At 46.5% G+C, this 70,723-nt stretch overlaps 10 protein-coding genes across 10 annotated transcripts; 5 read left to right on the forward strand and 5 right to left on the reverse strand.

The window, feature by feature from the left end:
- The first annotated feature begins 22,211 nt into the window (after window positions 1-22,211).
- Window positions 22,212-22,529, forward strand: LOC149433184 (histone H4). The gene has a single exon (XM_089664538.1). The coding sequence runs from the start codon at window positions 22,218-22,220 to the stop codon at window positions 22,527-22,529; it is 312 nt and encodes a 103-aa protein (XP_089520664.1). The 5' UTR covers window positions 22,212-22,217.
- A 1,752-nt stretch (window positions 22,530-24,281) lies between these two features.
- Window positions 24,282-24,755, reverse strand: LOC149433185 (histone H2A type 2-B). The gene has a single exon (XM_089664536.1). The coding sequence runs from the start codon at window positions 24,730-24,732 to the stop codon at window positions 24,340-24,342; it is 393 nt and encodes a 130-aa protein (XP_089520662.1). The 5' UTR covers window positions 24,733-24,755; the 3' UTR covers window positions 24,282-24,339.
- A 272-nt stretch (window positions 24,756-25,027) lies between these two features.
- Window positions 25,028-25,495, forward strand: LOC149433186 (histone H2B 1.1-like). The gene has a single exon (XM_089664539.1). The coding sequence runs from the start codon at window positions 25,050-25,052 to the stop codon at window positions 25,428-25,430; it is 381 nt and encodes a 126-aa protein (XP_089520665.1). The 5' UTR covers window positions 25,028-25,049; the 3' UTR covers window positions 25,431-25,495.
- A 4,462-nt stretch (window positions 25,496-29,957) lies between these two features.
- LOC149433187 (histone H3) lies at window positions 29,958-30,428 on the forward strand. The gene has a single exon (XM_089664541.1). It carries the CDS (start codon window positions 29,958-29,960, stop codon window positions 30,366-30,368), a length of 411 nt encoding a protein of 136 aa, XP_089520667.1. The 3' UTR covers window positions 30,369-30,428.
- A 739-nt stretch (window positions 30,429-31,167) lies between these two features.
- LOC149433188 (histone H1.5-like) lies at window positions 31,168-31,891 on the reverse strand. Its single transcript, XM_089664542.1, has one exon. It carries the CDS (start codon window positions 31,889-31,891, stop codon window positions 31,223-31,225), a length of 669 nt encoding a protein of 222 aa, XP_089520668.1. The 3' UTR covers window positions 31,168-31,222.
- A 10,018-nt stretch (window positions 31,892-41,909) lies between these two features.
- Window positions 41,910-42,381, reverse strand: LOC149433189 (histone H2B 1.1-like). Its single transcript, XM_089664543.1, has one exon. It carries the CDS (start codon window positions 42,353-42,355, stop codon window positions 41,975-41,977), a length of 381 nt encoding a protein of 126 aa, XP_089520669.1. The 5' UTR covers window positions 42,356-42,381; the 3' UTR covers window positions 41,910-41,974.
- A 268-nt stretch (window positions 42,382-42,649) lies between these two features.
- Window positions 42,650-43,123, forward strand: LOC149433190 (histone H2A type 2-B). Its single transcript, XM_089664537.1, has one exon. It carries the CDS (start codon window positions 42,673-42,675, stop codon window positions 43,063-43,065), a length of 393 nt encoding a protein of 130 aa, XP_089520663.1. The 5' UTR covers window positions 42,650-42,672; the 3' UTR covers window positions 43,066-43,123.
- A 1,167-nt stretch (window positions 43,124-44,290) lies between these two features.
- On the reverse strand, window positions 44,291-44,708 carry LOC149433191 (histone H4). Its single transcript, XM_089664544.1, has one exon. The coding sequence runs from the start codon at window positions 44,600-44,602 to the stop codon at window positions 44,291-44,293; it is 312 nt and encodes a 103-aa protein (XP_089520670.1). The 5' UTR covers window positions 44,603-44,708.
- Window positions 44,709-48,982: 4,274 nt separating this feature from the next.
- Window positions 48,983-49,469, forward strand: LOC149433192 (histone H3). Its single transcript, XM_089664545.1, has one exon. It carries the CDS (start codon window positions 48,998-49,000, stop codon window positions 49,406-49,408), a length of 411 nt encoding a protein of 136 aa, XP_089520671.1. The 5' UTR covers window positions 48,983-48,997; the 3' UTR covers window positions 49,409-49,469.
- A 1,165-nt stretch (window positions 49,470-50,634) lies between these two features.
- On the reverse strand, window positions 50,635-51,475 carry LOC149433193 (uncharacterized). The gene has a single exon (XM_089664546.1). The coding sequence runs from the start codon at window positions 51,466-51,468 to the stop codon at window positions 50,803-50,805; it is 666 nt and encodes a 221-aa protein (XP_089520672.1). The 5' UTR covers window positions 51,469-51,475; the 3' UTR covers window positions 50,635-50,802.
- Between the last annotated feature and the right edge of the window lie 19,248 nt (window positions 51,476-70,723).

Consider the following 70,723-nt stretch of genomic DNA (forward strand, 5'->3'; position numbering starts at 1 on the left):
TGTAGTCAGTTGGTCTCTGCCTTTGTGCGCCAACGTCCATCCTCAGACACTGTGGGCCCTGTGCGCTCGCGTTCCGCTGCCATAGCAGCAGGGGAGGGGTGGGGTGGTAGGAGCAGTGGCAGCTCCACCAGCAGCGGCTGCCTCAGTCTGCAGTCGATGATGAGTAGCTTTCTTCACCAGCGCAGTGAGGAAACTACTAACCAGCCGCAGCAGCAGCATCAGGTGGACCTGGAGCAGGAGCTCAAACAACAGGCTTGGGCCTACTTGGACAGCACCCTGCCAACCGAGGTAGACAATCCCCTTGACTACTGGGCAACGAAACTTGACCTTTGGCCCCAACTAGCTGAATTTGCCCTTGAAAGGCTGTCATGCCCGGCCAGTAGCGTGGCATCGGAGCGCGTGTTTAGTGCGGCAGGAGGTATTGTAACTCCGCGGAGGACACGACTGTCCACCCAAAGTGTGGAGAGACTCACGTTTGTGAAAATGAATCAGGCGTGGATTAGTCTGGATTTCAAACCACCAGTTCCTGACACAACTGACTAAATCCGCCATGAATCATGCCACAAACATGTGCCACTTTAAGGTCTCCTCACACACTGCTGGTGTGTTCCAATTTTTGTCATAGGGTGCTGGCAGATTACGGGCCTCCCATTGCTGCTGTCTCCATCGCCACACTCTGCCATGTGCCACATTCAGGTCTCTTCACACTGCTGGTGTGTTGAATTTTTTGACATAGGGTGCTGGCAGATTACGGGCCTCCCATAGCTGCTGCCAGGCCCCTAATCTGCCATGGGCCCCTATATACCGCCTCCTCATGCTGCTGCCAAGTCCAGAGTCTCTCATGGGTCCCTGTACCGCCTCCCATTGCTGCTGTCTCCATCGCCACACTCTGCCATGTGCCACTTTCAGGTCTCCTCACACACTGCTGTTGTGTTCAATTTTTTGACATAGGGTGCTGGCAGATTACGGGCCTCCCATAGCTGCTGCCAGGCCCCTAATCTGCCATGGGCCCCTATACCGCCTCCTTATGCTGCTGCCAAGTCCAAAGTCTCTCATGGGTCCCTGTACGGCCTCCCATTGCTGCTGTCTCCATCGCCACACTCTGCCATGTGCCACTTTCAGGTCTCCTCACACACTGCTGTTGTGTTGAATTTTTTGACATAGGGTGCTGGCAGATTACGGGCCTCCCATAGCTGCTGCCAGGCCCCTAATCTGCCATGGGCCCCTATACCGCCTCCTCATGCTGCTGCCAGGTCCACAGTCTCTCATGCCATGTGCCACTTTCAGGTCTCCTCACACTGCTGGTGTGTTCCATTTTTTGTCATAGGGTGCTGGCAGATTACGGGCCTCCCATTGCTGCTGCCAGGCCCGTAATCTGCCATGGGCCCCTGTACCGCCTCTTCATGCTGCTGCCAGGTCCAGAGTGTGTCATGGGTCCCTGTACGGCCTCCCATTGCTGCTGCCAGGAGGTAGCAAGGTCGCAGCAGTGTCAGTGGAGGCAAACGGCCACGGAGTAGAGCACCAGCTCCACTGCAGCCTACCACCACGGCCAGTAGTGGTGCCGGTGTGCACGGAGGAAGTAGCAGTCAGCCAGTGAGGAGTAGCGGGGGCAAAGTTTCCTACTCGGCGGTGTGGCAATTTTTCGTCAAGCCGCCCGAGGAAGTAAACGTAGCCGTATGTCGACTATGTGGCCAGAAAGTCAAGCGTGGCCAGGGGGCCCATGTTGGGACTACAGCGTTGCGTCAGCATATGCAGCGTCGCCATTCGGTGGCCTGGGAAAACCGTGATAAAGATACGGCGGTTCTGCCTGCCCCAGCCCAGGGTTCCATTTTGTCATAGGGTGCTGGCAGATTACGGGCCTCCCATAGGTGCCGCCAGGCCCCAAATCGGCCATAGGCCCCCGTACCGCCTGGTCACGCTGCTGCTGAGCCCACAGTGTGACCTGGGTCCCTGTACCGCCTCCCATTGCTCCCACTCTGCCATGTGCCACTTTGAGGTCTCCTCACACTCCTGCGGTTTTCCATTTTGTCATAGGTTGCTGGCAGATTACAGGCCTCCCATAGGTGCCGCCAGGCCCCAAATCGGCCATGGGCCCCCGTACCGGCTGGTCACGCTGCTGCTGGTCCCACAGTGTGACCTGGGTCCCTGTACCGCCTCCCATTGCTCCCACTCTGCCATGTGCCACTTTGAGGTCTCCTCACACTCCTGCGGTTTTCCATTTTGTCATAGGTTGCTGGCAGATTACAGGCCTCCCATAGGTGCCTCCAGGCCCCAAATCGGCCATGGGCCCCCGTACCGCCTGGTCACGCTGCTGCTGAGCCCACAGTGTGACCTGGGTCCCTGTACCGCCTTCCATTGCTCCCACTCTGCCATGTGCCACTTTGAGGTCTCCTCACACTGCTGGTGTGTTCAATTTTTTGACATAGGGTGCTGGCAGATTACGGGCCTCCCATTGCTGCTGCCAGGCACGTAATCTGCCATGGGCCCCCGTACCGACTCCTCATGCTGTGACGTTGCAACAAGATGTAATTCAACCCTACATATGTTAGACCGCCTTTACGAACAGCGAAAGGCCATCACAGATTTCCTGATGTTAAAAGCGGATAAAGGTACTCCCTGTGTAACTTCGATGTCAGCCATTGGCAGCTCATGCGTGACACCGGCGCTTGCTCAGGCCCTTTGAGGAGGCCACGCTATTCGTGAGTCGGCAGGACTATGGGATGAACGAGGTCAAATCTGCCATGGGCCCCCGTACCGCCTGGTCACGCTGCTGCTGGTCCCACAGTGTGACCTGGGTCCCTGTACCGCCTCCCATTGCTCCCACTCTGCCATGTGCCACTTTGAGGTCTCCTCACACTCCTGCGGTTTTCCATTTTGTCATAGGTTGCTGGCAGATTACAGGCCTCCCATAGGTGCTGCCAGGCCCCAAATCGGCCATGGGCCCCCGTACCGCCTGGTCACGCTGCTGCTGAGCCCACAGTGTGACCTGGGTCCCTGTACCGCCTCCCATTGCTCCCACTGTACCATGTGCCACTTTGAGGTCTCCTCACACTCCTGCGGTTTTCCATTTTGTCATAGGTTGCTGGCAGATTAAAGGCCTCCCATAGGTGCCGCCAGGCCCCAAATCGGCCATGGGCCCCCGTACCGCCTGGTCACGCTGCTGCTGAGCCCACAGTGTGACCTGGGTCCTTGTACCGCCTCCCATTGCTCCCACTCTGCCATGTGCCACTTTGAGGTCTCCTCACACTCCTGCGGTTTTCCATTTTGTCATAGGTTGCTGGCAGATTACAGGCCTCCCATAGGTGCTGCCAGGCCCCAAATCGGCCATGGGCCCCCGTACCGCCTGGTCACGCTGCTGCTGGGCCCACAGTGTGACCTGGGTCCCTGTACCGCCTCCCATTGCTCCCACTCTGCCATGTGCCACTTTGAGGTCTCCTCACACTGCTGGTGTGTTCAATTTTTTGTCATAGGGTGCTGGCAGATTACGGGCCTCCCATTGCTGCTGCCAGGCACATAATCTGCCATGGGCCCCCGTACCGACTCCTCATGCTGTGACGTTGCAACAAGGTGGATTTCAACCCTACATATGTTAGACCGCCTTTACGAACAGCGAAAGGCCATCACAGATTTCCTGATGTTAAAAGCGGATAAAGGTACTCCCTGTGTAACTTAGATGTCAGCCATTGGCAGCTCATGCGTGACACCTGCGCTTGCTCAGGCCCTTTGAGGAGGCCACGCTATTCGTGAGTCGGCAGGACTATGGGATGAACGAGGTCAATTCTGCCATGGGCCCCCGTACCACCTGGTCACGCTGCTGCTGAGCCCACAGTGTGACCTGGGTCCCTGTACCGCCTCCCATTGCTCCCACTCTGCCATGTGCCACTTTCAGGTCTCCTCACACTCCTGCTGGTTTCCATTTTGTCATAGGTTGCTGTATGGCCTCCCATTGCTGCTGCCTCCACCGCCACACTGTGGCTCCAAACACTGGTTTTGGCTCCGTGACTGGCCAAATGAGTGAAGTGTGCGGTGATTCTAAGATCGACGGCACTCATCTGCATGTCATACTGACTGACAGTATTATTTCTCTTCCCCAGCAGACTCCAAGGGCATTTAAATTAAAGGTACAGTGTTCTGCACTAATATTAAGTCTCTCTGAAGCCTAGAAACACCCTTTTTTAAGTTAAATTCACAGCAAATATATTCGACTCGAATCGAATATTGTCCACGAATTCGCCGAATCAGTCGAATCAAATTTTTGAATACTTCGCTCATCTCTAACTCTGACCGATGACATGGTTGCCAGATTCCATAAACTATGGTGCAATTGGTATGCTTTCACTTTCTCAGAAACATATAGAGGGCTGATGGGCGATTAACACTTTTCTACTTTTCGATGTGTGTATCATGCTGGTGGATACTTGACTCCGCTTGCAGAATTAGATCTGTTCTTACGACTGCTGTTCTCTTTCTTTAATAAAAGATCACATAGATGAGTTCTTGCTGGAAAATAATATTTTAAGCAACAGACAGCATGGATTCATGAAAGACAGAAGGGACCAGATTTACTAAGAATTGAGTCTACCAGCAGACGCTGAACATTCAGGCAGACTCAATTCAATCAATCAATCAAGACCTGTCAGTCTTCAGAAAGGCTTCCAGCGAGCTGATTAGAAAGAGTTTACTTTCTAGACTCTTTCCTGTTCGTAAATACAAAATGACTTTGGTCACATTTCTAGATGCAATGCCGGATATGTTTGCTAGTTGGCACACAACCGCAGGCTTTGTCCTGTTGGCGTTTATTTGTTCGCATATGAGAATACTTATTTAAAATAAAAAGCACACCTATATTAAAGTTTTTTTAAATAATTTTTTTTGTTGCTGTTTCTCCAAAAATGATAGGCCAAATAATGCATTTCCTAATGAATGTCATACATTCTATTTTCAAATGTCAAACATGTTCACACTTATATCTCAAATAATTTGAATGTCTAGTTCTGATTTCCCAATATAATTATATATTGTTATTCTCTTTAATCATGTAACTATTCTACATTCCAGCTCAAACTCTGTCTCCTACAGTGGCTTAGTGGTTAGTACTCAGAATTTACAGCACTGGGGTCATGGGTTCTAATCCCAGTCATTGCTGCACCTGTCTGGAGTTTGCATTCTTTCTCTGCACGGGTGTGTTTCTGCCAACACTTCAAAGACATGCTGTTAGGTTAATTGGGCCTAGTATATGTCTGAGTTTCTGGCCTTAGATGGTAAGCTCCTTGACATTTGTGAATGCCCAAAATATGTAGATCAATTTCCAGGGTTCTGTCAATGCCAGGAATATTGATCAATCAATTAAGATTTTGGCTACTGACTAGAAAGTGGAAAGGGAGTGAAACTTACCTGTGTCCTGTTCTTCTGACAAGTTTGAAACTTTCATTTTTCCTGCTGTTTACATTTAATTGCAACTTTATTTTTCTTCTCTTAAACCTCTCTCCTTATATAATTTGACCCCCCCCCGTCATCATCTGTTCCATCTGCAAATCTATGTATCACCGCCCCATTTTTTTATTTTACTATTTATTTACTGATCAAGTTAATATTTCTCATTTCCTATCACCTCCAGCTCAGATCTCGCATTATTATATGATTCCTGATTGTATCTCACCACTAATCTGATTGAATTCACAATTCCTGGTCAGTCCCGTTCCCTGACCTATAATGACCTTTAGGGCCAGTTCACACTACATGTGTTTCAGTTTCTTTTTTCAGCATCTGCATTGTTTATGCACAGAACCTTTCTGGAAAGCAATAAAACACACATGTCCCTAGTTAAACTGAAGAAAATGAAAGGGGAAAAATTAACTTTAATGGATACAAAAATGCACTGGAACGTGTCAAAAACACATCCAAAATGCACTGGAACACTCTAAACATGCATCCAAAAAGTGCATGCAAAAATGCATCTGGAACACTTCTAGACTGTTTCTATAGTGTGAACTGGCCCTAGGACTTGTTCACACCATTTGTGGTGCAGAAACGCATGCAAGAGCACACATTTTCCTGCACAGCAAAGAAATGCAATTCTCTTTGCAGATGTGCGCAGGTACCATGATGCAAACTTAATTGCACCTCCACACGTCTAGTAAACACAGACACATTCACAGCCACCAAAACGCATGGCACCACACTACTGTGTGGTTAGGTGCAACACACTTTTAAAATAATATGCCTGCAGTATTTTTGCATGTCCCCACACGTTAGGCAGTCCATTGAAATTAAAAAAAAGTCAAAAATGCCACATTCACACAGGTCCTCTGACCTGTACAGCATGAAAGAGTGGGTTGTTCACGTGGCTGGAGCCACCTGTTACACTATGGGGACACAGCAGCTGTATGAACACAGGTTTTAATCTGACAGGTGTGCAGGCGTGGGGAAGTGGCCCTGAATGCTCACTGTCTGTGTTCAGGGCTGTACACCTGCACCCATATGCTTGTCAAATTATGACCTGTGGCATTTCCATAGTGTAACATAGGTTGCCTGCAATCGGCATCAGCCACAGAAACAAACCACTGATTCACACTCTACAGGCCACAGCACCCATGTGAATGAGCCCCAAGACCTCAATTACACACACAGCTTTATTTATGAACTCAGTACAGTTTTATCACTTAGATTTAAAAGGAATTTGGTTGGGATTGTGTCCATTAATAATGTTTTTAGTGTATTTTTACCATAAATATAATGTTGATATTTTTGCTGGTGATGAGGAGCCTGACAGGTAGGCTATACGGGGACCCGTAATATCTAACAGTGGCCCTGGGTATATGCTTGTGTCTGTGCCACCTGTATAGTTAGAAAGAACAATATCTTCTTCTATGGAATACTTTGAACCTCTGCTATGTACCTCAATGTATCTAGGAATAGGACATGTTTTCAAATGAAAATACAACAATTATTAGTGATGTTTCCCCTAAAGCAAGCATGAAGTAACCCCTTAGTATAATAAAGCAGCCCAAATTGTCATGTTCTCCAGTGTACCTAATTATGCATAGGCCAGATCTCTGTGCCCAGATAGGACCTCCCAGTGGCTATTCTATGGACAAGGTACACTTTTCTGTATGCCTGATCTATGTTGAGCTGCAATAGTCAATACGCTGCAATGGCCAGAAATATTTGGACCCAAACCACATGAGCTCAGGTATTCAAACGTGAATGTTCCTTCATAGCAAATCTCCATGATGTACTATATGGGCCTGGCCCACTCTAAATGAATCCATTGTTCCGGTAGCTTCTTCTATTACAGACTTTAGCTACATGTGGAGGAAATTGCACTGACATTTCATCACATTGCATATTAACTGACCATCTTAAGTCTAGGAAATAGAATCAAGAGGATATAACACTTTTTTAAGGAACCAAAAAAAATTCTTTATTCGACAAAACAAAAAAAAAAGGCAAATACATGGCCTGATAGTAAGATATGGCTGCCAGCTCCCAATTTATGTTCAAAACAAAAACTGGCTCCACTGTTTGCCAGCACACGGCTCAAACATACAGTCAGGTCCATAAATATTGGGACATCAACACAATTCTAATATTGTTTGCTCTATACACCACCACAATGGATTTGAAATGAAACGAACAAGATGTGCTTTAACTGCAGACTGTCAGCTTTAATTTGAGGGTATTTACATCCAAATCAGGTGAACGGTGTAGGAATTACAACAGTTTGCATATGTGCCTCCCACTTTTTAAGGGACCAAAAGTAATGGGACAGAATAATAATCATAAATCAAACTTTCACTTTTTAATACTTGGTTGCAAATCCTTTGCAGTCAATTACAGCCTGAAGTCTGGAACGCATAGACATCACCAAACGCTGGATTTCATCCCTGGTAATGCTCTGCCAGGCCTCTACTGCAACTGTCTTCAGTTCCTGCTTGTTCTTGGGGCATTTTCCCTTCAGTTTTGTCTTCAGCAAGTGAAATGCATGCTCAATTGGATTCAGGTCAGGTGATGGACTTGGCCATTGCATAACATTCCACTTCTTTCCCTTAAAAAACTCTTTGGTTGCTTTTGCAGTCTGCTTTGGGTCATTGTCCATCTGCACTGTGAAGCGGCATCCAATGAGTTGTGAAGCATTTGGCTGAATATGAGCAGATAATATTGCCTGAAACACTTCAGAATTCATCCTGCTGCTTTTGTCAGCAGTCACATCATCAATACATAAAAGAGAACCAGTTCCGTTGACAGCCATACATGCCCACGCCATGACACTACCACCACCATGCTTCACTGATGAGGTGGTATGCTTAGGATCATGAGCAGTTCCTTTCCTTCTCCATACTCTTCTCTTCCCATCACTCTGGTACAAGTTGATCTCGGTCTCATCTGTCCATAGGATGTTGTTCCAGAACTGTGAAGGCTTTTTTAGATGTCGTTTGGCAAACCCTAATCTGGCCTTCCTGTTTTTGAGGCTCACCAATGGTTTACATCTTGTGGTGAACCCTCTGTATTCACTCTGATGAAGTCTTCTCTTGATTGTTGACTTGGCACACATACACCTACCTCCTGGAGAGTGTTCTTGATCTGGCCAACTGTTGTGAAGGGTGTTTTCTTTACCAGGGAAATAATTATTCGGTCATCTACCACAATTGTTTTACGTGGTCTTCCGGGTCTTTTGGTGTTGCTGAGCTCACCGGTGTGTTCCTTCTTTTTAAGAATGTTCCAAACAGTTGTTTTGGCCACGCCTAATATTTTTGCTATCTCTCGGATGGGTTTGTTTTGTTATTTCAGCCTAATGATGGCTTGCTTCACTGATAGTGACAGCTCTTTGGATCTCATCTTGAGAGTTGACAGCAACAGATTCCAAATGCAAATAGCACACTTGAAATGAACTCTGGACCTTTTATCTGCTCATTGTAATTGGTAGAGATGAGCGAATTATTCAAAAATTTGATTCGACTGATTCGGCGAATTCGTGGAAAAAATTTGATTTGAGTCAAATATATTCGCTGCAAATTTAACTTATAAAAAGGGTGTTTCTAGGCTTCAGAGAGCCTTTATATTAGTGCAGAACATTGTACCTTTAATTTAAATGCCCTTGGAGTCTGCTGGGGAAGAGAAATAATACTGTCAGTCAGTATGACATGCAGATGAGTGCCGTTGATCTTAGAATCACCGCACACTTCACTCATTTGGGCAGTCACGGGGCCAAAACCAGAGTGTGGAGCCACAGTGTGGCGGTGGAGGCAGCAGCAATGGGAGGCCATACAGCACCCTATGACAAAATGGAACCCACCAGCAGTGTGAGGAGACCTGAAAGTGGCACATGGCAGAGTGTGGCGATGGAGACAGCAGCAATGGGAGGCCGTACAGGGACCCATGACACACTCTGGACCTGGCAGCAGCATGAGGAGGCGGTACAGGGGCCCATGACAGATTACGGGCCTGGCAGCAGCATGAGGAGTCGGTACGGGGGCCCATGGCAGATTACGGGCCTGGCAGCAGCAATGGGAGGCCGTACAGCACCCTATGACAAAATGGAACCCACCAGCAGTGTGAGGAGACCTGAAAGTGGCACATGACAGAGTGTGGCGATGGAGACAGCAGCAATGGGAGACCGTACAGGGACCCATGACACACTGTGGACCTGGCAGCAGCATGAGGAGGCGGTACAGGGGCCCATGACAGATTACGGGCCTGGCAGCAGCATGAGGAGGCAGTACGGGGGCCCATGGCAGATTACGGGCCTGGCAGCAGCAATGGGAGGCCCGTAATCTGCCAGCACCCTATGACAAAATGGAACCCTGGGCTGGGGCAGGCAGAACCGCCGTATCTTTATCACGGTTTTCCCAGGCCACCGAATGGCGACGCTGCATATGCTGACGCAACGCTGTAGTCCCAACATGGGCCCCCTGGCCACGCTTGACTTTCTGGCCACATAGTCGACATACGGCTACGTTTACTTCCTCGGGCGGCTTGACGAAAAATTGCCACACCGCCGAGTAGGAAACTTTGCCCCCGCTACTCCTCACTGGCTGACTGCTACTTCCTCCGTGCACACCGGCACCACTACTGGCCGTGGTGGTAGGCTGCAGTGGAGCTGGTGCTCTACTCCGTGGCCGTTTGGCTCCACTGACACTGCTGCGACCCTGCTGCCTCCTGGGCAACCCACCGACTGTTTTGCTCGCTGGCAAGCTGGCACCCTCTTCTCCTGATGATGCGGAAGCAATAGCCTGATGACGACGAGGCTGCCAAGTGCGATCAGCCTCCTCATCATCAATTAGGGTCTCCGCCTCACTACTATCCCCCTCGGCTGCGTCTGGGTCAGGAGACAGACCTGTCTATAGACCGGCTACCGAGCCACTCTCCTCGCCAGTACTTCTTTGCCTGGCTGCTGAAGAGGCGGATGTCTCCCCCCGTTCCTGACCGCCCTCTGTTAGCTCTTCCTCACTGTACAGTGGGGCTGAGCCCACAGCATGCGATACTTCGCTTGGTGAGGGAACACCAAAGTACAGGGGCAGGTAGAGGACACGTGATTTCAGTGGGCTTGCTCCCGGGCCATGCCAACTAACGGTTGTGTCTGACGTACACACCGACCGTTGACTGTAGGTGTCAGAGGTGACCTGGGAAGAGGAAGACGACCGAGCCAACCAATCGATGACGGCAGGGTTGTCGGTGGAGACACGACCACTGGATGACACCGGGAGCACTGGCCTCTGGCTGCGACTAGTGCTGCCTTGACCCCTTCCTCTGCTGCCACGTCTGCTCGCTCCTAAAACATTGCCTCCTCTGCCACTCCTCTGCGTGTTGTCTGACATACTCTTTAATTCAACGATTCTGTGTCCCTGAGTAACGATTCTGTGTCCCTCAGTAACAATTATGTGTCCCTGAGTAACAATTATGTGTCCCTGAGTAACAATTCTGTGTCTGTCCCTGAGTAACAGTTCTGTGTCCCTGAGAAACAGTTCTGTGTCCCTCAGTAACAATTCTGTGTCTGTCCCTGAGTAACAATTCTGTGTCCCTGAGTAACAGTTCTGTGTCCCTGAGTAACAGTTCTGTGTCCCTGAGTAACAGTTCTGTGTCCCTCAGTAACAATTCTGTGTCCCTCAGTAACAATTCTGTGTCCCTCAGTAACAATTCTGTGTCTGTCCCTGAGTAACAATTCTGTGTCCCTGAGTAACGATTATGTGTCCCTCAGTAACAATTATGTGTCCCTGAGTAACAATTATGTGTCCTTGAGTAACAATTCTGTGTCCCTGAGTAACAATTATGTGTCTGTCCCTCAGTAACAGTTCTGTGTCCCTGAGAAACAGTTCTGTGTCCCTCAGTAACAATTCTGTGTCCCTCAGTAACAATTCTGTGTCTGTCCCTGAGTAACAATTCTGTGTCCCTGAGTAACAGTTCTGTGTCCCTGAGTAACAGTTCTGTGTCCCTCAGTAACAATTTTGTGTCCCTCAGTAACAATTCTGTGTCCCTCAGTAACAATTATGTGTCTGTCCCTGAGTAACAGTTCTGTGTCCCTGAGTAACAGTTCTGTGTCCCTGAGTAACAGTTCTGTGTCACTGAGTAACAATTCTGTGTCCCTCAGTAACAATTCTGTGTCCCTCAATAACAATTTTGTGTCTTTCCCTGAGTAACAGTTATGTGTCCCTGAGTAACAGTTCTGTGTCCCTCAGTAACAATTCTGTGTCTGTCCCTGAGTAACAATTCTGTGTCCCTCAGAAACAATTCTGTGTCCCTCAGTAACAATGCTGTGTCTGTCCCTAAGTAACAGTTATGTGTCCCTGAGTAACAGTTCTGTGTCCCTGAGTAAAAGTTCTGTGTCCCTGAGTAACAGTTCTGTGTCCCTCAGTAACAATTCTGTGTCTGTCCCTGAGTAACAATTCTGTGTCCCTCAGTAACAATTCTGTTTCCCTGAGTAACAATTCTGTGTCTGTCCCTGAGTAACAGTTCTGTGTCCCTGAGTAACAGTTCTGTGTCCCTGAGTAACAGTTCTGTGTCCCACAGTAACAATTCTGTGTCTGTCCCTGAGTAACAATTTTGTGTCCCTCAGTAACAATTATGTGTCCCTCAGTAACAAATCTGTGTCCCTCAGTAACAATTCTGTGTCTATCCCTGAGTAACAGTTCTGTGTCCCTGAGTAACAGTTCTGTGTCCCTGAGTAACAGTTCTGTGTCCCACAGTAACAATTATGTGTCCCTCAGTAACAATTCTGTGTCCCTCAGTAACAATTCTGTGTCTGTCCCTGAGTAACAGTTCTGTGTCCCTGAGTAACACTTCTGTGTCCCTGAGTAACACTTCTGTGTCCCTGAGTAAAACTTCTTTGTCCCTGAGTAACACTTCTGTGTCCCTGAGTAAAACGTCTGTGTCCCTGAGTAAAACTTCTGTGTCCCTGAGTAAAACTTCTGTGTCCCTGAGTATTACTTCTGTGTCCCTGAGTAAAACTTCTGTGTCCCTGAGTAACACTTCTGTGTCCCTGAGTAAAACTTCTGTGTCCCTGAGTAAAACTTCTGTGTCCCTGAGTAAAACTTCTGTGTCCCTGAGTATTACTTCTGTGTCCCTGAGTAAAACTTCTGTGTCCCTGAGTAACACTTCTGTGTCCCTGAGTAAAACTTCTGTGTCCCTGAGTATTACTTCTGTGTCCCTGAGTAAAACTTCTGTGTCCCTGAGTAACACTTCTGTGTCCCTGAGTAACACTTCTGTGTCCCTGAGTAAAACTTCTGTGTCCCTGAGTAACAGTTCTGTGTCCCTGAGTAACAATTCTGTGTCCCTAAGTAACGATTATGTGTCCCTAAAGTATCTGTGGCCCTAACTCTGTCCCTAATACAGAGAGGTCTGTCTTTCTTGAATGACTGGAGGCAAATGGAGAATTGTAAGATGGCCGCAATTTATAGCTCCACCATTACACAGTGCTGGCTGGCTGGCTGCTGATTGGCTAATGCGATCACATGTCATGAATGAATGCATTATGGGTCAGCGCGCCTTGTCTGCGCGCCTTCCCAGAGATCCCCGCTCCGTCGCCACACATGTCGCCGCCATTTTAGGAAAAATTTTGATTCGCGCATCCGAAGTCTGCTAATTTTCGGATTTGACGCAAATCAAATTTTTCCTAATATTCGATACGAATTCCACTTCGCCAAGTTCGATTCGCTCATCTCTAGTAATTGGGATAATGAGGGAATAACACACACCTGGCCATAGAACTGCTGAGAAGCCAATTGTCCCATTACTTTTGGTCCCTTAACAAGTGGGAGGCACATGTGCAAACTGTTGTAATTCCTACACCGTTCACTTGATTTGGATGTATATACCCTCAAATTAAAGCTGACAGTCTGCAGTTAAAGCACATCTTGTTAGTTTCATTTCAAATCCATTGTGGTGGTGTATAGAGCCAAAAATATTAGAATTGTATCAATGTCCCAATATTTATGGACCTGACTGTATCTGGAAAATATGGGGCTCCGATATCCGGTGAAAGGAGCCTCTCTGGTATACGTGGCTCATGAAGGAGTGTTCTTGGGCTCACACCAGAACAAGGTGTTTGTTCTGGGGGCGCTGGATAGGAAAGAGGGGCCAAGGAATGCTGGCGGGGGAACAACTAAATTAATGATCCGGGCTGCTCTGTGGAAAACTACTGTGCAGAGCAGGTATCGTGGGACGCTAATGCTAGATGAAGTCGCCGGAGACACTAATACAGCGATCAGTAAAAAATTCTGTACACTGTACTAAAGATACTGACAGGGGAGTGAAGGGTTTCAACAATAAAGCAAAAACAGGCCACCAAAAATGACACAAGTTACTGGTGTCATTAGCATATCTCCGACTCACTTGTATAAGTGTGGATACATAAACCCGAAGACTACATACTAAGCAATATGGTAGTGTGACAAGAACACCCCTACCTGAACAAGAAGGTTACTAGATGATCCACGCGGAGTAATATGAATTCAGAAGAATTTTAACAATACTTTATTTGATCACATAGATCATAGGGAGGTTAAACATAAGCATGGTGTACATGTGAAAAAAATAAAATCATGTTAAAAAACACTTAGCGTCCTCAATTTAGGGTCATCTTAGCAAATAGAGCACCATATAAGGCAGAGTTGTGTAATGATGAAATAGTTATCCTGGATTTCCGTGGGTTTCCCGCTTATATTCGAGTAAACCATATGTTCAGCAGATGTGTTCCCAATGTATGTCAGGGACCTCCTGGAATGTAAAGGCTGGAACACAAAAATACATAGTATATGTATAGGAATCTAAAAACCAGTTAACATCCAAAGATTCACCAGGCCTCTCTCCACATTAGTCAATGGATACTACTATTACCTTCTCAATAGTGAGACTATCATGCCCGCTTCTCAAGTGTAGGGACTTCCTGGATAGCCACCCCAAGTGAAACAAGGTCCACAGTACCAAATGATTCTGGGGATATATATAGAAAAAATAAAAATAATAATGATGGATATATAGATCATAGGCATCAAGTGACCCCGAAAACAAAACACACACAGATTGTGGATATATTACCATCAATAAAGATCAAGAAGACTCCTGTCGACTTGAAATAGGATCAGGTCCTTGATGCTTTTTCAAAGATGCATATAGGGGTGAGGAGCCAGGTAGTCACAATGCGTGGATTCCAGACACATATATAATGTGTATGTAGCATATAACAGGCCGTGGATACCTGAGTTTAATATACCCAATAGAGGGTTTCCAAAAATTGCTCAATTAGAGAAGGTTATTGCGGTTTTTATAAGGATGTGGCTATGTCACAGCAAAAAATACCTGAATAGGATAGCGTATATATATATATATACATGTAGATTATCCTCCAAAGAGGATTTCCAAAAAATTCCCCGAATATACAGGGTAAATTAGGCCCCTGAAACATGCCCTATTAACACCATTTAGGCTCTATAAATCTCAACAGCCGTAAGCTTTAAATAACTTGCCACCGGTGGAAGGTATGTTTCCCTGAGGGATTGCCGTTTGCGAACCGCTGTGATAGTAGCCCAGTGGTAGTTCTCAGAGGGTCTTGGGCCTTCCTAGCAGGGAGCTGTGACACCGCCGTTCCTTCCCGCCTCGTGGGCGCCGCACCCAATGAAGACGCCGAGCGTAGTGACGTCAATACGTTGACGCGTTTCATCCGCCAATCACCGCAGACTTCGTCAGAACTGGGAGGGGACTTCAATCCTTCGCCTTATATGGTGCACTAATTGCATACCAAGGAGTCTCCACCTCGCCATCTTGTGTTGAAAGAATATCACTACATTGAGAATATCCAAAGTGAATTAAAACACATATCTTGAATTTTAAAATGATTGCTGGATATGAAAGAGGAGCCTAATTGCTATAGATCAAATCATCTTCTAAGAGGATAATAAAGAGGAGGTTATTATTAGCATATTTTTTGTTCACATATGGGGAAACATCAAGACCAGGTCCAGCCACCAGAATTTCAAATATCTGTCCTATTATTATACATGCTCACCACCGATCAGGTATAGAGAAGATTGCATAATTCAATTCATATTTTGTCCACAGAGGTCCATATTTAATTCATATATAAGGTATCCCAATATAGATTATAGCTCAGGGTATATAAAGAGTTTATTTCAAAAACACCCCAAAGTTGAGTTCTGTATTTAGTCCAAATGGGACAAGTGCCCCCAGGGTATAAATCCAAAATTTTTCTTTTTGTAGGAGGACTTTGTCAAAGTCACCCCGACGAGCCGAAATATTCAGCAGAAAGATCCCTTTCACTTTTAGGCCATCTGTTCTGCCTCCGTGTACTTCTTTAAAGTGTTGCGCCAGTGGGTTCTCTTTTTCTCCCTTTCTTACATTCCTATTTTCATTTCTAATATCTCTCAGATGTTCACCAATCCTAGTCCTGAGGCTTCTTTTTGTTTTACCTATATATATCTTTTTACATGGACATTCTATCATGTATATCATTTTACTACTAGAACAGTTAATAAAACTTCGTATTTGAAATATCCTAGAGTTGTCATTGTTGAAAAACTGATTGGACTTATGTACAAATGGACAAATCTGACAGTGGCCACAGGGGAACATACCATATACTCCAGTCCTCCTAGTTAACCAGTTTCTTTGTGGTGCCCTCTGAAATTCTGATTGTACTAGTATATCATTTAGATTCCGAGTTCGTTTTGCTACCATATGGGGACTCTCACCTACCACTCTCGCTATCTGCGGATTTTGAGTTAGTAAAAACCAATGGGAGTCCAGGGCCTTCTTGACTTCACCCCATTGTTGTCCAAATTTAGTTATAAATCTTACTGGTTGGTTTACAGTGTTTGCAGCTATCTTTGGTTTTGGTTTATTAATAAGTTCCTCTCTTGTTTTACCAAGGGCTCTTCTTTTCGCTCTTCTTAGGGTTCTATGTGAATAGCCCCTCTCTCTGAACCTCTTATAGAGCTGGATAGATTCATGTCTATACTCTAATTCTTCTGTACAGTTTCTTTTTATTCTCTGAAACTGACCAATAGGGATTCCCTGTTTTAAACTCCTTGGGTGATAGCTATTAGCATGTAGAAGTGTATTGGCCGCTGTTTCCTTTCTAAATGTTTTAGTGACCAATTCGTTTCCGTGGACAGAGATTGACAAATCCAAAAAGGTTATCACCTCTCTATCCACTGTATAAGTGAGTTTGATATTTCTATCATTCTTGTTCAAAAATTCCATAAATCTTTTAAGCTCATCGATACCTCCATCCCAGACCATCAGCACATCATCAATGTATCGCAACCAAGTTACTGCATATTGTTTATAGGAAGTGGAGGGATATACTAACTCCTCTTCCCACAGACCTAGATGTAAGCACGCAAATGCCGGAGCCCAGGGTGCTCCCATGGAGGTGCCACATATTTGCTGATAGAAAGAACACAAAAACTGAAAACAGTTATGGGTCAACATAAACTCCAGCAAATCCAATATAAATTCATTTTGAGCCTCCATTTCGGGAAAGTATGTCTCCAAAAAATGGGCCACCGCTTTCTGTCCCCATGCATGTGGGATGGAGGTATACAATGATTCCACATCAATACCCACTAGGAGTGCACCTTTTGGTACTTTTACATTTAAAATCTTTTTAAGTACATCTCCCGTGTCCCTTACATAAGATCTGAGTTCCAAGACCAGATCCTTGATTAAGTCGTCTACAAATTTACCTATTGGTTCCAGGGGGCCACCAATAGCAGATACTATAGGGCGTCCCGGTGGTTGAGAGGGATTTTTATGTATTTTTGGGATTACATAAAAGGTGGGAATATTATATGTATCAACTGTCAACATATCACACTCCCGTTTGGTTAATAAGTTTGCTTCACTTGCCAGTCCCACTTTTTTATTTAGATCAACCACAAGTTTTGGGAACGGTAGTTATGTAGTTTACGATATGTATCCAAGCTCTTCAGCTGTCGAAGCACCTCCTTCTCATATTCCACACTCTCTAGTAGTACTACATTCCCCCCTTTATCACTCTTTTTAATCACAATGTTTTTAGCATTCTTAAGTTCCCTAAGGGCTATTCTTTCACCTCTAGTGAGGTTATCAGCGTTCCTCATTGTCCAGTCTATTTTTCCAAGATCATCATGTACTAGATCTAAAAAAGTACTTAGCCATTTATTTTCCCTGATATTAGGCATTCTTCTAGAGGGAGTTTTAAGTCTAGTGTGTCTTTTCTACTTGTTAGAAACATCCCCTTCCCCAATTTCACTGTCTGTGGGAGTCTCCTCAATAAGACTAATGAGATCTCTTAATGCCTGTTGTTCCCTCTCTGAATTAAGGTCACAGGGATTTTGTTCTTCTCTAGATAGATATGGAATTCTTAAAAGGATGTTTCTCAAAAACAGATTTAGGTCTTTATAGACCTCAAACAGGTCCATTTTATCCGTAGGAGAAAAGGTTAAACCCTTCCGCAGTAAATCATAATGTCTTTTTTTCAATACAAAATTGGAAAGATTTATTACCTTAAGATCATTTGTTCCCCCCTCTTGGTTAGTCTTTATCTCTTGTGGCTTCTGGTTCGATTTTGATTGGATGGTTTTAGGGCAACTGAGGTACTTCTTTCTTCCTTTGTCCCATTCATTTGTTTGTTTGTTTGTTTTAGTATCCCATGGTTCTCGCCATCTATTTTTTCCTCTAAAAAACTGACAGATCTCTTATTACTTTCATCATCATCCTCACTCATCGATGAATATCCTCTATTATTCCTAGAAAAATGTTTTTTACGTTTTGATCGACTCCTTCCTCTACTATTTGTTAGATCGAATATCTCACCTTTCTCCCAATCCTCTAAATCTCTTCTAAATTTTTGTTGTTTTGTAAATTTCAGATTTTTTTGTATTTTTTCTATCTCCTTTCTAAGGAAGTCATTATGTTTATCAAACTCAGGATCATTATTCAGAGGATCAAGTGATTTCGTGCTCTCATTGATTTCATTAGAGAGTTCATTCAGTTGAACCTTCTCTTCTTCCACAATTAATCGCATAATCTCTATGCCATGTTTTATACAGACATCTTTCCACCTTTCCAGGAATCTGGGGGTGTGAAGATGTTCTTTCTCTTAATCCCCTGGGAACAATCCCTCTCTCTATATATGATTCAAGGGATATAATATCCCACTTTCTATTCAGATATTTAGTAGTTAGTTTCTTATGTAGCTTGAACCTGGTCTTGATGTCCCCCTCGTTTCCCTCTACTTGGGGGTCTAAATTCTTAGTAAATGCAGATCTAATTTCCGCATCCATCTCCTCATTGATCTGATAGGCCATTACCTCCTTACGTATCTTCCCTTCCGCAAAGGGGAGGGAAATTACAGACTATCGTATAGATATAGTCAAAAAAATATCAATAATCCAGCAATCAATGTACACCATGCAAATGTTTAAGACTGAGTACCAACCTCCAAGGTGGCAGAACAGGTTATAAGAACCTTTGAGGAAATATATCACAACAATAAAGCAAAAACAGGCCACCAAAAATGACACAAGTTACTGGTGTCATTAGCATATCTCCGACTCACTTGTATAAGTGTGGATACATAAACCCGAAGACTACATACTAAGCAATATGGTAGTGTGACAAGAACACCCCTACCTGAAAAAGAAGGTTACTAGATGATCCACGCGGAGTAATATGAATTCAGAAGAATTTTAACAATACTTTATTTGATCACATAGATCATAGGGAGGTTAAACATAAGCATGGTGTACATGTGAAAAAAATAAAATCATGTTAAAAAACACTTAGCGTCCTCAATTTAGGGTCATCTTAGCAAATAGAGCACCATATAAGGCAGAGTTGTGTAATGATGAAATAGTTATCCTGGATTTCCGTGGGTTTCCCGCTTATATTCGAGTAAACCATGTGTTCAGCAGATGTGTTCCCAATGTATGTCAGGGACCTCCTGGAATGTAAAGGCTGGAACACAAAAATACATAGTATATGTATAGGAATCTAAAAACCAGTTAACATCCAAAGATTCACCAGGCCTCTCTCCACATTAGTCAATGGATACTACTATTACCTTCTCAATAGTGAGACTATCATGCCCGCTTCTCAAGTGTAGGGACTTCCTGGATAGCCACCCCAAGTGAAACAAGGTCCACAGTACCAAATACACTAATGCTTACTTGAAGTGGATCCCCATCCTGATTTCATGATGTGCTTGAAGAGCTTGCCTCTCTGGTATACGTGGCTCATGAAGGAGTGTTCTTGGGCTCACACCAGAACAAGGTGCTTGTTCTGGGGGCGCTGGATAGGAAAGAGGGGCCAAGGAATGCTGGCGAGGAAACAACTAAATTAATGATCCGGGCTGCTCTGTGGAAAACTACTGTGCAGAGCAGGTATCGTGGGACGCTAATGCTAGATGAAGTCGCCGGAGACACTAATACAGTGATCAGTAAAAAAATCTGTACACTGTACTAAAGATACTGACAGGGGAGTGAAGGGGTTAACAGGGGGGAGATCAGGGGGATAAATGTGACCTAGCTGTGCTTTTACTGTAAAAGTGTAATGCTTTTGACCCACGTGGATCTGCTTTCTTCTCTCTCTGGAATGGAATGTGCCCAGGGAGAGAAGATTGCATCATTTCCTGTACCTGTGTAAGTGTAACCAAAGGTACAGGAAGATCACTGATAGTGCAGGGAGCAATCAGCAAATCCAGGCCGAACATCACTGGCCATAATCTGCTGATTGATTGGTGGGGCATGGAACCACGGCACCCCTGGGTCGGCAGGAGCGCGTGCCCATGGACTGCGATCAAGGCGGGAGCACAAGTCATGTATATATGCATATGATTGTGTGCAGGGAGCCCGCCCTGTAGTAGTAATTCTGCTATAGGGCAGAGCTGAACCGATTTTTAAAGTTCTGTGGCGTGTGTCTTCCCCCATGTCAATTATCATCAAGTTATGTTGTTACAAAATCTAAAATAACTGACTTTTTTTATTTATTTTTTTTAATTTAAAAGTTAAAATGTTATAATTATTTTATAATACCATATTATATATTTTAATTATAATGACAATTATACATTAATAATAGAAAATGCTTTCAGTGTGAGACTCTGAGGAAATGACATCTTATTCCAGGGACTGATCTTATCCGCCTTCCTTTAGTTGTGATGAGTTTCTCCTGAAGATCAGAGATCGTTCAATATATACCGAACAACGATCCTCCCGACTGAGGGAACAGATCTCATCGCCTCCTTCACACTCCACGTAGAAAAAACGATGTTTTACTATCTGAAGGAAACGTCTATAACTGTCATTGGCTCAACTTTCTAATTGCTTCATTCAAATCTCCCGCCGGAATTCTATGTGACGTCACAGACAATCCGCCCTCTTCCCGCCAAATCCGATACGGAGAACCGACCGCATCCATTTACCGTTTTATCTGGGAAGATCGATCAACCCTTCCATTCATTCCAGGCTCTGCGATCAGCCAAACATCATTATAAGGACATTGCAAATATTCATATAAAGATCGTTTATTAAGATTTATGTTTTCCCTCCAATCCCTCAGAATACAAAACCCGACAAGATCTAGTTATTAGTCTGTTGATTTAGTTGTAGAGAAGAGATCAATGAAAAGTCTACAGAACAAGAAAACACTTCCTGCACTAGAAACATCGACACCGAGATCTCCGGATACATTTCTATGGACTCCTCGTAAGACAAACATTACTGGCTGATGGAGACAACGCCCACAGCTGTGATTGGCTCAGATTTCAAATCGCTGTCATTACATTCTGCCCGCCGGGATTGTGTAGATCGTTCCAGAGAAATATTCCGCCCGATTATACCGCCAAATCCGACCTGAGAACTGATCAGATGAGACATTTATCCGAGAAGTATTATCATCGCTTTCATCCCAAGTAGATGTATTGATGAGTCTGGAGATGGATTTCCATATTTACCGAATCATGTAACACATTGTGAATACAAGTATTGTAGATTCCATTATCACATCTGTATACGATCATGTCACTGACCGATATTTGTGTCCCTCCTTCAGACATGTAGCAGTTACAGATCCCCCCTCCCCCCATATCACATCCAGAATATTCATAAAAACAAATGTGAAATGACTGGTAGGAATAAGGAGACTGCCAGAGAAATCCGGACAATGTATCCAGAGAGAACATATGACATGTCTGAGGAACCAAATCGGTTTCCTCCTCCAAATCAGTCACTAAAAATCATCCAAATGTTTACAAGGGTCTAAATCAATGAAATTCTCTTCGGAGGAATGAATCGTTGTGACCCCGCCCCTTTCCATCAGTCTCCTTCAGGTCCGCTCGGAATTATAACCAGGAACGTGGGGCATCGGTATAAATGTTTGTGTTGTTTATTTCCAAGTCATATTTATCAATATTAAATTGCTGTTAACAATAGTAACTGGTGATGATGGTTTGTGTTCTGAAATGTGAAAGATGAATGTTTCTGTGTAATCTCCGAGGAAGAAATAGAAAACCATTGAGAAGAATGAAGAGATTTCTCTCCTGGAGATGGATTTATATATTTGAAATGTGTATAATGGTTACAAATGAATCAAATTTTGTGTAATGAATAAGTGTGACTCCGCCTCTTCCCAGGAAGGTTCCCATCAGGTCCGCTCATACTCTATAAAAAGAAGGCGGGCCCAGCCCAGAGCTCAGTCTGTGTTTGCAGCAAAAAAGAGTCGTCATGTCTGGTCGCGGTAAAGGAGGGAAGGGTCTGGGGAAAGGCGGCGCCAAGCGCCACAGGAAGGTGCTCCGGGACAACATCCAGGGCATCACCAAACCCGCCATCCGCCGTTTGGCCCGCAGAGGGGGAGTCAAGCGCATCTCCGGCCTCATCTATGAGGAGACCCGCGGAGTGCTGAAAGTCTTCCTGGAGAATGTCATCCGCGATGCCGTCACCTACACCGAGCACGCCAAGAGGAAGACCGTCACCGCCATGGATGTCGTCTATGCTCTCAAACGGCAGGGACGCACCCTCTACGGATTCGGAGGATAAATCCTCACAACCCCCCCCCCCCCCTCATCGTCACAAAGGCCCTTTTCAGGGCCCCCCACCTTCTCATACAAGGGGCTATTGATTGATCATCTCCAGGGTTCTATCTGCTCCTCCTGGGGGGAGGAGGATTGCCGCTCATTCCAATAATGGAGATGGAACTATCCGTAAGTCATTCTATATAACAGGATGACGTCATGGATAGATAAAGTTCAGCAATTCCACTGATTGCATAGTGTGTGATCAGTAATCGGGATGGATCTGGTTCGGAATGCCATTTTGCATTATAACGTCTGAGTGACATAAACATGTCGGTGATCGCAATGTGCATATAACGATTGTGGCCAATCTGAGCCCCGAATAATGAAAGGGTTAATGGATGCTCATACAAAGAGAAACACATTTGATTCTTCAGATATGTAATATTTCCTCTATCGATTCATTGTACATATTTATCTGGCAGTGTCATGATTACCTACTTTTACAAGATATTTCAATATTCTGGATGTGATGGGGGGGGGGGGGTCTGAAATTAAGGACATGATCGTATACAGATCTGATATAGAATTGTACAAAACTTTATTATCATGTAGAAAGGTAGAGATCTATGACATGAATAATGTCACTGATGTTCTGTATGTTGCAGGGGAGGGGATCCTGCATTCTGAGAAGACAATATATGAAAGTAATCATCAGAATCCATTTCTAGTCATTGTGATTTAGTCCGCAAACACATTGCATATAGAGGATCCTGGGGACAGAGATAACAGAACAAGGACTGACATGACTCAGTAATCACCGTCATCCCTGACTAATCAATACAACTGTCTGGAATTAAAGCGGTGATATTTCTCGGATGTCTCATCTGAGGATCTCCTTTGTTCTCCGGCTCGGATTTGGCGGTATAATAGGGCAGAATATTTCTCTGGAACGATGTATACAATTCCGGCGGGAGAATTTGAAATCTGAGCCAATCACAGCTGTGGGCGTTGTCTCCATCAGCCAGTAATGTATTTTTTACGAGAAGTAAAAAACAAGTATTCGGAGATCTCTATTCCTAGTGCAGGAATTTCTCCATCTTGTCGGGTTTTGAGTACAAATAAAACATTTCACATGAATATCTGCAATGCTCGGAATGAATGGAAGGATTGATCGATCTTCTCGGATATAACGGTAAATGGATGCAGATTGTCGGTAACGGTCCATAGAACTCCGGCGGGAACGTGGAATGTATTAGACAATTGAAGCAATGACAGTTGATTATTCAAATAAGAAAAAACAATGTGGGGAGGAAATGATCTGATCAGGAAATGTGATAATCTCACTGAAATCCTTTTCTATTTTTACCTTTTAGAATTCGGATGTGAAAACCGGTTATCAGCTACAAATAACCCGCCCAATCCCGGGGCGCCGAGAGATCACTTTCTCCCCAGAAAGTTCAACATAGAAATCCTTCCCGGCGTCCAAACGTCTTCCTATGGAGAAGCAGAGATGACACCCGGATGTAGAGGAGACTTACTGTCCGGACGGGGGAAGGATTTCCACCTTTTCGAATTGTCATTACAAACACGTGACAGCTTCCATCCCAGAACGTCCTTTACTAATCCGAGATCTACAGAGCAGGACGGAGGGAAGAAGTCGCCGACTTTCCTCCTCCACCCCCCAGACCCCGAGACTCCCATAGAAGCGGGAGATAGAGAGGAGTGTGGGATTAGTGTCCATAGAAGCCGTATGGCCGCCCTTTGTATGGAGATGTGGGGGGCTCTGAGAAGAGCCGTTGTGTTGGCGGATAGAAGGGAATCCTGTGGGGGGATTACTTGCTCTTGGCGGCCTTGTGGCTCTCGGTCTTCTTGGGCAGCAGCACGGCCTGGATGTTGGGCAGGACTCCTCCCTGGGCGATGGTGACGCCGCCCAGCAGCTTGTTGAGCTCCTCGTCGTTGCGGACAGCCAGCTGGAGGTGTCGGGGGATGATGCGGGTCTTCTTGTTGTCTCGGGCGGCGTTGCCGGCCAGCTCCAGGATCTCAGCCGTCAGATACTCCAGGACGGCGGCCAGATAGACGGGAGCTCCGGCCCCGACCCGCTCGGCATAGTTGCCCTTCCGGAGCAGACGGTGAACACGACCGACGGGGAACTGCAGACCGGCCCGGGACGATCGGGTCTTGGCCTTAGCCCGAGCCTTGCCTCCTTGTTTGCCGCGACCAGACATGATTGGATGACTGACGAATCACACACAGATAGGCCCCAGCAGCCGCTTCCTCTCCTTTATACACTACATTCTCTGACGTCACACGCTGTGATTGGTTGCTTTAGAATTCAACAAATAGGGGTCAGACTTGTTTCTACACCAATCTGTACACGAGGATAGACAGCATGACGTCACTTTCCATCACATGTCGGCGACCTCCAATAGGAAGTGCGAGGCAGTACAAAACTCCTTTGCATAGGCCGCCTATAAAAGCAGCACATGAGGGCGGCTCCAGCACACTTTCCCCGCAGCCAGCCAAGCAGTGGTGAACCCTGATCATGCCTGAACCAGCCAAGTCTGCGCCGGCGCCCAAGAAGGGCTCCAAGAAAGCCGTGACTAAGACCCAGAAGAGGGACGGCAAGAAGCGGAGGAAGACTAGGAAGGAGAGTTATGCCATCTACGTGTACAAGGTGCTCAAGCAGGTCCACCCCGACACCGGCATCTCGTCCAAGGCCATGAGCATCATGAACTCCTTCGTCAATGACATCTTCGAGCGCATCGCCGGCGAAGCTTCCCGCCTGGCTCATTACAACAAGCGCTCCACCATCACCTCCCGGGAGATACAGACCGCCGTCCGCCTCCTCCTGCCCGGAGAGCTGGCCAAGCACGCCGTCTCCGAGGGCACCAAGGCCGTCACCAAGTACACCAGCGCCAAGTAATCCCCCCGCCCCCCGGGGCCCCATCATCCCAACAAGGACACAAAGGCTCTTCTAAGAGCCGCCCACCATTCCAATCACTGAGCTGTCATCACATTGTATTGCCGCTAGAGGTCCCCCACACGTCACACTTACACTGGACATTCGTTCTAGGGACGGACTAACCTGCCCATTGGGGGGATGGGAGGATTGGCTGCAATGCTCAACACTCCCATTAGGTGTCACTATATTACACACATAGACGGGAAGGATTTTCTTGTTTCTCTTTTCTGCTCTGCTTGATACATTGTTACACGTAGTAGAGGCGAATGTTTAACTCTTCACTGACTGATATATGTGCGGCTGTAACATGGCATCATAGGAAATAATACAGAAATTATGGAGACATTACTCCATATATTACTAGGAATAGATTTACTGATTTCATATAGTACAAGATGTGGAAAGCATTACATTTCAACGGTTTTATTAAGAAACTGGAAAGTTATGTTTTAAAAATGAAGATTTAAAAAGTTCAAACGCCTGGGGAAGAATTGATTAATTTCTGATAACAATGTGGTTATTATGGGAGGAATATAATGGTTAAACATTACATTTCACCTTTTTTAGATACAAATATGGGTAACATTATTTTTATATCTGGTATTATGGGGGGAATATCATGGTAATTCTTAATCTATTGTGGATAAGCAAATGCATACAATTATTTTTCTGCATGAGGATTATGGGTGCATTTTTGTGGATACATATGTGAAGGATCATATTCCATCTGTTTATGAATATATTATGGGTATAGTTATTTTTCTACATGTGGATTATGGGTGGATGATTGAAGATACACATGCCAAAGGCAAAGCTATACCCATATTCTTAGGATAAAAAGGTCAAATATTTTCTCTACATTGGGGATTATGGATGGTATATCATGGATAAACATGCCTAGGAACACATTTGACCTCATTCTGATATGAGAATAGCTATTTTCAATATGGAAATTAGTGGTGTATTATTGTGGAAACGCACGGCAAGAACTGTATTGAACCTATTTATGAAAAGATTTTGGGCATAATTATTTTTCTACATGTTGATTATGGCTGGAATAACATGGTTAAACATGCCTAGGAACACATTTGACTCCTTTCTGATAAAATAGTTATTTTTCTACATATGGATTATTGTGAATACACATGCCAAGGACCATATTTGACCTATTTCTGAAATAATTATAGGTATAGTTATTTTCTACATGGGTAATATGACTGGGATTTCATGTTGAATTTGCCAAGGAACACATTTGACTTTTTTGTCATAAGAATATTGGAATAGTTATTATTCAACATGTGGATTATGAGTAAAATATTGGAAATACACATGGCAAGAACCATATGTAACCTATTTCTGAAGATTCTGGGCATAATTATTTTTCTACATGGGGATTATGGGTGGAATATCATTGTTAAACATTCCTAGGAACACATTTTATCTGTTTCTGTTAGTAATATGAGAAGAGTAATTTTTTGGGTGGATGATTTTGCACATACACATTTGAAGGACTATATGTTACCGTTTTCTCCCAATAATATGGGTAAAGCCATTTTTCTAAATGGGGTTTATGGGTGGAATCTCATGGTTAAAAATGTCCAGTAATACATTTGACCTTTTTCTGATAACATGATAATAGTTATTTTTCTAAATGGGGGTTATGGATGGATCATTGCAGATGCACATGTCAAGGACCATATTTGACATGATTCTCTTAAGAATATGGGTATAGGTATTTTTCTATATGGGGATTATGGGTGGAATATCAAGGTTAGACATGCCTTGGAGCACATTTGATTTGTTTCTGACAATAATATGAGACTGGCTATTTTTCTACATGGGGATTATGGGTGGAATATTGTATCTTTTTTAACATGCCTAGGGACATATTTGACCTATTTCTGAAATGATTAGGGGTTTAGTTTTATTTATACATGTAGATAGTTGGTGGAATATCATGAGTAAACATGCCTAGGAACATATTTTATTAACTTTTCTGATAGGAATATGAGAAAAGCTATTGTTCTACTTTATAATAATGGGTGGATGATTGTACATGCTGAGGAATATATTTGATAGTTTTCTAATAAGAATATTAGTATAGTTATTTCTATACATTGAGATTATGGGTGGGATATAATGGTTAAACATGCTTAGGAACTCATTTGACTTTTTTTTCTGATAGGAATATGAGAATAGCTATTTTTCTACATGGGGATTATGGGTGGATTATCGTGGATATACATGCCAAGGACCAGATTTGACCCGTTTCTGATAATATGTTTATAGTTATTTTTTTTTGCACAGGGATTATGGGTAGAATATAGTGGTTAAACATGCCTAGGAACACATTTGACCCCTTTCTGATAAGAATGTGTGTATAGGTATTTTTCTGCATGGGGTTTTTGGGTGGAATATCAAGGTTATACATGCCTAGGAACACATTTGACTTTTTTTCTGATAAGAATTTGAGAATAGTTATTTTTCTACATGGGAATTATAGATGGATTATTGTGAATACACATGCCAAGGACCATATTTGACCAGTTTCCTATAGCAATATTGTTATATTTATTTTTCTACATGGGGAACATGGGTGGAATATCATGATTAAACAATGCCTAACAATACATTTGACTTGTTTCTGATAAGAATCGTTATTTTTCTACATAGGGATTATTTGTTGCAATTACAAAATAATTAGTGCCAGAAAGTTGGGTCTCTGTCAGAGGTCATGGGTCTTTCTGCAGGACAATGTCCCAAAGCACATGTCAAAAAGCACCCAGAAATTATTTCAAACAAAGCTCTGGAGAATAATGAAGTGGCCAGCAATGAGTACAGATCTCAATCCCGTAGAGCACCTGTGGAGAGTTCTCAAAACTGCATTTGGGAAAAGGAACCCTTCCAATCTGACAGACCTGGAGCAGTTAGCGAAAGTAGAGGGGTCAAAAATCTCACTGATGGTTACAGGAAACAATTGAGTTCAGTTATTTTTTCCAAGGGGTGTGTGAATATTAAATTGAGGATGCCAATCATTTTTTAGAGTCCATTTATGGAGTTGTGCGTGGAATGTGTAAGATTTGGCATTTTGTTTGTCCAATTTTTTGTGTCAGACCAATACAAACAAAAGAAATAAACATGAGAATGCCAAAACATTTGTCATTGCAACAATTTTCTGGGTGAAGTGGTCCATTATCTGACAGAAATGCAGGGGTGCCAATGTTTTGTTCATGACTGTATATTTAGTGGAATGTGTAACCATGATACTCTGCCTAAAAGTGGAATATATAAATATATATATATTTTTTTTAATGTGGGGATTATAGGTAATCTCTGATAAAAACTTTTTTTCAGAGAAGCCTATTCTTCCTCCACCTAACAATTTTACATTTATGTTAAACATCAGCTCATCTCCCCCCAATTATTATCTTTTGTATCACCTGTCTGTCCCTTTTAGATTGCAAAATCTAATGAGCAGGGCCCCCTGATTCCGCATGTATTGAATTGTATTTCTAACTGTACTGTCTGCCCTCATGTTGTAAAATATTGTGCAAACTGTTGGCTCAATATAAAACCTGTATAATAATATTAATTCCCATATTCCTATAAGAAACAGCTTACATATTTTATGCTGGATGTGTACCCATGATATTGCCCCCATAAACACCACAAACAAAAGTAATTTTACCCATACTCTTATCTAAAAAGGTAAAATGTATTATGTGGGATGTGTAAACATGATATTCCACCTATTTTCCCCATGTGGACAATGATTATATGCATGTTCTTATCAAAAATAGGTCAAATATAGTCCTTGGCATATGTATCTACAATAATGCACCCATCATCTCTATGTAGAAAAATAACTATACCCATAATCCTTTCAGAAATGGGTCAAATATAGTCCCTGGCATTTGTATTCACAAAAATACACCCATAATCCCCAGTTAGAAAAATAACTATTCTCATATTATTATCAGAATCAAGTCAAATGTCTTCCTAGGAATGTTTAACCATAATAATCCACCCATAATCCCCATGTAAAAAAATAAATACACTATACAAGGGGTCACAATCTTTACCAAGTAATTATAGACCTGTTATTTTAACTTCTATAGTTGGGAAGATACTGGAGAGCAGAGGCGTCCTTAGGGTTGGTGTCACCCCCTTCGACGATCCCCGCAGAATGGATCTGATTATTAGCAGATCTCTGATTAATCTTCTCTTCTTTGGTAGTAAGGAGAGCTCCGAGCATTGTATGATGTGGAGGAACTCCCCTCCCCCACCCTTGACACAGCGGGCTTCTCTACCTACAGAGATAACGTGCAGATCCTGGCGGGCATTTTGAAAATCCCGCTCTTTTCATGTAACCCAATCATTAGAAGGTGCGTGACGTAGTTCTCCAATCAGAGGGCAGGGATGTGTATAAATAGCTCTGCAGAGCGGAGGCGCATTATGTTCGCAGTTGCAGACAAGAGAGTAGTAGAGATGGCTCGTACCAAGCAGACCGCCCGTAAGTCCACCGGAGGGAAAGCTCCCCGCAAGCAGCTGGCCACCAAAGCCGCCCGCAAGAGCGCCCCGGCCACCGGCGGAGTGAAGAAGCCTCACCGCTACAGGCCCGGCACCGTGGCTCTCCGAGAGATCCGCCGCTACCAGAAATCCACCGAGCTGCTCATCCGCAAGCTGCCCTTCCAGCGCCTCGTCCGAGAGATCGCCCAGGACTTCAAGACCGACCTGCGCTTCCAGAGCTCCGCCGTCATGGCTCTGCAGGAGGCCGCAGAGGCTTATCTCGTCGGACTCTTCGAGGACACCAACCTCTGCGCCATCCACGCCAAGAGGGTCACCATCATGCCCAAAGACATCCAGCTGGCACGCCGCATCCGCGGAGAGAGGGCCTAGACCCCCCGCAACAGACATTCCACACAACCCGCCAACCAACGGCTCTTCTCAGAGCCCCCACCTCCCCCCACACAGAGCTCTACACTACCGAACTACAATGACTACAACACCCGGGAACAGGCTTCTGTTGTCGGGGAAATCTCCGCACTTCCTCCCCTCACCCCCCCCCCCCCCCCCCGACCGCCATTCCTTTATTTCTAAAACGCTCATAACTCCAGACATGGAATGTAAGTGATTCGTACAATGAGATCCATCCTCCAAATGGCACCTGGAAAGCCGCTCCCCGTGTTGTATTGTGTTGTAGAGGCGATCCATCCATAGGAAGGAGTCCATTGTCCGCACAACACGATGTTCTCGGTGCGATCGTTAGATCCCGTCCAGAGGATGATGTGTCCCCGATCATTACATGGCGTTTCCGTACAACTTCCACAATGGCCGCAATAATAATGAAGGCTGGGAATTCCTTGTAGAAGGATCGGGAAATGTTCATTGTTACCCCCCCCCCCCATCCCACAGACAGTGTGCGGGAAATGTTCATTGTTACCCCTCCCCCCCCCCATCCCACAGGGTGCGGGAAATTACAGATCTCCAATCCGCATATTACCGATGTCGGTGTGTGTGGAGGGGGGTCGGGCCTGTGAAATGTATCGGGAGGGATCTCTCCTTTGGCAAACCAGTAATCATTTGTAGGATTGGAGGAATCATTGGATGACCTATAAGAGACAAGTGTACAATGTGAGGAGGAGGGAGAATGCGGCTCGTGATCGGTGTATGTATGGAGAGCTCTGTTGGGAGGAGGTGGGGGGCTCTGAGAAGAGCCTTTGGGGGGTGGAGATGAAGGAGGTCGCCGCCCATTATTTCTTCTTCGGAGCGGCCTTCTTGGGCTTAGCCGCCTTCTTAGCTGCCGGCTTGGCCTTAGCGGGACTCTTGGCGCCTTTTTTCGGCTTGGCTGCAGCTTTGCTCTTCTTGGGGCTCTTGGTCACCTTCTTGGCTGCAGCCTTTGCTGGTCTCTTGGCGGCCGGCTTCTTCTTGGGGCTCTTGGCTGCGGTGGGGGCTTTGCCGGCCGCCTTCTTTTTGGGGGACTTGGCGGCCTGTTTCTTGGGCTTGGCCGCAGCCGATGGCTTCTTGTTGCTCTTCTTGGCGGCGGCCGGTTTCTTGGGCTTCGCCTTGGCGCCGTCGGGCTGCTTCTTGTTGATTTTGAACGATCCGGAGGCCCCATGGCCTTTGACCTGGACGAGGCTCCCCTTAGTCACCAGCGCCAAGAGGGCGATCTTCAGGCGGCTCTTGTTCTTGTCCACATAGTATCCTCCGGCGGACAGGACCTTCTTCAGGGCGGCCAGGGACACCCCGCTGCGCTCCTTGGAAGCGGACACGGCTTGGACGAGGAGCTCGGACACGGCGGGACCGGACGCCTTCTTGATGCCTTTCTTGGCTCCTCCGGCTGACGCCTTCTTAGCCGGCTTCTTCTTGGAGGCGGCCTCCGCTGGAGGAGCGGCAGCTGGGGCGCTCTCAGTCTCCGTCATGATTCCACAAAGTCTATCGGACAAATACGTTTCCCTCCTGTGCTGGCCGGAGGTTATATGCTAAACGTCCTGCGCTGCTATTGGTCGGTACACAGCAAGCTGCCTGCACTGCTATTGGTTACACATCAGACACGCCCACTGGCTGTCATTCCAGTGTTGGAGTATATTCTCTCCCTTCATGTGTTTCCCGGTAGATATAAAACCGATTTTATACCGAAATAGAACGATGTCCGATGTGCACCGGGGAGCCGATCTGCTCCCTGGACTGTCACTTATCGGGGGTCACTTCCAGCTGTCAGGAGTTGCTCACGAGGCTGAACACAGAGGCTGCAAACACAACCATCCTCCGGAGTGGGGGGCCCATTCTGCTTTCTACCTGCTTGGGGGGACACATTCTACCCACAAAACAATCTGCTCCCATCCCCCACTACAATCCGCTTCACATTACACGAGGGAAGAGGGGAGATCGCCAAACATTTCCCTCTAATACACAACTCGGCTCATCTCTAGCTGACTACAAGGAGCCGGGAACAAAACATCGGCCGATCACAGGAGATCCTTGTGTCCTGTCATGGCAGACATTGGGACAGATACAAAGTGCTCCGCCCATTACAGGGTGTCACGTGTCATGGCCTAGGTGTCATTATTGGATCATCATCACAAATGGACATTGACAGCCAAATCCTGCCAATGACTTGATTGCCGCATTTCACTCCACAGCTCCATAGACTGCTCAGGGGGGAGGTTTGCTCGGAATCCTCGGATCTACAATATGATTTGATGCTTTCAGTGATGGAAGTCAATCCATCACATTTGGATTCCCTGAGAGATCATTTCAGGAATAGGAAGTTTGCTGCAAATCCCATTCTTGTCTATCATGTGGGGAATGTGGAGAGGAAATGTCGGCTATTTGGAGGGGAATGAGCGGTGGGGTTCCTCTAAGACCAACACATGTCTACTGACCCTGACACTTCTTTTCTTTGTACTAACATGTAAAAGCCTCCAGGGTGTTCCCTTCTCCTCAGTCCAAGGAGAAAGAATTGCACCGACAAGAAGGGAATACACCAAACGATGGACCTGAAAACAACAAAGTATCGCCGACAGGATTCACTTGTTACAATGATTCTAATCCGGATACAATCCCCTCCCCAGATAAGCCATGGCCTAGTGCCCTAGAAGTCACAGGGAAGACATGTACCCCCCCCCCCACACACACACACACACACACACACACCTATAAGACTGTTTTGTTGTTTTTCATGTGGCATTGAGGGCAGGATTGAAAATGCACACAAATAAACAAACAAGAAAGGTTTCCCATGTTGGACAATGAGGATTGCAGCGTTTTTTTCTGCTCTCTGCGCTCCATCTTCGGTGTTTGTCCTGTTTAGTGTTCTCAGGTAGAGGGAAAGTAAAGGAATATTGCCGAATGTTGAGTTGTCACCAGAATATGACCATCAAGAGTTAAATACATCACCTGGGAGACTTCACCCCTTTGATGAATATGTCAGCTGTCATGCAACGCTCCACTCTCCCCCCAAGAGCACCGCTCCTCTCTGTCCACAAAGCACGGCTCCTCTCTATCCGGGACGGACTAACCTGCATATTGGGGGGGGGGGGGGGGGGATTGCCTGCAATGCTCAACACTCCCATTAGGTGTCAGTATATTTTACACACATAGACGGGAAGGATTTTGTTGTTACTTAAAACATATTTCTCTTTTCTGCTCTGCTGGATACATTGTCGCAATCCATCAACATTCGATTCCCCCAGAGATCATTTCAGTAATGAGACCTTAGCTGGAAATCCATGGGACTTGGCACGGGGGTGGCGGCTGAGGACACGGCGGAAAAAGAGGTGGTAGAGGCGGACATGCTTGCTGGACCAAGGACGTGCAAACGTGGAGGCAAAAGCGTCGTGACCTGTCCAAGTTGCTGGTGCGGCTGTGCCGGCACCACGTTCACCCAGTGGGCCGTAAATGACATGTACTGTCCCTGACCGTAGTTACAGCTCCACACGTCGGCGCTGCCGTGCACTTTGGCAGAGACCGACATGCTCAAAGACTGGCCCACCATCTCTTCTACATGTGAATGCAGGGCTGGCACTGCCTTTTGGGCAAAGAAATGACGGCTTGGCACTCTCCACCGCGGCGCGGCACAAGCCATCATTTCTCGGAAAGGTGCTGAGTCCACCAGTTGGAAAGGGAGGGACTGCAGCACCAGCAACTTGGACAGGAGGACGTTCAGCTTTTGCACCGTCGGGTGCGTGCTCGCAAACTGTTGTCTCTTGGATACGGATTCCAAGAAAGACTGTTGACGGAATCCGAGAAGAGGAGTAGCAGGAGAAGGAGCATCTGAACGAGCGGAAGATGCCAACGAGCGACAACTCCCCTCAGCAGAGGTGTTGGAGCCTTGACTGGCTGATAGAGGGCGATTGACGACGTCGGGTGACGGAGCAAGTAACGGAGCGGGTGATGGAGCGGGGGCTGGGGCAGGCAGAACCGCCGTATGTTTATCACGGTTTTCCCAGGCCACCGAATGGTGACGCTGCATATGCTGACGCAACGCTGTAGTCCCAACATGGGCCCCCTGGCCACGCTTGACTTTCTGGCCACATAGTCGACATACGGCTACGTTTACTTCCTCGGGCGGCTTGAGGAAAAATTGCCACACCACCGAGTAGGAAACTTTGCCCCCGCTACTCTTCACTGGCTGACTGCTACTTCCTCCGTGCGCACCGGCACCACTACTGGCCGTGGTGGTAGGCTGCAGTGGAGCTGGTGCTCTACTCCGTGGACGTTTGGCTCCACTGACACTGATGCGACCCTGCTGCTGTCTCCTGGGCAACCCACCGACTGTTTTGCTCGCTGCCAAGCTGCCACCCTCTTCTCCTGATGATGCGGAAGAAATTGCCTGATGACGACGAGGCTGCCAAGTGCGATCAACCTCCTCATCATCAAGTAGGGTCTCCGCCTCACTACTAGCCCCCTCGGCTGCGTCTGGGTCAGGAGACAGACCTGTCTCTAGACCGGCTACCGAGCCACTCTCCTCGCCAGTACTTGTTCGCTTGGCTGCTGAAAAGGCCAATGTCTCCCCCCGTTCCTGACCGCCCTCTGTTAGCTCTTCCTCACTGTACAGTGGGGCTGAGCCCACAGCATGCGATACTTTGCTTGGTGAGGGAACAGCAAAGGACAGGGGCAGGTAGAGGACACGTGATTTCAGTGGGCTTGCTCCCGGGCCATGCCAACTAACGGTTGTGTCTGACGTACCCACCGACCGTTGGCTGTAGGTGTCAGAGGTGACCTGGGAAGAGGAAGACGACCGAGCCAACCAATCAATGACGGCAGGGTTGTCGGTGGAGACACGACCGCTGGATGACATCGGGAGCACTGGCCTCTGGCTGCGAATACTGCTGCCTCGACCCCTTCCTCTGCTGCCACGTCTGCTCGCTCCTAAAACATTGCCTCCTCTGCCACTCCTCTGCATGTTGTCTGACATACTATTTAATTCAACGATTAGGTGTCCCTGAGTAACAATTCTCTGGCACTCAGTAACAATTCTGTCTGTCCCTGAGTATGAATTCTGTGGCCCTGAGTAACAATTCTGTGTCTGTGCGAGTAACAATTCTGTGTCTGTGCGAGTAACAATTCTGTGTCTGTGCAAGTAACAATTTTGTGTCTGTGCGAGTAACAATTCTCTGGCACTCAGTAACAATTCTGTCTGTCCCTGAGTAACAATTCTCTGGCACTCAGTAACAATTCTGTCTGTCCCTGAGTAACAATTCTCTGGCACTCAGTAACAATTCTGTCTGTCCCTGAGTATGAATTCTGTGGCCCTGAGTAACAATTCTGTGTCTGTGCGAGTAACAATTCTGTGTCTGTGCAAGTAACAATTTTGTGTCTGTGCGAGTAACAATTCTCTGGCACTCAGTAACAATTCTGTCTGTCCCTGAGTAACAATTCTCTGGCACTCAGTAACAATTCTGTCTGTCCCTGAGTATGAATTCTGTGGCCCTGAGTAACAATTCTGTGTCTGTGCGAGTAACAATTCTGTGTCTGTGCAAGTAACAATTTTGTGTCTGTGCGAGTAACAATTCTCTGGCACTCAGTAACAATTCTGTCTGTCCCTGAGTAACAATTCTCTGGCACTCAGTAACAATTCTGTCTGTCCCTGAGTAACAATTCTCTGGCACTCAGTAACAATTCTGTCTGTCCCTGAGTAACAATTCTCTGGCACTCAGTAACAATTCTGTGTCTGTGCGAGTAACAATTCTGTGTCTGTGCAAGTAACAATTTTGTGTCTGTGCGAGTAACAATTCTCTTGCACTCAGTAACAATTCTGTCTGTCCCTGAGTAACAATTCTCTGGCACTCAGTAACAATTCTGTCTGTCCCTGAGTAACAATTCTCTGGCACTCAGTAACAATTCTGTCTGTCCCTGAGTATGAATTCTGTGGCCCTGAGTAACAATTCTGTGTCTGTGCGAGTAACAATTCTGTGTCTGTGCAAGTAACAATTTTGTGTCTGTGCGAGTAACAATTCTCTGGCACTCAGTAACAATTCTGTCTGTCCCTGAGTAACAATTCTCTGGCACTCAGTAACAATTCTGTCTGTCCCTGAGTATGAATTCTGTGGCCCTGAGTAACAATTCTGTGTCTGTGCGAGTAACAATTATGTGTCTGTGCAAGTAACAATTTTGTGTCTGTGCGAGTAACAATTCTCTGGCACTCAGTAACAATTCTGTCTGCCCCTGAGTAACAATTCTCTGGCACTCAGTAACAATTCTGTCTGTCCCTGAGTAACAATTCTCTGGCACTCAGTAACAATTCTGTCTGTCCCTGAGTAACAATTCTCTGGCACTCAGTAACAATTCTGTGTCTGTGCGAGTAACAATTCTGTGTCTGTGCAAGTAACAATTTTGTGTCTGTGCGAGTAACAATTCTCTGGCACTCAGTAACAATTCTGTCTGTCCCTGAGTAACAATTCTCTGGCACTCAGTAACAATTCTGTCTGTCCCTGAGTAACAATTCTCTGGCACTCAGTAACAATTCTGTCTGTCCCTGAGTATGAATTCTGTGGCCCTGAGTAACAATTCTGTGTCTGTGCGAGTAACAATTCTGTGTCTGTGCAAGTAACAATTTTGTGTCTGTGCGAGTAACAATTCTCTGGCACTCAGTAACAATTCTGTCTGTCCCTGAGTAACAATTCTCTGGCACTCAGTAACAATTCTGTCTGTCCCTGAGTAACAATTCTCTGGCACTCAGTAACAATTCTGTGTCTGTGCGAGTAACAATTCTGTGTCTGTGCAAGTAACAATTTTGTGTCTGTGCGAGTAACAATTCTCTGGCACTCAGTAACAATTCTGTCTGTCCCTGAGTAACAATTCTCTGGCACTCAGTAACAATTCTGTCTGTCCCTGAGTAACAATTCTCTGGCACTCAGTAACAATTCTGTCTGTCCCTGAGTATGAATTCTGTGGCCCTGAGTAACAATTATGTGTCTGTGCGAGTAACAATTCTGTGTCTGTGCAAGTAACAATTTTGTGTCTGTGCGAGTAACAATTCTCTGGCACTCAGTAACAATTCTGTCTGTCCCTGAGTAACAATTCTCTGGCACCCAGTAACAATTCTGTCTGTCCCTGAGTAACAATTCTCTGGCACTCAGTAACAATTCTGTCTGTCCCTGAGTATGAATTCTGTGGCCCTGAGTAACAATTCTGTGTCTGTGCGAGTAACAATTCTGTGTCTGTGCAAGTAACAATTTTGTGTCTGTGCGAGTAACAATTCTCTGGCACTCAGTAACAATTCTGTCTGTCCCTGAGTAACAATTCTCTGGCACTCAGTAACAATTCTGTCTGTCCCTGAGTAACAATTCTCTGGCACTCAGTAACAATTCTGTCTGTCCCTGAGTAACAATTCTCTGGCACTCAGTAACAATTCTGTCTGTCCCTGAGTATGAATTCTGTGGCCCTGAGTAACAATTCTGTCTGTGCGAGTAACAATTCTGTGTCTGTGCAAGTAACAATTTTGTGTCTGTGCGAGTAACAATTCTCTGGCACTCAGTAACAATTCTGTCTGTCCCTGAGTAACAATTCTCTGGCACTCAGTAACAATTCTGTCTGTCCCTGAGTAACAATTCTCTGGCACTCAGTAACAATTCTGTCTGTCCCTGAGTAACAATTCTCTGGCACTCAGTAACAATTCTGTCTGTCCCTGAGTATGAATTCTGTGGCCCTGAGTAACAATTCTGTCTGTGCGAGTAACAATTCTGTGTCTGTGCAAGTAACAATTTTGTGTCTGTGCGAGTAACAATTCTCTGGCACTCAGTAACAATTCTGTCTGTCCCTGAGTAACAATTCTCTGGCACTCAGTAACAATTCTGTCTGTCCCTGAGTAACAATTCTCTGGCACTCAGTAACAATTCTGTGTCTGTGCGAGTAACAATTCTGTGTCTGTGCAAGTAACAATTTTGTGTCTGTGCGAGTAACAATTCTCTGGCACTCAGTAACAATTCTGTCTGTCCCTGAGTAACAATTCTCTGGCACTCAGTAACAATTCTGTCTGTCCCTGAGTAACAATTCTCTGGCACTCAGTAACAATTCTGTCTGTCCCTGAGTATGAATTCTGTGGCCCTGAGTAACAATTATGTGTCTGTGCGAGTAACAATTCTGTGTCTGTGCAAGTAACAATTTTGTGTCTGTGCGAGTAACAATTCTCTGGCACTCAGTAACAATTCTGTCTGTCCCTGAGTAACAATTCTCTGGCACCCAGTAACAATTCTGTCTGTCCCTGAGTAACAATTCTCTGGCACTCAGTAACAATTCTGTCTGTCCCTGAGTATGAATTCTGTGGCCCTGAGTAACAATTCTGTGTCTGTGCGAGTAACAATTCTGTGTCTGTGCAAGTAACAATTTTGTGTCTGTGCGAGTAACAATTCTCTGGCACTCAGTAACAATTCTGTCTGTCCCTGAGTAACAATTCTCTGGCACTCAGTAACAATTCTGTCTGTCCCTGAGTAACAATTCTCTGGCACTCAGTAACAATTCTGTCTGTCCCTGAGTATGAATTCTGTGGCCCTGAGTAACAATTCTGTCTGTGCGAGTAACAATTCTGTGTCTGTGCAAGTAACAATTTTGTGTCTGTGCGAGTAACAATTCTCTGGCACTCAGTAACAATTCTGTCTGTCCCTGAGTAACAATTCTCTGGCACTCAGTAACAATTCTGTCTGTCCCTGAGTAACAATTCTCTGGCACTCAGTAACAATTCTGTCTGTCCCTGAGTAACAATTCTCTGGCACTCAGTAACAATTCTGTCTGTCCCTGAGTATGAATTCTGTGGCCCTGAGTAACAATTCTGTCTGTGCGAGTAACAATTCTGTGTCTGTGCAAGTAACAATTTTGTGTCTGTGCGAGTAACAATTCTCTGGCACTCAGTAACAATTCTGTCTGTCCCTGAGTAACAATTCTCTGGCACTCAGTAACAATTCTGTCTGTCCCTGAGTAACAATTCTCTGGCACTCAGTAACAATTCTGTCTGTCCCTGAGTAACAATTCTCTGGCACTCAGTAACAATTCTGTCTGTCCCTGAGTAACAATTCTGTCTGTCCCTGAGAATGAATTCTGTGGCCCTGAGTAAGAATTCTCTGGCACTCAGTAACAATTCTGTCTGTCCCTGAGTAACAATTCTCTGGCACTCAGTAACAATTCTGTCTGTCCCTGAGTAAAAATTCTGTGGCCCTAATAACGTTTCTGTGGCCCTAAGTAACAATTCTCTGGCACTGAGTGAAAATTCTGTCTGTCCCTGAGTATGAATTCTGTGGCCCTAACTAGCGTTTCTTTGTCCCTAAATAACGATTCTGTGGCCCTCATTAACAAGTCTGTGTCCCTGAGTAATGGTTCTCTGTCCCTAAGTAACTTCTCTCTGTCCCCAATTCTCGTTTCTGTGGCCCTAACTCTGTCCCTGTCCCTAGTACAGAGCGGTCTGCCTCTGTTCAATGACTGCAGGCAAATGAAGATTTCCAAAATGGCCGCTATATATACCTCGACCATTACACAGTGCTGGCTGGCTGGCTGCTGATTGGCTGATGCGATCACATGTCATTGAGGAATGCATTATGGGGCAGCGCGCCTTGTCTGCGCGCCTTCCCCGACATCCCCGCTCCGTCGCCGCACATGTCAGCCGCCATTTTCGGAAAAATTTCGATTCGCGCGTCCGAATTAGGCTGTTTTTCGGATTCGGCACGAATCGAAATTTTTCCGATATTCGACTCGAATTCCACTTCGGATACTTCGATTCGCTCATCTCTAATCGTAACATAGCAAATATTCACATAAAGCGCGTTTATTAAGATTTGTTTTTTTAGCACTCAAAACCCTCATAATGCAAAATCCGACAATATATATAAAACAAGAGCCAATGTTTGTCCAGCTGATGGTCTGAGTCGTGTCTTCCTACGATGTAAGTTGGGTGGATGATGGTGTATATATGTCCCATAGTTAGACTCCCAGGAATGTATGACAAAAGGAGACAAATGACAGGGATGTGTGTCAGTAATAACTGGAAGCAGATGAGCCCTAAACTAGTCCAAGTGTGTCCAGAAGTCCCCATCCTGACAATGTCCCCCATCCCCCAGCAGCATCCCCCTGTATACTGACAATGTCCCCCATCCCCCAGCAGCACCCCCCTGTATACTGACAATGTCATCCATCCCCCAGCAGCATCCCCCTGTATACTGACAATGTCCCCCATCCCCCTGTATACTGACAATGTCCCCCATCAGCATCCCCCTGTATACTGACAATGTCCCCCATCCCGCAGCAGCATCCCCCTGTATACTGACAATGTCCCCCATCCCCCTGTATATTGACAATGTCCCCCATCCCCCAGCAGCATCCCCCTGTATTCTGACAATGTCCCCCCTCCCCCAGCAGCATCCCCCTGTATACTGACAATGTCAGCCATCCCCCAGCAGCATCCCCCTGTATACCGACAATGTCACCCCTCCCCCAGCAGCATCCCCCTGTATACTGACAATGTCCCCCCTCCCCCAGCAGCATCCCCCTGTATACCGACAATGTCACCCCTCCCCCAGCAGCATCCCCCTGTATACTGACAATGTCACCCCTCCCCCAGCAGCATCCCCCTGTATACTGACAATGTCCCCCATCCCCCTGTATATTGACAATGTCCCCCATCCCCCAGCAGCATCCCCCTGTATACTGACAATGTCCGCCATCCCCCAGCAGCATCCCCCTGTATACTGACAATGTCACCCCTCCCCCAGCAGCATCCCCCTGTATACTGACAATGTCCCCCATCCCCCAGCAGCATCCCCCTGTATACTGACAATGTCCCCCATCCCCCAGCAGCACCCCCCTGTATACTGACAATGTCACCCCTCCCCCAGCAGCACCCCCCTGTATACTGACAATGTCACCCCTCCCCCAGCAGCATCCCCCTGTATACACGTCTCCAGACATGAGCCTGCTCTGTTCATAGTCCTACATATGTCATCAAACACAAAGCGAACCTGTCCCCCCCCATTGACCCCTATAGATCTATATTCCCGGATACTATAGGATCGCCCTCCATAGGATGGGAAATACTGACTTCTGTATCGGGGAAGATATACAATGCGATCAGGCGGTTTATTTTCCGGCTCCCACTAGCAGACAATATTTAATGTACAAATGAGAACCTTTACATCTCCAAGAGGGAAAAAATCAGACATTCCGGAATAAGGGGAATGTGGGACTCGGATGGATTTCTTGTACCTAGAATACATCTTCAGATTTATACCTTCCAATCAGATTGTACAATAATGACAATTGTCATGACCCATGGAAGGCCGGCCATACATTCTACAACATTCCTGTAGATTCCCCCAAACCAGGTGCCCCTCCAATGTGTATCCAATGAGGGAGGCCCTTGTACTACAGAATGACGAATGTCCAGTGTAAGTGTGACGTGTGGGGGACCTCTAGCGGCAATACAATGTGATGACAGCTCAGTGATTGGAATGGTGGGCGGCTCTTAGAAGAGCCTTTGTGTCCTTGTTGGGATGATGGGGCCCCGGGGGGCGGGGGGATTACTTGGCGCTGGTGTACTTGGTGACGGCCTTGGTGCCCTCGGAGACGGCGTGCTTGGCCAGCTCTCCGGGCAGGAGGAGGCGGACGGCGGTCTGGATCTCCCGGGAGGTGATGGTGGAGCGCTTGTTGTAATGAGCCAGGCGGGAAGCTTCGCCGGCGATGCGCTCGAAGATGTCATTGACGAAGGAGTTCATGATGCTCATGGCCTTGGACGAGATGCCGGTGTCGGGGTGGACCTGCTTGAGCACCTTGTACACGTAGATGGCATAACTCTCCTTCCTAGTCTTCCTCCGCTTCTTGCCGTCCTTCTTCTGGCTCTTGGTCACGGCTTTCTTGGAGCCCTTCTTGGGCGCCGGCGCAGACTTGGCTGGTTCAGGCATGATCAGGGTTCACCACTGCTTGGCTGGCTGCGGGGAAAGTGTGCTGGAGCCGCCCTCATGTGCTGCTTTTATAGGCGGCCTATGCAAAGGAGTTTTGTACTGCCTCGCACTTCCTATTGGAGGTCGCCGACATGTGCTGGAAAGTGACGTCATGCTGTCTATCCTCGTGTACAGATTGGTGTAGAAACAAGTCTGACCCCTATTTGTTGAATTCTAAAGCAACCAATCACAGCGTGTGACGTCAGAGAATGTAGTGTATAAAGGAGAGGAAGCGGCTGCTGGGGCCTATCTGTGTGTGATTCGTCAGTCATCCAATCATGTCTGGTCGCGGCAAACAAGGAGGCAAAGCTCGGGCTAAGGCCAAGACCCGATCGTCCCGGGCCGGTCTGCAGTTCCCCGTCGGTCGTGTTCACCGTCTGCTCCGGAAGGGCAACTATGCCGAGCGGGTCGGGGCCGGCGCTCCCGTCTATCTGGCCGCCGTCCTGGAGTATCTGACGGCTGAGATCCTGGAGCTGGCCGGCAACGCCGCCCGAGACAACAAGAAGACCCGCATCATCCCCCGACACCTCCAGCTGGCTGTCCGCAACGACGAGGAGCTCAACAAGCTGCTGGGCGGCGTCACCATCGCCCAGGGAGGAGTCCTGCCCAACATCCAGGCCGTGCTGCTGCCCAAGAAGACCGAGAGCCACAAGGCCGCCAAGAGCAAGTAATCCCCCCACAGGATTCCCTTCTATCCGCCAACACAACGGCTCTTCTCAGAGCCCCCCACATCTCCATACAAAGGGCGGACATACGGCTTCTATGGACACCAATCCCACACTCCTCTCTATCTCCCGCTTCTATGGTATTCTCAGTGTCTGGGGGGGTGGAGGAGGAAAGTCGGCGACTTCTTCCCTCCGTCCTGCTCTGTAGATGTCGGATTAGTAAAGGACGTTCTGGGATGGAAGCTGTCACGTGTTTGTAATGACAATTCGAAAAGTTGGAAATCCTTCCCGCCGTCCGGACAGTAAGTCTCCTCTACATCCGGGTGTCATCTCTGCTTCTCCATAGGAAGACGTTTGGACGCCGGGAAGGATTTCTATGTTGAACTTTCTGCGGAGAAAGTGATCTCTCGGCGCCCCGGGATTGGGCGGGTTATTTGTAGCTGATAATCGGTTTTCAAAACTTTTCTAAAAATGTCCGATCAAATAGTTTCCTACCACTTATCTGAATGAATAACCTTTCATTGCTTCAATTGTCTAAATTCCACTTTCCCGCCGGAGTTCTATGGACCGTTAAAATGGCCAATGGATGCAGATTGTATCTGGGAAGATCGATCAATCCTTCCATTCATTCCGAGCATTGCAGATATTCATTTGAAATGTTTTATTTGTACTCAAAACCCGACAAGATGGAGTTCTTAGTTTACTGATTTTGTTGAATTCCCTGCACGATATTTTTTTTTTTTTACTCGTAAGAAAAGCATTACTGGCCGACGGAGAAAACGCCCACAGCTGTGATTGGCTCAGATTTCAAATTCTGCCGCCGGAGTTGTGTAGATCGTTTCAGAGAAATATTCAGCCCGATTACACCGCCAAATCCGAGTCGGAGAACTATGAGACATTTATCGGCGAACAATCAACAAACACCACTTCCCTGACTAACCGATAAATCTGCTTGGAATGAAAGTCTACAACTGGATTCTGGTTACTGAATCCTTTCAATATCAGATCTATTAAAGACTTGCAGCTGTTACAGATCTCACATCTAGAATATTGATGAAATGATTCGTAGAAATAACTCCTAACACTGCCAAATAAATATGTACAATGAAAAGAATGTTTGAGTTTCTAAATATTCCCCGAGATTGATGATCTCGATGTTTCTATCAATAGCCCTTTGTATGAGAAGGTGGGCGGCCCTGAGAAGGGCCTTTGTGGGGGGGGTTATGAGGATTTATCCTCCGAATCCGTAGAGAGTGCGTCCCTGCCGTTTGAGAGCATAGACGACATCCATGGCGGTGACGGTCTTCCTCTTGGCGTGCTCGGTGTAGGTGACGGCATCGCGGATGACATTCTCCAGGAAGACTTTCAGCACTCCGCGGGTCTCCTCATAGATGAGGCCGGAGATGCGCTTGACTCCCCCTCTGCGGGCCAAACGTCGGATGGCGGGTTTGGTGATGCCCTGGATGTTGTCCCGGAGCACCTTCCTGTGGCGCTTGGCGCCGCCTTTCCCCAGACCCTTCCCTCCTTTACCGCGACCAGACATGACGATTCTTCTCTGCTGCAAACACCGACTGAGCTCTGGGCTGGGCCCGCCTTCCTTTTATACAGCCTGAGCGGACCTGATGGGAACCTTCCTGGGAAGAGGCGGAGTCACACCCATTCTTTACACACAATACAATGTTCTTCGTGTATATGGTGTCAGAAACTTTGAGGCAAAAACAATACATCTCTAGAAGGCACTTATATTCCTCCTTCTCAATGGTCTTCTATTTAGTCCTCGAAAATTACACCGAAAACATTAATCTTTCACATTTCATAATTGAGACTACAATCACTGATTACTGTGTTTATTAATTTCATGTTTTTTTAAATATTTTTGTGAAAAGGAAAAAAAAAACGATATCCTATTTTCCTGTTTATAAGTCCTAGCAGAACGGGGCGGGTCACAGCAATTTCATATTCTGCAGAGAATTTCTTTGACTTTGAACCTTGTAAACATTTTGTTGATTTCCAGATACAAAGAAGTAAAAGGACTGTTTATTTGCTTTATCTATCTCTATTATTGTCCAGACATGAAATATTTGCTGTATGAATGTATTGTATATATTTATCTGGCAGTGTCAGGATCACTATCGGTCAGTGACATGAACATGTACAGATCTGATCATGAAATGTACAATACTTTATTTCCCATCATATAGAAAGGAAGAGATCTACAATATAAATCATCTCCCTATCATGTTCTATATATAGCAGTGGGGGATCCTGGACTTGAGGACTTGGAATAAATAGAACATACAGAAGTGTTTACATGATTCAGTAATCATCAGAATCCATTCGTAGTCATTCCGGAATGATCGATGAATCTGCTTGGAATTAAAGTGTTGATATTTCTCGCAGAAACGTCTCATCTGATGATCTCCTTTGTTCTCCGGGTCGGATTTGGCGGTATAATAATTATGAACGTTTAACTGTAACGATCTACACCATTCTGGCGGGCAAATTTGAAAGCAGATATTTGAAATCTGAGCCAATCACAGTTGTGAGCGTTCCCTTCACCAGCCAATAATAACAACCTGATTTGTAGTCCAAATAAATGTATCCTGAGATCTGTCTCCGTCTTCAGCCCAGAAAATACTTGTTCCGTAGACTCTCCATTGATCTCTATAGCGGGGCGGATTCTGTATTCTGAATTACAAATCGAAGCCGGAACCGATCTGACATGAAGATGTCCAACGGATTTCCTATTCTTGGTCCATTAAACTGCCCGAGATGAAGGGGCCGGTGATCGATGTTCTCCGGAAGAAGGGGGGTTAATGTCGGTATTTTCAGTGTGTCGGGTTGGAGGATCGAAGAAGATTCCATAGAATTCCGGCGGGAAATTTGAATGCAGGAATTTGAATGTTGAGCCAATCACAGATCCGGGAGATTCCTTCAAATTGTAACATTTCTGATTTCTTCTGATGACTGAAGAAGGTGATGATGAGATCCGCGTTCCTCCGAGAGTCGGGAAGATGATTGTTTGGTATATATTGATCTCCAGAAGAAATGTATCAGAAGTAAAGGATGGAGGACAATGAAGATCCCTCCCTGTCATCAGACCACATTGTTCTATTATTATTATACAGTATTTATATAGCGCCAAAAGGTTTGCTCAGCGCTGTACATTATAGTGGGGGACAGAACATGAGACAATACAGATACAATACATGAGGGGTTCTAGGGCCCTGCTCTTTGGAGCTTACAATCTAGGAGATAAAGTCACATCAATAAATGATAACATACAATCCTCCCCCCATCAATGTATGTCAGGCTCTGTGTATGGAGATGTGGGGGCTGGGCGCCTCCTCCCAGACATTGGCTGGAGTAAGATAAATATTCATCCTGGTCATTGGAATCTCCGTGCATTATATTGTGGAAATAAACTTCTTCCAGGAGCAGATGGGAGAAATCAAACACCCAACGTAAGGAACCCTGAACACACAAAACCATCAGATCCCGGCCCACTGAGGGGGTGAATGCTGGGGTACCCAAGTAACCCTGACAGCCTCTCCATCCTAATATACAGTATTCTCCTACAGGCTCTTCTAAGACCCCCCCCCCCCCCCCAACACACACCCATCCATCCTCCTATCACAGGTAGAAGATCTCTGGAGTTTGTGACCAATTCTGTGTGACGGGGCGGGCAACTGTGGCTCTCCAGCTGTTGATGAACTACAAGTCCCATCATGCCTCTGCCTTTGGGAGTCAATCTTGTAACTGTCAGTTTTGCAATGCCTCATGGGACTTGTAGTTCTACAACAGCTGGAGGGCTACAGTTACCCACCCCTGGTGTATGACATTGTAAAGTCACTGATTGCACACAGAACTGTCAGATCCCTTTATGTCTAGCACAATGTTTCTCAACCTTTTTTCACTCAAGGCACCCTTTAAAATTATGGACAGTCCCGAGCAGAGGCGTCCCTAGGGTTGGTGTCACCCAGTGCGGTGACACTCCCCAGGGGCGGACTGACAACTCATGGGGCCCCCAGACAATAGGAAATCAAGGGACCCCTGTGTCCTTGCCCACACTCAAACCACACCCAAAAAAGATGTGGGGGCTGGGCGCCTCCTCCCAGACATTGGCTGGAGTAAGATAAATATTCATCCTGGTCATTGGAATCTCCGTGCATTATATTGTGGAAAGAAACTTCTTCCAGGAGCAGATGGGAGAAATCAAACACCCAACGTAAGGGACCCTGAACACACAAAACCATCAGATCCCGGCCCACTGAGGAGGTGAATGCTGGGGTACCCAAGTAACCCTGACAGCCTCTCCATCCTAATATACAGTATTCTCCTACAGACTCTTCTAAGACACCCCCCCCCCCCCAATCCATCCTCCCATTCCTATCACAGGTAGAAGATCTCTGCAGTTTGTGACCAATTGTGTATGACAAAGGGACGGACTGACCATTCGAACACTCGGGCACTGCCCGAGGGCCGGGGGTCAGTAGGGGGCCCCATGAGATGCCCCTGGTACCTTTCATTGGCTTTTTCATAGGCTTTTTTGGGTGTTGGCGAGGACACAGGGGCCCCATGATCTTATTGCCCGGGGGCCCTATGAGTTGTCAGTCCGCCCCTGGTATGACATATAAAGTCACTGATTGTACACAGAACTGTCGGATCCCTTCATGTCTAGCACAATGTTTCTCAACCTTTTTTCAGTCAAAGACCCCTTCAAAATTATGGACAGTCCCGAGGCACCCCATTCTAAAATGTGAAAAACTATTCAATCAGTTTTATATAACACAGCAACACCCACACATGTAGAACACCCCACATTAGAGGTGCTTTATTCTTCCAAAGCAAATACACTTGTGCACACTGGTACCGACTAGTATTCCAATGTTTCTCTTCTCCCTCAGTTTTTCGCCATCACTGAGCTAATGGGACTTCAGCACTGATGGAGAGAGGCGGGGGAGGGTCAAACTAGGATGATGTGCAGGCAGCTGACATCCTCCTTATCAATCAATGATGTTATAAAAAATAAATGATGTTATTGGTTTTCCTGACTGCAAGGCCATAATGGAGCACAATGAAAATCTGCGGATTTCTGTAACTAAAAGGCAGGCTAGTTCCACCCGCTGGCTTGTATACAAGTTTTGGATAATTTGCAGACATTTTGCAAAGTCACCCCTGAAGAAGCCTCAAGGCACCCCAGGATACTTGGGCACCCTGATTTAGAATGATTGGTGTAGCAGACTAAGACAGCGATGTCCTCTATTAGTTCTGCCACAAGCACCTCATTCATGATGTAGAAGGTGGGAGTACACATCCTGCCAGACTTCCTCCAATCACGTGTATGGTGTCATTGAGTCCCCATAACATGGAGAAGATTGCAGTGGCAGTGATCCTATGGGCTCTATAATGGAGATGGGACCTTCATCCACAGAGAACAGTGAGGGACTCATTGATTACTAGGAGGACCCCCACAATCCCCCCGATCCCCAATATAGATGAAGACATTCGGGGCTTCTAGAAAGTGTTCTTTATAAGTCAGATCTATACCGAGACCAATAGGAAGTGAGCATGCGCGGCTCCCACTGAGACTGATCGCTGGGCTGTGTATTTGGAGAACAGACAACAGCTGGTCAGTGTGGAAGCCCCGCCCACACTGTATCATCTGATAGAAATCCCCTTCGAAGGACATCGGCGATCTCCGAGCATTGTGTGATGGGCGGAGACTTCACTGCGCATGTGAGAACAAAGCGCGGGCTCTTCTAACAATGGAACGAGCAGATCTAGGCGGGCATTTCAAAATGGCGCTTTTTAAGTTAACCATTGAGGAGGAAGAGGTGTGCGTTCACTGTCCAATCAGAGGGCAGGGATGTGTATAAAAAGCTCTGCAGCGCGGAGGCGCATTACAGTCGCAGTTCCCGGCAAGAGAGGAGTAGAGATGGCTCGTACCAAGCAGACCGCCCGTAAGTCCACCGGAGGGAAAGCTCCCCGCAAGCAGCTGGCCACCAAAGCCGCCCGCAAGAGCGCCCCGGCCACCGGCGGAGTGAAGAAGCCTCACCGTTACAGACCCGGCACCGTGGCTCTCCGAGAGATCCGCCGCTACCAGAAATCCACCGAGCTGCTCATCCGCAAGCTGCCCTTCCAGCGCCTCGTCCGAGAGATCGCCCAGGACTTCAAGACCGACCTGCGCTTCCAGAGCTCCGCCGTCATGGCTCTGCAGGAGGCCGCAGAGGCTTATCTCGTCGGACTCTTCGAGGACACCAACCTCTGCGCCATCCACGCCAAGAGGGTCACCATCATGCCCAAAGACATCCAGCTGGCACGCCGCATCCGCGGAGAGAGGGCCTAGACCCCCCCGCAACAGACATTCCACACAACCCGCCAACCAACGGCTCTTCTCAGAGCCCCCACCTCCCCCCACACAGAGCTCTACACTACCGGACTACAATGAATAGGATAGACAGGAATTTATAATACAAGTTATCGGACAATTCCTCCTCTCGGCGCCCCGGGACCGCCATTCCTTTACTGGTTTTATTCATTTCTACAACTCATAACTAGACATGGAATGTGAGACATACAATGAGATCCATCCGAATGGGCCCCTTCCACACGGAGATGTCACTATGGGGGGGTCAGTCATGTCCTCTATTACCTCCTCCGATACTACATCGGGCTCATCACAGATCACATCGCTCTGCCGGGGCGGCACACGCGGACACACCGGGAGGATTCTTCCTTCTGCTCTCCGTGTGCCGCCCCGGCTGGTTTTCTATGGAAAATACAATTCATCATTCTGGAGAATCTGGAAACTCCCTGAAACCTTTTCTGTCTCAGGATTCCCTATCGATCATCTGGGGGGGTAATCATTGCTGCAACTAGAACAGGTGACATTTTGGCGGGACATTAGAAATGTTCCTTTCCACCAATCAGAACATCCGACGTTTTATCTGTCAGCCAATAGCAGACTGTAGCGGATCTTCCCCGGAGACTCGCAGAGCCCGAAGATCGGTTGTTTTCCTCCAAATGGCTCCCCGTGTTGTATTGTAGAGGCGATCCATCCATAGGAAGGAGTCCATTGTCCGCACAACACGATGTTCTCGGTGCGATCATTAGATCCCGTCCAGAGGATGATGTGTCCCCGATCATTACATGGCGTTTCCGTACAACTTCCACAATGGCCGCAATAATAATGAAGGCTGGGAATTCATTGTAGAAGGATCGGGAAATGTTCATTGTTACCCCTCCCCCCCATCCCACAGACAGTGTGCGGGAAATGTTCATTGTTACCCCTCCCCCCCATCCCACAGTGTGCGGGAAATGTTCATTGTTACCCCTCACCCTATTGCACAGACTGTGCGGGAAATGTTCATTGTTACCCCTCCCCCTATTCCACAGACTGTGCGGGAAATGTTCATTGTTACCACTCCCCCATCCCAGACAGTGTGCAGGAAATGACAGATCTCCAATGCGCATTACCGATGTCGGTGTGTGTGGAGGGGGGTCAGGCCTGTGAAATGTATCGGGAGGGATCTCTCCTTTGGCCAACCAGTAATCATTTGTAGGATTGGAGGAATCATTGGATGACCTATAAGGGACAAGTGTACAATGTGAGGAGGATGGAGACTGGAGGAGGGAGAATGCGGCTCGTGATCGGTGTATGTATGGAGAGCCTTGTCGGGGGGAGGTGGGGGGCTCTGAGAAGAGCCTTTGGGGGGTGGAGATGAAGGAGGTCGCCGCCCATTATTTCTTCTTCGGAGCGGCCTTCTTGGGCTTAGCCGCCTTCTTAGCCGCCGGCTTGGCCTTAGCGGGACTCTTGGCGCCTTTTTTCGGCTTGGCTGCAGCTTTGCTCTTCTTGGGGCTCTTGGTCACCTTCTTGGCTGCAGCCTTTGCTGGTCTCTTGGCGGCCGGCTTCTTCTTGGGGCTCTTGGCTGCGGTGGGGGCTTTGCTGGCCGCCTTCTTCTTGGGGGACTTGGCGGCCGGTTTCTTGGGCTTGGCCGCAGCCGATGGCTTCTTGTTGCTCGTCTTAGCTGCCGGTCTCTTGGGCTTCGCCTTGGCGCCCTCGGGCTGCTTGTTGATCTTGAACGATCCGGAGGCTCCATGGCCTTTGACCTGGACGAGGCTCCCCTTAGTCACCAGCGCCTTGAGGGCGATCTTCAGGCGGCTCTTGTTCTTGTCCACATCGTATCCTCCGGCGGACAGGACCTTCTTCAGGGCGGCCAGGGACACCCCGCTGCGCTCCTTGGAAGCGGACACGGCTTGGACGAGGAGCTCGGACACGCCGGGACCGGACGCCTTCTTGATGACTTTCTTGGCTCCTCCTCCGGCTGACGCCTTCTTAGCCGGCTTCTTCTTGGCGGCGGCCTCCGCTGGAGGAGCGGCGGCTGGGGCGCTCTCAGTCTCCGTCATGACTCGGGAAATGTTTCCACAATAATTCATTACAAATCACACGGCGCTCCGCCTTATATACAGACCTTCTAACACTGCGATTGGTTGACACACAACTCCACTCTGTCCTGCTATTGGTTACACATCACACACGCCCACTGGCTGTCAGTCCACAGTCTGAGAATCTTCTCTCTCTCGTTGTGTTTCCCGGTAGATATAAAACCGATTTTAATCCGAAATAGAACGATGTCCGATGTGCACCGGGGAGCCGATCTGCTCCCTGGACTGTCACTTATCGGGGGTCACTTCCAGCTGTCAGGAGCTGCTCACGAGGCTGAACACAGAGGCTGCAAACACAACCATCCTCCGGAGTGGGGGGCCCATTCTGCCTTCTACCTGCTTGGGGGGACACATTCTACCCACAAAACAATCTGCTCCCATCCCCCACTACAATCCGCTTCACATTACACGAGGGAAGAGGGGAGATCGCCAAACATTTCCCTCTAATACACAACTCGGCTCATCTCTAGCTGACTACAAGGAGCCGGGAACAAAAACATCGGCCGATCACAGGAGATCCTTGTGTCCTGTCATGGCAGACATTGGGAGACATACAAAGGGCTCCGCCCATTACAGGGTGTCAGGTGTCATGGCCTAGGTGTCATTATTGGATCATCATCACAAATGGACATTGACAGCCAAATCCTGCCAATGACTTGATTGCCGCATTTCACTCCACAGCTCCATAGACTGCTCAGGTGGGAGGTTTGCTCGGAATCCTCGGATCTACAATATGATTTGATGCTTTCAGTGATGGAAGTCAATCCATCACATTTGGATTCCCTGAGAGATCATTTCAGGAATAGGAAGTTTGCTGCAAATCCCATTCTTGTCTATCATGTGGGGAATGTGGAGAGGAAATGTCGGCTATTTGGAGGGGAATGAGCGGTGGGGTTCCTCTAAGACCAACACATGTCTACTGACCCTGACACTTCTTTTCTTTGTACTAACATGTAAAAGCCTCCAGGGTGTTCCCTTCTCCTCAGTCCAAGGAGAAAGAATTGCACCGACAAGAAGGGAATACACCAAACGATGGACCTGAAAACAACAAAGTATCGCCGACAGGATTCACTTGTTACAATGATTCTAATCCGGATACAATCCCCTCCCCAGATAAGCCATGGCCTAGGCCCCTAGAAGTCACAGGGAAGACATGTATCCCCCCCCCCCCCCCCAACACACACACACACTAAACCCCCCCCCCCCACGCACACACACACCTTCGTCCCCAAACTAACCTATAAGATTGTTTTGTTGTGTTTGTTTTCATGTGGCATTGAGGGCAAGATTGAAAATGCACACTTTTTAAAGTACAGAAAAATAAATACAAAAAACAAATAACAAACAATAAAGGTTTCCCATTTTGGACAATGAGGATTGCAGCATTCTTTCTGCTCTCTGCGCTCCATTTTCGGTCTTTGTCCTGTTTAGTGTTCTCAGGTAGAGGGAAAGTAAAGGAATATTGCCAAATGTTGAGTTGTCACCAGAATATGACCATAAAGAATATCACCATCACCTCCCCAACACTCCGCTCCTTCAGCCCAGCTACCCCTGAGGAGGTCTCTAAGGTCTTCACTGAAGCCCGCCTCACCACCTGCCTCCTGAACCCTATAACCTCACAGCTCCTCCAGTCACCCCCCCCCCTCCATTATTCGCTCCCTCACCCACATCTTCAATCTCTCCCTCTCCACCTGCACCCTCCCATCTAAAGCACACACACATCACCCCCATACTCAAAAAACCCTCCCTGGACCCCACTAACCTTAACAACCTTAGACCCATCTCCCTGCTGCCTTTCACCTCCAAGCTCCTTGAGTGCCTGGCCTACAATCGCCTAAGCACCCACCTCACTGATAACAACCTCCTTAACCCCCTACAGTCCGGCTTCCGTCCCCTACACTCCACCGAAACCGCCCTACTTAAAATCACCAACGACCTGCTAACCACCAAAGCCAATGGTCACTATTCTATCCTCCTGCTCCTCGACCTCTCCGCGGCCTTCGACACTATTGACCACCATCTCCTCCTTGCCAAACTGCAATCCCTTGGCATCTGGGACGCTGCTCTCTCCTGGTTCTCCTCCTACCTTTCCCAACGCTCCTTCAGCATCACCTACAACACTACCACCTCCCCCTCTCTGTCGGGGTCCCCCAAGGCTCTGTCCTCGGGCCCCTCCTCTTCTCCATCTATACCTCTCCTTCCTACCCCACATCCAACTGCTATCTAGATCTTGCAGGCTCCACCTCCGCAACATCTCCAAGATACGCACATTCCTCACCCCAGACACCACCAAACAACTCGTACACTCCCTCATCATCTCACACCTGGACTATTGCAATTCCCTTCTCACTGGCTTACCCAAACAAATGCTATCCCCACTCCTGTCGATTCTAAACTCAGCGGCTAGACTCATCCACCTCACCAACTGCTCCACATCTGCCTCCCCCCTCTGCCAATCCCTTCACTGGCTCCCGATTGCCCAACGCATCAAATTCAAACTGCTAACTCTGACCTACAAAGCCATTCACAATGCCGCCCCGAACTACATAACTGACCTGATACCCAGATACTACCCTACCCGTGCCCTCCGCTCCTCACAGAACCTCCTACTCTCTAGCTCCCTGGTCTCCTCCTCCCACGCCCGATTGCAGGACTTCTCTAGGACTTCCCCCATCCTCTGGAACGCCCTAACCCAATCCATCAGACTGTCACCCACCCTCCTCACCTTCAGGCGCACCCTGAAAACCCTCCTCTTCAGGGAAGCCTACCCCAACCTCATCTAACACCTGACCTCACCTAACAACTAACCTCCTCCACTCCTCCCACACTCCATCCCCCACAGCCATCTCCTCCTGTACCACCTTCCCCTCCATCCTAGATTGTAAGCTCGAAAGAGCAGGGCCCTCGAACCCCTCGTGTATTGTATTGTTACTGTATTGTCTCATGTTCTGTCCCCCTTGCTACTGTACAGTGCTGAGCAAACCCTTTGGCGCTATATAAATACTGTAAATTTAATAATAATAAAGAGTTAAATACATCACCTGGGAGACTTCACCCCTTTGATGAATATGTCAGCTGTCATGCAACGCTCCTCTCTCCCCCCAAGAGCACCGCTCCTCTCTATCCACAAAGCACCGCTCCTCTCTATCCGGGACGGACTAACCTGCATATTGGGGGGATGGGAGGATTGGCTGCAATGCTCAACACTCCTAATAGGTGTCAGTATATTTTACACACATAGACGGGAAGGATTTTGTTGTTACTTAAGATATGTTTCTCTTTTCTGCTCTTCCTGATACATTGTTGCAATCCAACAACATTTGTTTCCCCCAGAGATCATTTCAATAATGAGACCTTTTCTGGAAATCCAGCTAATATTATCTGCCATGTGGTGGACCAGGGTGTCCCCCCCCCCTTTACACAGACCATTATTATTATTATTCAGGATTTATATAGCGCCAACACTGTGCAGTGCTGTGAAAAAATATAAATGGAGACAATACAGCAACAATACAATTCAATACAAGAGGGTTAGGAGGGCCCTGCTCCAGGGAGCTTACAATCTAGTACAGAGGGGCTGGTGGGACAAAAGGTAATAACTGCGAGGAATAAACTGATTGGAGAAAATAAAGAATACATCAAAAGCTTTACCTGGAAATTGCTTTGGCATATCCCCCCCCCCCCCTCCCCTTCCCAAATCTTTTAAGATGTACCTCGGCTAGTGTTGCATTTTCATAAGCTCACAGACACCAAGACACCCCCCCCCCCCCTGCACACTCGGCCTTTGCAGATTGTTCTATTATTCTGTTTATTTCTTACAAACTATTATCTCCTAGATTGTAAGCTCCCAGGATCAGGGCCCTCGAATCCCTCTTGTATTGAACTGTATTGTTACTGTACTGTCTCCCTCCATAATGTAAAGCGCTGAGCAAACTGTCAGCGCTATATAATTCCTGTATAATACAGATAATTGTAACTAGAAAAGCTACAATTTCTGGGGAAATTGTGTGAAGTGTTCTTGCCTCCACCAGTAGTCTACAACTCACACTCTAGCTTTTGTCACTCTGCTGCCTGCTCACACACCTGGGTTCCTATGGCAACTCACTTTACAGCAAGGGCATAGAAGAGCGGTTAAAAACAAACTGCTCCAACTTGCTTACTTCACTGGCAGTTGCCATGTTCAAACGGTTGTAGTTTAAAAATTATGAATCTTACACCGAAAAATGTTATATTGTGAGAATCACAAGACCTAGACCTACATTTTGATGTATAGTATGTCTCTGAAATGCTAAAAATGAAGGCACAGTCGCAGTTTAGAAATTGCCCTTCAAATTTGAGGTGGCTAGAGTGGAGTTTCAATGAATGTCAATGGGCGGCATGAGTTGCAATCAAATGGTCATATTGTGAAAACTATCAGGACTATGGCTTAGCCGTGAACATTATTAGTGGCAGCAGGGATAGCTGAACGTTTTGATATAAGATTTGTGTAGGTGGGCTTGAAAATGAGGGAGTGATGGCAGTTTAAAAATCACGTCCTGATTTTTCAGCTCACACTCAAGCTTTTGTCAGCTCCCACTCTAGTTTTGAACGTTCCGCCATTCATTCCTATGGGACCAATTTCACCACAAAAATGCCGATATTTTGTGAACAATTCAGCGAAACGTTCCACAAAGTAATAGCACACCAATCGGGAACAATCCGCACGTTTCAATGTATTAGTTGTCTATGTAGTGTAAAAACTGTGGGAGGAGTTAGGGTGGTAAATTTGGCTATAATAATAAGAATATATATGTGAGATAACAGTAAGTGGTCTGCCATGCAAGAACACTTAATAAAAATCAGTTTTGGATAAAGATGAGAAAGGGTAAACAGTTTTTTCCTGCTCCCTGTGCCCCATTAGATAGATTCACCATCTCTTTTTTCCCTGTTTACTGTTATGAGGTTGAGTGAAAGTGAAGGACTTTGCCCAGTTTTGGGTTGTCACCAGAATCCTGGGAGACTCACGTCTTCTTAATATGTCAGTTCTCATCTGCATCAAAGCTCCTCTGTATCACATGTATGCCTTATGCAGTGTGTTGCTTCACACAGCCGAAGACAGAGGGGAGAGTATTCTCCCTGAAAAAACAAAAACAAATGGGTGAAAACGTGTGGGGTCCCTCCTAGATTCTTACTGGACCCTTGATCCAAGCACAGGCCTGGCAGGGCAGGAAAGGGGGGGGGATGAGTGACCTCCCCTGCACCTTACCAGGCCATGTGCCATCAGCTTTGGGGGGTGGGGGGCAAGGGCCTCTTCCACACAACCCTGGCCCGGTGGTTATGGAGGTTTGCAGGCAGGCTCATTAGCATCAAGGTATCCCTTTAAAAGAGAGGACATCCTTATGCTGCCCCGCCTGCGGATGAGTAAATGGTAAGTTACCCATTCACTAAAAGGCTATATTTAGAAAAAATAAGGATGCCAGACTTACATAGTCTTACATAGTCTTACACCATAAATGCTCAAGAGCACGGCTACATTTTTTGAAGCCTCTGGTATTGTCTGTCTGCCAGGGCTGTAGCAGTCAGGGCCTAATTCTGTGTGTAGTGAGGCAGGTCAATGTATCCAAGGTGGGTGACAGTGAACTATTGAAGACAGAAGTGGTCAGGTGGGGGCACAACAGGGCTGAGGGGGGAACTGGTGAATCGACAGGGAGGAGGAGCCTGAGCATGGCGGTGCAGGAGAGTGTGGAGTAAGCATTCTCCATTAGCCTTCCCCTTTCATCCTCCCTAAAGTGTTCAGATAGCTGCACTGGTTGAACGCCGGAGACTTACCTGTGTGGAAGGGGGGGTCTCGGCCGTGGGGTGGTGGCTCGTGCGGGGTGAGCTAGTGAGGCGTCTGTTTCCCTGAGGTCTGCCGGCGGTGATCCCTGTTGAAGTATCGGGTTGCCAGGCGACAAGGAGAAGTGGTGTGACCACGTGGGCAGCCACGGAGGAGTGCTGGGAGGAAGAGAAGCTGGCTGGCGTCCTAAGGAGCTGGTGAGACGACGGCTTGTGTTCCCAGTCTGTTCCCGGTGGATGCGGGGGTGCAGAAGGAAAAAAGGGACACAAAGGAATCCCCCCAAGGAGTGGATACGGCCAGAGGAGGCCAGGCACCAGAGGACTAAAAACCTGAAGCCGCCCCACAGAGAAGGGTGAATGAGAGCGGCTGGGCTTGTCATTTCCTGATTATCTGTTTATGTTTCAGCTTACTGAACACCGTTTAAAGTGGAAGAGGGGGATTCCTAGGGGGTCTGAAGTTTTGGAAGAAAGAAGGTGGAATATCTGGCCCTAGATATGGAAGAGGATATATAAAAGGATCAGTAGGTTAAACTTTCTCAAGTGCCTACTCAAGTATATAACCCAGAGTCTTAAGAACAGAAAAAAGTCCCATAGGCGGCATGCAAAGTAAAAATGTTAAAGGGAGTGGGCCCAAGAGCTCCCAAACTGGTGAGATTAAGAAGTATAGGTCACAGGGGAATGTGACCCCGGAAAGATCTCAGGGAGTAAGTGAAAGCAGTGAAATGGAAATCAGTATGGATAACAGTCCTAGATCTTCCCTGGGAATGGTTAACAATAGTCAACAAACGATGGAGGGAATGGAGCTGAGAGAAACCAAAAAAGAACTACAAATGCCAAATAAAAAGGAGATGGCAGAAATGTTTAAAAATTTGGAAAAATCAATAAAGCAAGAGATGGGGATAATATGGAAAGAACTGGGGCAGTTATTATCCAGAGTGGAAGAAACGGAGGAAAAAGTTAAAAATCATGCCCAAATTATTCCAAAACTAGAAAATTGGATAATAGACATTAGGAAAGAACAAAAAAAAAATTGCTTTATATAATGGAGGTTAAAGAAAACAGGGATAGGAGAAGTAATCTTAGGATAAGAGGAGTCCCAGAGCTCTCACAAGGGGAAGACCTAAGGGGGACAACATGTAAAATGTTAAACTCCATAATGGACAGATCTGCTTCTGAGATGTTTAAATTGGACAGTGTGTATAGGATAGGAAAGTTCCAACAAGAAAGAGGTAAAGAAAAATTGAGAGATATAATTGTTCAATTCCATAATTATGGGGACAAAGAAGAGATATGGAAGAAGATCAAAGGAAGAACAAGTATTAAGTATGGAGAAAAAAATATTCAGATTTTTGTAGATTTAGCGGCTGGGATATTGAGGAGAAAGAGATCATTGAAACCCCTATTAGAACAGATGAAAAAACAAAATGTGCAATATAGATGGGGTCACTCGGCGTGTTTAATCGGATGGAGGAATGGAGTTACAGCATTTTTGAGATTTCCTGAAGATATGAGAGAATTCTGTGATAAACTTGACCTGCAGACAATGGAGACACCGGGATGGGAAAAAGATGAAGGAGAGACATGCTCTATGGGAAAAGAGGAATGGCACCTAGTTAGAAGGGAAAATAGAGAGTTGATCGATAGAGGGACACTGGGGAGGAGGGGGCGGGGGAGGTGAGCTGTACATGGGTGGAACTTAACTCCAAGGTTGGAATCAAAGGTGGGATTAGGTCCACAAATGATTCATAGGCAAATAATAGGCCTAATAGGAGGGAGGGTAGGAATAGGGGGAAGGGTTGTTGTGGGAGGGGGAGGAATGGGTTTGGGGGAGGGAGGTTGGGGGGAGAAGAGTACGGGAGGTGGGTAGTTAGGTCAACACTCTGTGATTTGGGAAAAGTTATAATAATAGGGAGAAAAGGAGAGAGGAGATGGAGGGGAGGAGAGGAGGTAAAGGAAGGATGGAAGAGATACAGTTTGTAACTTATAATGTAAATGGGTTAAATTGCCCTGGGAAGAGATTTAGGTTGTTTAAAGAGTTACAACTTCCGGTTCCGGCGCTGATGCTGTGAGGAGGTGAGACCCGCGGCTCCCGGGATCCCCGCATATAAAGCCGGCATTCTGCGCAGGGGACTCCTGTCAGCTGCTTCAGGAGCTCCCCACTGGCCCCCCCGCACGATCCTCGGTACCTTCGGCATGGAGCGATTCCTCCTGCCGAATCCACAGGGCTCAGGTCACACCACGAGGGGAGAGGGATGCGGCTCTCCCCCTCCTGCAGCCAAGATGGCCGCCGCCCATAGCATATCAATGGACACAGGCACAGAGGCTGCAATAAACGCTGGTGCAGATGTACACACCCTCCCTGCACACAGTAATAATGTTATACCAGCCCTGACCTCTACTCCTGGCACCTGTAGTCCCACAGACATGTATGACCAGATTGCACAAGCAGTTGCTGCCATTCTACTGCCCACAATCACACAAGCCGTGGATCATGCAGTGGCCACAGGCATTGAACAGATCAGAAAAGACATAGGTGATCATAGTAAACGTTTAACTGAAGTGGAACAGCGTCTGTCAGATTTGGAGGACGATGTTCACTCGCTGCGCTCAGGTGCACTTCAAACCAATCGTACGCACCAATCCATCCTGGACAAGCTGGATGATTTAGAAAATCGCTCACGCAGAAATAATCTGCGCATAGTGGGCCTTCCAGAATCATTTTCAACCGGGGTGCTTCCAGAATTATGCTCCACACGTATACCCTCAGCTCTAGGTCTAACCACTTTGTGTCAGGTCGAGAGAGCTCATCGCCTGGGGCCGCCTTCCAATGACCGCCGTACACCGCGATCCGTGATAGTCAAGTATCTCAACTACGCTGATCGAGTGGCTATTCTTAATTCTTTCCGCAATTCTCGATCCCTACAAGTAGACGGTCACAAATTACTCCTTTTTGCCGACTACTCGCAAGAAGTATCCCGCAAACGTAAGGCCTTTCAGGAAATATGTGCCACGCTCCACCAAAGGGGCTACAAATTCACCCTGGCTTATCCGGCTACTCTCCGCTTTACTACACCTTCGGGTGATACAAAGTCTTTCATCCACCCTGAAGAAGCCGCTCAATATCTACAAGATTCTTTGATGGCTACGGATGATGTGCCGTCTCCTCACCCTCGCAACTCGGGCCCTAGGGATCAGCGAAGCCCTCGCAAAGATCCACCGAAACGCCCACGTACTAACTTTGCTCCCTCTAAATCTCGCCAATCCTGAGCTGGCGCACTCTCTCAGGCGCTATACGGTTTACCACACGAATTGGATCACCTGCCTTGTTTAACTGAATTTAAGTTTCTCGTGCCTTTAGCTATTATCTTCAGTTCACAGATAGCTATACCAGTAGTTAGAAAGCAATAATTTAGTTGGTCTTGTGGTACTTTCCTCTCATTTTGCTTGATAGCATATACATATACTGACTGTGTCATCCCTTCTCTGTGCCTTGCCTCGACCACAGTTCCGCTCTGGTCATTCGATTTGTTGAGCCTCTTCTCCCTTTGGCGATGCCATTTAGGCAAGGGGGTCATGCTCCCCTGCCCTCTCAACAACTCCAATGAGTCACTGCTGCAGATCACTACTCTGCTATTTCCCGGACACGCTGGTCGCAGTACAGGGACAGCATGCAGATTTATGTGAAGTCCAATACACTGTTATGGTTTTTTGTTTGTTTTGCTCTTCTGATAGGCCCCAGTTGGGCCACCATGTTCCACTCTCTCTCTCCCTTCTTCTGCTCTCCTTCCTTACATTTTTCTGGAGAATCACCCCTTCCTTGGGAGTCGACCATACTTCATCAGAGATTGGGCGGTAATGGGCGGATAGCTGGCTCCACCCTTCAAAACTGTAAGTCCATTACCTTTGTATTCACCTCATATCATGTGACCTAATGATTCGTATTTATTCTTGGAATGTCAAGGGCTTAAGATCACCTCATAAACGAATGGCTATTCTCCGTCATCTTCGCCGACTTAGAGCAGATGTAGCATTACTCCAAGAAACACATTTAGGCCAATCTGACTTTGTTCGTATGAAGAAACTTTGGGTAGGACACGTTATAGGTTCTCCCTCACTCAATAATAAAGCGGGTGTGCTCATTCTGATTCACAAAAAGCTCGCACCTGACATAATCTCGGTAAACACTGATGAGGCAGGCAGATTCCTAGCGGTACACCTCAAAGTAGGTTCTCAATCTTTGGTCCTCACCAATATTTATGCTCCAAACTCACCGTCAAAACAGTTTTTTCAAGACCTGTCCTCAAAGCTGTCCGCCTACATACATCTACCTTTAGTGGTCGGAGGGGACTTCAACTCACTTATGAATGCCTATGAAGATAAGTCAAAATCACTAGAACACAATCACCGCCCACTTGCGGAGTCCCAATCCACACCCACACTACTGTCTACATTTGCGGAAGCAATGCAACTAACAGACATTTGGCGTTTAGCCCACCCAGATGGGAAGGAATTCACCTTCTTTTCTCCGGTACACCATTCGCTTTCCCGAATAGACTATTTTTTTTGCAATTCTATTGCTTTGCAATACGCATCTTCCTCAGATATACATGACATAGTTATTTCGGACCATTCTCCCATATCCATAACCCTCAACTATCTCCACAACACACAATCTCACAAGACGTGGCGCTTTCCTTCTTTCTTAGCAAATAACCAGGAGGTGTTACGTCAACTCCAAGATACTTGGGCAGACTTCCAGATCACCAATGCAGCTCACTTATCCAATCCTAACCTATTTTGGGACGCAGGAAAGGCGGTTTTACGTGGTAAAATCATCGCCTTTACATCTGCATATAAGAAAAAGGTCGCTCTAAAATACACAGAAGCTAGTAACCGACTCCGACAGACGCAAAAAAATTTGGCTGACTCCAACACACATGAACACAGGAAAGCTTGGCTAGAGGCAAAACACCAATTTGAAACATGGGCAACAGCACAAGAATCCATGCACCAATCACATCTCGACTTACAGTATCATAAATTTGGCAACAAGCCGGGCAGACTCCTGGCTCGCTTGTGCCGTAAACCGTTTACTCCTACACAATTTACCTCCCTCAAAGACTCTCAGGGTATATTGAAACACTCCCCTGAAGAAATTGTTTCCATATTGGAAAGTTTCTACACTAAACTATATGGCCCCGACCCTATTGACCAATCAAAGGCTTTGTCTTTTCTAGACGGCATTGCTCTTCCTCAAATCGATCTCGCAGCACTTCAATCTCTTAATGCTCCTATATCTCAATCCGATATTCAATCCGCTATAAAAACTCTAGCTAATGGTAAAGCCCCTGGCCCAGACGGGTACACTTCTGAGTTCTATAAACTCATGGCTACAACCCTTTCTCCTACCCTGCAATCAGTTTACTGCTCTATACAAGAAGGGGGTGCCTATCTTCCGTCTGCATTTCAGGCACATATAAAATTGATAGCAAAGAAAGACAAAGATCCGTCTGACCCAGGTTCCTATAGGCCGATCTCCCTTCTAAATTTAGATGCCAAAATTCTATCGAAAATTATCGCAAATCGTTTGGCTGTTGTTTTACCTTCCATCATTCATCCCTCCCAAGCGGGCTTCATACAAGGACGCTCTGCTGCCTCAAACATCCGCAAAGTACTAGCAGTGTTAAATCATGCTAAAATCAATCCTCACCTAGATCTAGCGATAATCTCTCTTGATGCTGAAAAGGCCTTCGATAATGTTAACTTTCAGTGGCTGCAGATGGTCTTACATAGATTTGGCTTCTCAGGCCCTTTCACTCATGTAGTCCAAGCTATGTACTCAGCTCCTACAGCACAGGTGGTTGCTGCAGGACACCTATCTACCCCTATTAAACTGCATAAAGGAACAAGACAAGGGTGCCCCTTATCCCCCTTGCTCTTCAATTTGGCCCTAGAACCCTTAGCCCGCTTCCTTCTGTTCCACTCACAGCTGCACGGAGTCCAAATAGCTCAACAAGATCTACGTTTAGCCTTGTTTGCCGATGACATCTTAATTTTCACTGCCGACCCAACTCACGATTTGCCTTATATACAGGATATTTTCACAGCCTTCAGGCACTGTTCGGGTCTTCGTATTAACTTCACGAAAAGCGAAGTCCTTCCCTTATTCCATGCACGCACTCCCTCATGGGCTCATAATCCTCATTTCAAAATTGCTCCTCATCATATTACATATTTAGGAATCAAAATTGGAAAAATGGCCTCTTCCCTCTACTCGCTCAATTTTTCACCAACAATTCAAAAAATTATAGGCGAACTAGAGGTATGGAAAGAGTTACCATTGTCACTTGTAGGGAGAGCCCACCTCTTCAAGATGGTGAGCTTCCCAAAATTGTTATACCCTCTTCAGACCATCCCTCTACTACTTAAGCATACGGACATTCTTAGACTAAACAAAGCGCTCTCTACTTTTATTTGGAAAGGACGTCGGTCACGCATTGCCCTGCATAAGCTATATCTGCCTAGATGTGAGGGGGGAATTGGTCTTCCAAATATCAGAGTATATAATCTCTCCTGCATCTTACGGGTGTGTATAGATTGGCTGACCAAATCCTCCAACTATTCTAATCTGCAAATAGAATCTGCCATGGCCCATCCTTTCGATCTTGCAGCCCTTTTACATTCCAACCCTAACTCACTCCCTCCACACTTAAAATATAATCCACTCATCCGTGATACCCTTATCACATGGAGGGAGATCAGACGTAAATTAGGCGTATCCCCATGGGTTTCCCGTTTCCTCCCCATACATCATAATCCTGCTTTTTCTGTCCCTCAACAACACGCAGCTTATGATCTATGGTTGGAAAGGGACCTCAAACTAGTTAGCCAATTATACGATACGGCCTCTGGCTTTCCTTTATCTTTTTCTCAGATTTCAACTTCTTTCAATCTACCGCCTCATCATTTTCTGTATGTTTTGCAAGTTTGTAATTATGTGAACAAAATAACATTGGATAAATCCAGTCGCTTCCGTTCCTCGTTCATAGATATCTTAGTTAGAAATCGGAAATACAAGATATCCCATATTTATGGACCATTAAACCTACACTATGTACAACCTCTAGAGGCCTCCACTCCTACTTCTCCTTGGATCAGAGACTTTGACAATACACTCTCAATGGATCAAATCCTCACTGGTTTCAACAATACCTGTGCCTTCAACTCCAACGAGTTCTGGCGGGAGCAACAATTAAAGTTAATTCACCATGCCTATATGCCATGCCTATATGTCCGTGGGAATCCCTCGGTCTCTACTTGCCCTTTGTGTGGGCACTATAAACCTTCGCTAAAACACAGATTTTGGGATTGCCAACTAATATCTACTTTTTGGTCCCAACTACTCAGCTATATCGCCTTCATCACTTCTCTACAACTACCAAGGGACCCTTTACCTCTTCTCTTCGGCAACTTGGAATCAGTCTTCACAGGGGCTCATCCACTTCAGCTTGCCATTCTCCGAGCTACAAAACCGTGGCTGTCCTCTTGCCTGATGGTCGCGAGGAGAGCCATATTGAAAAAGTGGGTCTCCAACAGTCCTCCTAATATCTCGGATGTCAAGTCAGCTCTTAATGCACTTCTTCGTCTGGACCAGCTTAACTTCCTCACCTCATCCCTCCAACACAGTGAGGATCAATATAATCGAAAATGGAGACTCTATGTTCAAAAATCCTTTCCAACCACAGAGCTTCAGTCTTTCCTTCATGGCTCTTCTGTGATGCCCCAATCTGGAAACATGATCCAGTAAACCCGGACTTATTGTTTTGATTTATGAGGATTTAAGGTGTGCATGACTATATCTAAAACATTTATTATACTCGTTTGTTGCTGCTCTCACACCGCTTCTAGGCACCCAAGCCACATTTCATTTCATCTACTTCCTTTACCATTTTCTTTATATTTCATCTTCATCGCATAATCTTTTATAACTTCTCCCCCCACCCTTAATCAGCGAGGACTCACAACACGTATATCACTTTTTGTTACAGGGAGTCGCCTCTAGCTCTATTTTTTCTCTCAAACCACAGCGCTTAGCTCATTACCAAATATTCTTAACGACTTCTTGGGAGGGGATCCTCTGGCCCGTTCCAACATCATTTTCCCACCTCTTTCTTTTTTTTTTTTTTCTTCTCCATCTTTTTCTCCATCTTTTCTCCATACTAGCTTCCTTCTCAACTTCTTTCTCCTTCTGAATAGATCTACCTATCTCCCTGATCCTTCTTCTTTGATTATCTCCTCTACATACGCTTTTTTTTTCTACTTCAACATTCATGTCTTACGCTTGACAACTGACATACTCTAAGCACCCCAGTTCTCATTCAAAGTTCAGTGGTATGTCCTAACCTCCTTATCTTTGGATACATATCATAGCTTACCATTACACATTCCCTACACTCTATACTGACTTACAATGCCTCCCATCTTTTGTCTCATTTGCCTTCAGAGTTTCTGTTCAGAGGTTCTAACTGCTGACATATCGTGAATCTTTCTGCTCAGTTTTCTATGCAAAATTTTGTATTGCTCATATTGGTCAATCTAGCAGTACTGTAAAAAAAAAAAAGGTTACTTTGTTGCCAAGAAGCATCTTTGGAGTGTTTCATCCGTTGAGTTTATGTAAATTGAAAAATTCAAATAAAGCTTTGTTTAAAAAAAAAAAAAAAAAAGAGTTACATCATAGATTAACCTCAGTGTTTTTTTTACAAGAGACACATTTAGAGTTAGAGACAAATGTGAAGTTAAACTCTAGATATTATCCAGTGTGGTATTATGTGGACTCCCCAATCAGAAGGGCAAAGGGTGTAGCAATAGGGTTTGCAAAGAACATAAGGTTTGAGTTGGAGGATAGAGTGACAGATCCTGAAGGGAGATTTCTGTTTCTAAGGGGTAAATTACAAGAAATAGAGTGTACAGTAGCTAATATTTATTGTCCAAATAAGAAGCCAGAGATATTCTTAAAAAACGTATTGAAAAGATTGATGGATTTTAAAAAAGGTGGTTTGATTGTGGCTGGAGATTTTAATCTTTGTATGGATTCACAGATGGACGCAACCTCTTCTGTGCAGAGAGAAGAGAGTAGGTCTATGAGATCACTGAAGAGGTTGATATACGAATGTCAACTGGTAGATATATGGAGAATTAAACATATGAAAGATAAAGACTATACTTTCTTCTCACATGCTCATGAGACGTATTCGAGATTGGATTACATATTGTTGGAGCATCGACTTATAGAGACCTTGGTTAAAGTAAAAATGTAAGTAATGTCAATATCTGATCACGCACCTGTTACAATGAAATTAAGATGGGGGAGGGAGATGAAAGGGAGAATAGCATGGAGGTTGAATGAGACACTTCTCCTGGATCAAGAGATCGATCAAAGAATTGGGGAAGAAATTGAGTGATTTTTTGAAGAAAATGATACAGGAGATGTGTCAGTGGCTACAGTATGGGAGGCTCATAAGTAGAGATGAGCGAATTATTCAAAAATTTGGTTCGGCTGATTCGCCGAATTCGCGGAATAAATTTGATTTGAGCCGAATACATTCGCTGCGAATTTAACTTATAAAAAGGGTGTTTCTAGGCTTCAGAGAGCCTTTATATTAGTGCAGAACACTGTACCTTTAATTTAAATGCCCTTGGAGTCTGCTGGGGAAGAGAAATAATACTGTCAGTCAGTATGACATGCAGATGAGTGCCGTCGATCTTAGAATCACCGCACACTTCACTCATTTGGGCAGTCACGGGGCCAAAACCAGAGTGTGGAGCCACAGTGTGGCGGTGGAGGCAGCAGCAATGGGAGGCCATACAGCACCCTATGACAAAATGGAACCCACCAGCAGTGTGAGGAGACCTGAAAGTGGCACATGGCAGAGTGTGGCGATGGAGACAGCAGCAATGGGAGGCCGTACAGGGACCCATGACACACTCTGGACCTGGCAGCAGCATGAGGAGGCGGTACAGGGGCCCATGACAGATTACGGGCCTGGCAGCAGCATGAGGAGTCGGTACGGGGGCCCATGGCTGATTACGGGCCTGGCAGCAGCATGAGCAGGCGGTACAGGGGCCCATGGCAGAGTGGCGGAGCGTAAGCAGCTAAAATTGAAGGCCATACAGAGGCCTATGTTAAAAAGTCCCCCCAGCAGCAGCGTGGGGAGACGACTATCAAGAGTCCAATGGCAGAGTGGCGGAGCAGAAGCAGCTTCAATTGAAGGCCATACACAGGCCTAGGTTAAAAAGCGGAAGCCGTCAGCAGCGTGAGCAGACGACAGAGACACATGGCGCAGGGTGGCGTGGATGCAGCAGTATTCGGAAGCCAAACACAGGCCTCGGTTAAAAAGAGTAAGCCGTCAGCAGCGTGAGCAGACGACTGAGGCACATGGCGCAGGGTGGCGGTGGAGGCAGCAGCAATGGAAGGCCATACAGCACCCTATCACAAAATGGAACCCACCAACAGTGTAAGGAGACCTGAAAGTGGCACATGGCGCAGGGTGGCGGTGGAGGCAGCAGTATTCGGAAGCCATACACAGGCCTAGGTTAAAAAGCGGAAGCCGTCAGCAGCGTGAGCAGACGACAGAGGCACATGGCGCAGGGTGGCGGTGGAGGCAGCAGTATTCGGAAGCCATACACAGGCCTAGGTTTAAAACTGGAACCCAGCAGCGTGAGCAGACGACAAAGACGCACATGGCAGAGGATGGATCTGGCAGCAGTATGAGAAGGCGGTACAGGGGCCCGTGGCACAGTGTGGTGATGGGGGCTACAGCAACTGGATGCCAGAAAGTGGCCGATAGGGCTATATACTGCATGGAATTATAAAGTTGTAAAGACAGCGGCCTATAAGGCTATACACAGCATGAATATCATGACTTATTCTGAGAGTGGTTTGGAAGGCTATATACAAAAAGTAATTCATGAGCTGTCCGGACAGCGGACAATAAGTACATATATACAAATCAATTCATCAGCTGTCCAGCCAGCAGCCTCAAAGGCGACACATATAGAAAGCAATTCATGAGCTGTTCAGACAGCGGCCTCTAAGGCGACAGATATACAAAGCAATTCCCGAGGTGTTCAGGGAGCGGCCGGAGCGGCCTGAACGGCTAGGTTATTAGGTCAGTTGTGTCAGGAACTGGTGGTTTGAAATCCAGACTAATCCACGCCTGATTCATTTTCACAAACGTGAGTCTCTCCACACTTTGGGTGGACAGTCGTGTCCTCCGCGGAGTTACAATACCTCCTGCCGCACTAAACACGCGCTCCGATGCCACGCTACTGGCCGGGCATGACAGCCTTTCAAGGGCAAATTCAGCTAGTTGGGGCCAAAGGTCAAGTTTCTCGGGGACAGACACAGAATTGTTACTGAAGGACACAGAATTGTTACTGAGGGACACAGAATTGTTACTCAGGGACACAGAATTGTTACTCAGGGACACATAATTGTTACTCAGGGACACATAATTGTTACTCAGGGACAGACACAGAATTGTTACTGAGGGACAGGCACAGAATTGTTACTGAGGGACACAGAATTGTTACTGAGGGACACAAAATTGTTACTCAGGGACAGACAGAATTGTTACTCAGGGACACAGAATTGTTACTGAGGGACACAGAATTGTTACTGAGGGACACAGAATTGTTACTCAGGGACAGACACAGAATTGTTACTCAGGGACAGACACAGAATTGTTACTGAGGGACACAGAATTGTTACTGAGGGACACAGAATTGTTACTGAGGGACACAGAATTGTTACTCAGGGACACAGAATTGTTACTCAGGGACACATAATTGTTACTCAGGGACACATAATTGTTACTCAGGGACAGACACAGAATTGTTACTGAGGGACAGGCACAGAATTGTTACTGAGGGACACAGAATTGTTACTGAGGGACACAAAATTGTTACTCAGGGACAGACAGAATTGTTACTCAGGGACACAGAATTGTTACTGAGGGACACAGAATTGTTACTGAGGGACACAGAATTGTTACTCAGGGACAGACACAGAATTGTTACTCAGGGACAGACACAGAATTGTTACTGAGGGACACAGAATTGTTACTGAGGGACACAGAATTGTTACTCAGGGACAGACACATAATTGTTACTCAGGGACAGACACAGAATTGTTACTGAGGGACACAGAATTGTTACTGAGAGACACATAATTGTTACTGAGGGACATATAATTGTTACTCAGGGACACATAATTGTTACTCAGGGACACAGAATTGTTACTCAGGGACACAGAATTGTTACTGAGGGACACATAATTGTTACTCAGGGACAGACACAGAATTGTTACTCAGGGACAGACACAGAATTGTTACTCAGGGACAGACACAGAATTGTTACTGAGGGACACAGAATTGTTACTGAGGGACACAGAATTGTTACTGAGGGACACATAATTGTTACTGAGGGACACAGAATTGTTACTGAGGGACACATAATTGTTACTGAGGGACACAGAATTGTTACTGAGGGACACATAATTGTTACTCAGGGACACATAATTGTTACTGAGGGACACAGAATTGTTACTAAGTGACACAGAATTGTTACTGAGGGACACAGAATTGTTACTCAGGGACAGACACAGAATTGTTACTCAGGGACAGACACAGAATTGTTACTCAGGGACACAGAATTGTTACTCAGAGACACAGAATTGTTACTCAGGGACACATAATTGTTACTCAGGGACACAGAATTGTTACTCAGGGACACAGAATTGTTACTCAGGGACAGACACAGAATTGTTACTCAGGGACACAGAATTGTTACTCAGGGACAAAGAATCGTTTAATTAAAGAGTATGTCAGACAACATGCAGAAGAGTGGCAGAGGAGGCAATGTTTTAGGAGCGAGCAGACGTGGCAGCAGAGGAAGGGGTCGAGGCAGCACTAGTCGCAGCCAGAGGCCAGTGCTCCCGGTGTCATCCAGCGGTCGTGTCTCCACCGACAACCCTGCCGTCATCGATTGGTTGGCTCGGTCGTCTTCCTCTTCCCAGGTCACCTCTGACACCTACAGCCAACGGTCGGTGGGTACGTCAGACACAACCGTTAGTTGGCATGGCCCGGGAGCAAGCCCACTGAAATCACGTGTCCTCTACCTGCCCCTGTCCTTTGGTGTTCCCTCACCAAGCGAAGTATCGCATGCTGTGGGCTCAGCCCCACTGTACAGTGAGGAAGAGCTAACAGAGGGCGGTCAGGAACGGGGGGAGACATCCGCCTCTTCAGCAGCCAGGCGAAGAAGTAGTGACGAGGAGAGTGGCTCTGTAGCCGGTCTAGAGACAGGTCTGTCTCCTGACCCACACGCAGCCGAGGGGGCTAGTAGT

The sequence above is a fragment of the Staurois parvus genome, unplaced genomic scaffold (genome assembly GCF_062004578.1).
Source record: "Staurois parvus isolate SC_StPar_1 unplaced genomic scaffold, SC_StPar_1.0 ptg001939l, whole genome shotgun sequence".
In the NCBI taxonomy this organism is placed as follows: Eukaryota; Metazoa; Chordata; class Amphibia; order Anura; family Ranidae; genus Staurois; species Staurois parvus.

Bases quoted from the DNA above. Each gene is read 5' to 3' on its own strand.
- LOC149433191 (XM_089664544.1), bottom strand. From the start codon at position 44,602: ATGTCTGGTCGCGGTAAAGGAGGGAAGGGTCTGGGGAAAGGCGGCGCC.
- LOC149433192 (XM_089664545.1), top strand. From the start codon at position 48,998: ATGGCTCGTACCAAGCAGACCGCCCGTAAGTCCACCGGAGGGAAAGCT.
- LOC149433193 (XM_089664546.1), bottom strand. From the start codon at position 51,468: ATGACGGAGACTGAGAGCGCCCCAGCCGCCGCTCCTCCAGCGGAGGCC.
- LOC149433185 (XM_089664536.1), bottom strand. From the start codon at position 24,732: ATGTCTGGTCGCGGCAAACAAGGAGGCAAGGCTCGGGCTAAGGCCAAG.
- LOC149433187 (XM_089664541.1), top strand. From the start codon at position 29,958: ATGGCTCGTACCAAGCAGACCGCCCGTAAGTCCACCGGAGGGAAAGCT.
- LOC149433188 (XM_089664542.1), bottom strand. From the start codon at position 31,891: ATGACGGAGACTGAGAGCGCCCCAGCTGCCGCTCCTCCAGCGGAGGCC.
- LOC149433190 (XM_089664537.1), top strand. From the start codon at position 42,673: ATGTCTGGTCGCGGCAAACAAGGAGGCAAAGCTCGGGCTAAGGCCAAG.
- LOC149433186 (XM_089664539.1), top strand. From the start codon at position 25,050: ATGCCTGAACCAGCCAAGTCTGCGCCGGCGCCCAAGAAGGGCTCCAAG.
- LOC149433184 (XM_089664538.1), top strand. From the start codon at position 22,218: ATGTCTGGTCGCGGTAAAGGAGGGAAGGGTCTGGGGAAAGGCGGCGCC.
- LOC149433189 (XM_089664543.1), bottom strand. From the start codon at position 42,355: ATGCCTGAACCAGCCAAGTCTGCGCCGGCGCCCAAGAAGGGCTCCAAG.